General features: G+C 46.4%; 1 protein-coding gene and 2 long non-coding RNA genes across 4 annotated transcripts; all 3 read right to left on the bottom strand.

The window, feature by feature from the left end:
- Positions 1-14,045: 14,045 nt before the first annotated feature.
- LOC144095594 (uncharacterized) lies at positions 14,046-17,913 on the bottom strand. The gene is made up of 4 exons (XM_077629271.1): positions 17,560-17,913; positions 16,589-16,786; positions 14,864-15,190; positions 14,046-14,086 (listed from the first exon to the last, which is right to left on the bottom strand). Exons 1-4 carry the CDS (start codon positions 17,627-17,629, stop codon positions 14,046-14,048), a joined length of 636 nt encoding a protein of 211 aa, XP_077485397.1. The 5' UTR covers positions 17,630-17,913.
- Positions 17,914-23,522: 5,609 nt separating this feature from the next.
- LOC144094148 (uncharacterized) lies at positions 23,523-43,406 on the bottom strand. Of its 2 annotated transcripts, XR_013306436.1 has the most exons (4): positions 43,290-43,406; positions 42,873-42,891; positions 25,061-25,197; positions 23,523-24,556 (listed from the first exon to the last, which is right to left on the bottom strand). It is a non-coding gene; the product is annotated as an uncharacterized LOC144094148 (long non-coding RNA). The 2 variants fall into 2 exon arrangements; XR_013306435.1 differs by lacking the exon at positions 23,523-24,556 and having other exon boundaries at positions 24,593-25,197.
- Positions 43,407-47,817: 4,411 nt separating this feature from the next.
- On the bottom strand, positions 47,818-48,979 carry LOC144095036 (uncharacterized). The gene is made up of 3 exons (XR_013306676.1): positions 48,749-48,979; positions 48,511-48,666; positions 47,818-48,207 (listed from the first exon to the last, which is right to left on the bottom strand). It is a non-coding gene; the product is annotated as an uncharacterized LOC144095036 (long non-coding RNA).
- Between the last annotated feature and the right edge of the window lie 23,110 nt (positions 48,980-72,089).

The following is a 72,089-nucleotide window of genomic DNA, read 5'->3' as shown; positions in this document are numbered from 1 at the left end:
AAAGTTAATCGCCGTAAAAAAGCCCTCAAGGTGAACCCTTGCACGAAAACAAGGACCAATCTTAACCTTGCAATACAAAGCATGAAACATCGAATAAAGGCTTCTAAATTATATTACTTTAATAACACCCTCAATAACTTTATAAGAACGTCCCCATCAAAATTTTGGAGCTACCTTAATCCTAAAAGACAAACTGAAAACCCAGCCTCAAAAAAAGGTAGCCTTGAGATAGCACACGAACTGAATGATTACTTCGCGTCAGTTTTTTGTAACGATAATGGTATAGTCCCTCATCAGACCTCACGAACAACGAAACACATTGAATCATTAACTGTAACTGAGACTGGAGTACTTAACCTGTTGTTAAATCTAGACACAAAAAAGGGACCAGGACCAGACAACATCCCAAATTCCTTTCTAAAAAGATATGCCGAATAGACGGCTAAGTATTTGTGCTTACTTTTCTATAAATCCCTCTCAACATGTACCCTTCTAAAGGAATGGAAATTAGCCAAAATTATTCCGATACATAAATCAGGAAACAGGACAGATGTTTCTAATTACAGACCCATCTCTATCACCTGTTCAGTGTCTAAAGTACTCGAACACATCATACTAAAACACATAACCGTTTTCCTTGAAAATGAAACCATACTCTCCCCATTTCAGCATGGCTTCCGCCAAGGCCTTTCGACAGTAACACAGTTATTAGAATTAGTCCACAACTTATCCCACAGCATAGACAGACAAAAGCAAACCGATCTAATACTACTAGATTTTTCAAAGGCATTTGATCGGGTTACACACATTAAATTAATTATTAAACTAGAATCAACTCTAGGTCATGGCTCTATAGTTAATTGGATTAGCAACTACTTATAAGGCAGAACACAATTTGTAGAAATTAATCATCAAGCCTCCCACATAGTAAATGTTGTGTCTGGTGTACCTCAGGGTTGTGTCTTGGCACCTGTTCTTTCTTGATTTATATAAATGATCTGACGACTAATCTCAACGTTAATATACGACTGTTCGCCGATGACTGTGTAATTTATCGTGAAATTAATACTGTAGAGGATCATGAAGCTCTTAACAACGCATTACATTCTATAGCAAAATGGTGCACTGACTGGCAGATGACACTCAACGCTACTAAATCTGCAGTTATGACAGTTTCTAGAAAGAAACATAAATCCGACTTTCGGTATACTATAAATGGCACACCACTTACTGTAGTGACTAATCATAAGTATCTTGGCGTACTAATAACCCATGACCTCAGGTGGAACGCTCACGTGGACAAAATCACCTCAACAGCTTTGAAACGACTCTTTTTTTCTTAGACGACGCCTCACATTAGCCCCTTTTCAAACTAAGCTTTTAGCCTACAATGTTTTGGTTAGATCAGTTCTCGAATATGCTAACGTCGTTTGGTTTCCTTATACTAATCAAGATATAACCAAACTTGAAGCCGTTCAAAGAAAAGCAGTCAGATTTATATTTAACAAATACAAAATAACCGATTCGCCTACTGAATTAATGAAAACTGAAGGAATAAAATCATTGCAGACCCGTGCAAAAGTCGCACGACTAAAACTCATGTTTCAACTAATAAATCGACATCTAAAACTCGACACTACTAAATATATTTCCTTTTCCGAAGCAAGATCAACGCGTCATAAACATTCACATACATTAAGTGAGTATCATTTCCATACTAACTGCTTTAAATATTCCTTTTTCCCACTAGCAATTCGAGAATGGAACAGCCTTGATCCCTCCATTACTAACTGTTCATCATTGACAAAATTTAATATTGCAGTTGAGAGTATGTCATGTTATTAGTTATTCATTCCTGGTTGCTTGCGTTCTGTTATTATTATACCCATGGTTATTTTTTTATGTGTAAGCTTTTTTTTGTCAAACTATGCAGCGTTACATAAACTAAACACCTATACTATGTTAATGCCTTTGCAGTGTACGCTTATAATATTTACTGTTTACTTATTGTCTGCGTATTATAACAACTAGCAATGTTTCAACATTTTGTTATTCTTTGTATAATACTACCGACATTAGCCTTATTTTATGTGTTATTTGATTGTTTTCGTCACAGCTCGGTTGTATTTTTGTTTTACCGTTTGTTGTTTTTCTTAACATGCTGACCAGTTGAATGTTCCGATTACTTGACCGCGTTCTGTTAACCTTACTAAGCCCTCCTGCCACAATCACAATTGGGATTAGCAGTATTTGTAATAAATGAAATAAATAAATAAATAAACTTTAATTTTAATTTTAACCCAACGTTTCGAAGCCGACTCGGCTCCTTCATCAGGGGTGACTGAGGGCAGTAGCTAGCATCTTTAAGTTTTTAAAGGGACCCCCTGCTCCCCTCCATGCCTAAAGAAGCTAGCTACTGCCCTCAGTCACCCCTGATGAAGGAGCCGAGTCGGCTTCGAAATGTAGGGTTAAAATTAAAATTAAAGTTTTTGGTTGGAGGTGTGCAGTTTATTGTAAGTCTATAAACCCAACTTGACAGGCAAATCTTTTAAAATGTTTAGTTTTCAATACCTTGTCAGCAACGGACAGTAAGCTGATCGGCCTGTAATTTTTCAAGTCCTTGGCATCTCCTTTCTTATGAATTAAGATAATGTTTGCGTTCTTCCAAGCTTCTGGTACGGTCGAGGTCATGAGGCATTGAATATACAGGGTGGCTAGTTTTCCTAGTCCAATTTTCCCTCTGTCCTTCAATACATCTGCTGTTACCTGATCCTCACCAGCTGCTGTTCCCCTTTGCATTGCTCCTAAGGCTTTCTTTACTTCCTCTTTCGTTACTGGCGGGATGACTCATCGCTGTGCACTACTCTGTCTCTCATTAACGCTCATATTACATTGGCTATTGTATAGATTTGTGTAGAACTCTTCGGCTACATGAACTATCTTGTCCATATTGCTTGTGACATTGCCCCCCTTGTCTCTTTACGCATACATCTGGTTTTTACCTATGCCTAGTTTACTCTTCACTGCGTTTAGGCTACCTCCGTTCTTTAGAGCATGCTCGATTCTCTCCGTATTAAACTTCCTTATGTCGGTTGCCTTGCGCTTATCTATTAACTTTGATAGCTCTGTTAGTTCTAGTCTGTCGGTAGGGTTAGACGCCCTCATGCTTTGGCGCTTCTTAAACAGATCTTTCGTCACCTGAGACAGCTTTCCGGTATCCCGTCGAACTGTCCTACCGCCTACTTGTACGGCGCACTCCGTAACTATTGATGTCAGATTATCGTGCATTGTATGAACATCAAGGTCGTCTTCCCCAGTTAAAACCGAATGTCTGTTTTGCAGTGCTATCATAAACTCCTGTGCTTTTCCTCTTACGGCTAACTCGTTATTGGTCTTCCTCTTCGCTAGTTTATTCCGTTCCCTCTTCAAGTCTAAGCTAATTCGAGACTTTACCATTGATTTCTGTGGTCGCTGCAACGCGCCTTTCTGAGGACGGCCACATCCTGAATGATGCCAGGTTTAGCGCATAGCATGAGTTCGATTTCATTTTTAGTTTCACCATTGGGACTCTTCCAGGTCCACTTCCTGTTTTTTGTTTTTTGTTTGCCCCCCTTGTCTCTTTACGCATACATCTGGTTTTTACCTATGCCAAGTTTACTCTTCACAGCTTTCAAGTTTCCTCCGTTTTTTAGAGCGTGCTTGATTCTCTCCATAGTGAACTTCCTTATGTAGGCTAACTTGAGCTTATTTATTAACTTCGATAGCTCTGCTAGTTCTATCCTGTCTGTAGAGTTAGACGCCCTCATGCTTTGGCGTTTCTTTATCAGATCTTTTGTTTCCTGGGATAGCTTGCCGGTATCCTGTCGAACAGTCCTACGCCTACTTCTACTGCGCACTCTGTAATGATAGCTGTCAGATTATGTTCACTGTATGAACATTAACATCGTCTTCCTCAGTTAAGGCCAGTGTTGGCGGTAACGCGTTAGTTTTTTTGGTAACTTACTAACGTACTCGTTACCATTTCGGAACTGTAACGGGTAACATACTTGCGTTAACATTTTTCGGTAACGTGAGGTGCGACGTTACTTGTTACATTTTATTCAACTTGTCCCCCCCTCTACCCCCTTTTTTGGGGAAAAAATGCAGAGTGCCTAGAGTGTTGTTGCAAATAAACAAAATGCACAGGTGCTCTCGACAACCCTTATTGCGTGCCAGAAAACACCTGCCCTTGACGACATGCCCAGCTAAAAAAAAGACAGAGTACAAATAAAGCACGAAACACGTGCACGAACACGCATTCACACACTTGCCATCACCTACCTCCCCTTCCCAAACCACTCATACACACAACTTTCTAAAAAGTGGAAGCATGCCGAGCGTTTTGGAACATTACATTTTCCAGAATTGCTGTAAAACATTACATTTTCCAGAATTGCTGTAAATTCATTGAGAGCTCAGCGATGTTTCCTATGTGAAGTTAGAACTGATGACGCAGTGTAATTTTATGTTTAATATCACATTAATGGCTTCACCATGGGTCAGAGTAAAAGGCAACTTTAGGCCGCTATAAAATTGCCAGGGTCCTGCCCATTTGTGTAAGTATTCTTGTTAATTCAAGATTTCTGGTAAAAGCGTTGTTTGGGCTGGAACTTCTATGTGAAATATGAGCGTTTTAAAATTGCTATCGTGAATTCTTGCAGCGAAGACGACCTAATTAAAATTTCTGTCCATGGAGTAATGGCAAAGTAACGTGCGGCACTTTTTTTCGGTAACGGTAACTCGGTACATTTTTTTGTAGTTAATGTAGGGCGGTAACGCGTTTCCTTTTTTTAGCCTAACGAGTAACGTATTTAGTTGCTTTTTTCGGTAACGCCTACAACACTGATTAAGGCTGAATATCTGTTCTGCAGCGATATCCTGAATTCCTCTATCTTCCCTCTTATTGCTAACTTGTTAATTGACTTCCTTTTCACTAGCTTCTTCTGTCCCTTCTTCAAGTTTAAGATAAATCGGGACCTTATCATTCTGTGGTCGCTACAGCGCACCTTTCCGAGGACGTCCACATCCTGAACGATGCTAGGTTGAGCGCATAGTACGTGGTGAATTTCATTTTTAGTCCCAACATTAGGGCTCTTCCAGGTCCACTTCCTGTTCTCTCGTTTTCAGAGAAAGGTATTCATGATTCGCAAATTATTTCTACCTGCAAACTCTACTAATTACTCTCCCCTGCTATTTCTAGCATCTATCCCATAGTCTCATACCGCCTGTTCGCCGGCCTGCTTGTTGCCCACCTTCGAATTGAAGTCGCCCATCAGCAGAGTGTACTGTGATTTTACTTTGTTCATTGCCGATGCCACGTCTTCATAGAAACTTTCAACGATGTGGTCATCATGGCTGGATGTAGGCACATAGGCCTGCACCACCTTCAGCTTGTACCTCCTATTGACATTAATTACGATAGCTGCTACCCTCTCGTTAATACTACAGAGCTCCTCTACGTTGCCAGCTATATCCTGATTAATGAGGAATCCCACACCTAGTTCTCGTCTATCCGCTAATCCGCGATAGCACAGTATGTGTCCGTCCTTCAGTACAGGATACACCTCGCCTGTCCTCCTAAGTTCACTGAGCATTACGACATCCCATCTAATGCCCGCTAGTTCCTCGAACAGGACTGCTGGGCTAGCCTCACTAGATAAGGTTCTAGCGTTGAGCGTTGCCAGGTTCAGACTCCAATGGCGGCCTGTCCAGAACCAGAGATTCTTAACACGTTCCGCTGCGTCACAGGTCTGACCGCCGCCTTGGTCAGTTGCTCCGCAGCCGCTGGGGAGTGAGGGCCGAGGGTTAGTTGGTTTGATCATAGAAGGTTGTGGCCAAGTACTACACCAGGGTGGCCAAGTCCTATTCAGGTGAGGGAGTGTGTTTTGTTCACCAAGCTTGGGCCGCACACCAGGCCTGGGTATGCAATTTTATCGACATGCAGTTTTTTTTTCAAACCCGGTGGAGAATTGCACGGCACCTCGATTCGAACTCTGGTCCTCTTGCATGCGAGGCAGATGCTCTACATTTACACCATCGCTGCCACCTTCGCTGATTGGTTCTTTTGGGCCTCTATTAGTTCGGTCACAATATTGTGGGTACTGTTGGCTGGCCAGAATACGAGCCATGCTTACTGATCGTGGAAGGCATGGTGTGGAGGCGACGGCCATGCATATTAGAATGTCCGCTTGTGTTTGGCTCGAGTTAGTATATAATATGGAAGGCGATACGTGATGCGCCACACACCTGATGAGTCCAGCGACCTGTTTGGTATGCTTTTGCAAGTGCTGGAGGAAGGGGGTAGCATCCAGTTTATTGTGCTTGAGAAGGCCGGGATCTTCGCCTGAGATGCAATGAGTACCGGGTGCCCACACATCTGTGGTTGTATTGAGGGTACTGGGGTACAGGTGTCAGCTGCAAAAGTTTCGATTTCATATGAGAGCAGTGGAGCACCGTACACACTAAAAGGATGATGGTAATCTATGGATGGCTGATTAGGATATCTTGGGCTGCTCTGAGGGATTCGCCCGTTGTCCAGAAGGTGATATAACCTGCGTACAGGGCTGAGTGGAGCCCTGGGATAAAAGCGAGGGTCTTTTCCAGGGGTTCCAGGGCCACGTTAAATAGTAATGGGGACAGGACCGGCCCTTTTGGGTTCCCATCTTTGGCAAGTGGATAGGCTGGAAGGCGATGTCCGCTAGGTGAAGGTGCGCTGTGCATCCCAGAAGGAAAGCCCAAACGTACTGCCATATGCAGGTGCTGCAACGCGTGGTGCTGCCGCCAGGATGTGCTGGTGGCTTATTTGCTGATGGCTTATGTGCTTGTTGGCCTGCATAGATCCATGGCTAGTATAGCCTGCATAGCAGCTGTGCGGCACCTTGTATAAAAGACAACCTCTTCAAAGGCGTGGAACATGTCCTGTGCTGAAAGGTTTGGGCGGAAGTTGAACTGTATGTGCCAGAAAGCCCTATGTCAACGAGACAGTGTTAAAGGCCCCGTTACCCAGAAAATTTGGTGTCGGTGCTGTGAGCATTAAATCACGAGCATGACTATGGCAGGTCGTGCTCAGAGAGCAACCTAGGAGGCAGGTAGGCCACCTAGGTCACATGACCTTGCGGCATCATCACAACCTAGCATGCAGATTGTGAGCAAACTGCCCACCGTGGCAGGTGGCAATTAAATTAATAACTGGTCGCTTGAGAAGAGTAACGTGGGCCGCACAAGGCCCACCTCTGGACGCACCTGCCACTGAGGGAAGTGGCGCATCTCTTAACCGCTTTATCACTGTACCAGGACGGGTATGAGGATTCCCAAGGATCTATGAATGTAAAATACAGAACGACCTTCTACATATGTGGCAATTAACTCATTACGCTATCGCCTCATACTGTTCAGGTGGGAAGCTGCCGCGGTGTATCAGTGGTTATGGCGCTCGGCTGCTGACCCGAAAGACGCGGCTTCGATCCCGGCCGCGGTGGTCGTATTTCGACGGAGGTGAAATTCTACAGGCATGGACCGTGTACTGCGCGATGTCAGTGCATGTTAAAGACCCCCAGGTGGTCGAAATTTCCGGAGACCTTCACTACGGCATCCCCCATAACCCGAGTCGCTTTGGGATTTTAAACCCCCAAAACTAAACCAAACATTAAGGTGGAGCTTAAATGTACCCTCCATTTTTCTTGAGAATGGTTCTTAAGACAATGACGAGCTCAAAGAGTGGCTAACATAGCTTGCTAGGGAGATGGGGCATAAATTTTGAAGGATGAAGGCTTTGTCCGCTTTCAGTATAAATTGGTTGCTGGTGTGGTTTCACTGCTGAGAAAGTGTCCCGGCGCCCCAGAGTTTGCCCAAAGTTTGCCCACCCTACCCCCGAAATTTGATCATCGATGTGGACCAAGATTAATGTCCGGCTAATTTGAACATGCTGAGTACCACCGTGGTCTCCAGATTTGACCCGGGCCCTTCCTGAAAATGGCCCACTCGAAACATGGCTTTCTTCGATTTGGACCAAAGTCGATGTCCAGACTAATTTGACTACGGTCATCACGATGGTAACCTTTAAATTTGACCCGCGTCACTCCCAAAACTTGGCCCACCCCCGAAATTTGACCTTGGCCGATTTTTCCAAAATCGATGTGTCTGCCCGACGCGTTGGTGACCCGCAAATATGGCCCGCGACATTGCCAAAATGCTCTTGCTTGACCTTTTGGAGTAACGGTGATTAAACTTGCCTAAATGTTTTTTAATGCACTGGCGGTTGATTTGTTTCCTGATGTAGACAATATATATAGGCGCGATCGCGTTGTTAGTAGAGGTGGTCTCATTCTTGCCATTAAGAATATGTTTGTCCCATTGGAATAAGCACTGCTGAAATTGTTTTGCGCGCCGGCGTCAGAGCTTCTGCTCTAGTATTGTTTGGTGTGTGCTGTTGTCCACATAAATTCCGACTGCCGTTTAGCTCAGTATCGGATTTCAGGGGTCTGAGCTGCCTGACCAGCCTGCGAAGTGTTTATTAGTCTTAGAGTTACAGGATGTTTTCTCACACAGTGTAGAGCGCAGGATCTGTTATTTCATTTCTTGTGAAACTTATCTTTCGCTGGAATCCCATTCCAACTACACCAAGAAATGACATTTAATGCTTAAGGCCTAAGTTTGTTAATGTCTTTATTTTCCGAATTGGTGTTACGCATCCACATTGTCATTATACAAAAAATGCAATGACAATAACGCCTGCGAAGCAGTCTGAAATTTTACCTGCATATAAAGAGTGCTAATGAACACAATATCTCAGCAATGTTGTTCAAATTTAGCGTAAAAATTATTTTGCTGAAAATGCCGGTGTTCTTACTTGACATGTCGCAAATGTAGCTGTAACTACGGTACGGGCATGCGTGCTGCGAGTGCCTGTCAGAAGTGGTGGTAGGAATGATGCCTTTCTCATCGAAATCGCAGTAGAGGTGCTTCGTCTAACTGAAAATTGTGAGAATTACAGAGGAGCTATCCTCGTTGTTTCCGTGTTTTTTCTGTTTATATTTATTAAGCACACACTTATTTTAAACATCACAGGCAAACCAGCTTATGAAAAAAAAATCTTACACTAACTAGTATTTTGTGAAAGGTTGAATTTCTGTGCCGTGCACCAAATATGACAAAGAAATGATAATCATCATTTAATTTGTCTTCTACCGTCGTAGTGAATGGCACCATCTTCTAGGTGTGTATGTAGTCTCATGAATACCGTTAGCAATCACTCGCACACTATGGTTTTAGAATGAATATTAAGGGCAGTAAAAGGTAGCTCGGCATTCAGCGATGGCGTGTTTTTCTGAATACTATTTTTGCAGGTTTGTTGCATACCTTTTTATTGCCATCTTGTGCGTAATAACTAATAAAAATTAACTTTTGGGGTTGCCCTAGGGTTGAATATAGAAAGACCATTGCCATACAGAAAGAATGCTTTTCGAGAAAATTTACTTTTATCAATGCGCGTGTATTTTGCTGTCGCCCAGGGCAGGAAGTAATGGCATGTGATAGATGAAGTATGGCAGGTAAATCATGTTGGATTTCTGCTACTGGTCACCTTCCATAATTAAAGATCTCACCTGTCGCTTTCAAAGGCGATCGTGTTCGCGGCGATTGGCAGTGACACTTGTGGAAGGTTTCGCCAATGTCGACGCCATTATGCAAGGTCATAGCAGCATAGTCAGCGAGGCTCGATCTCGAGCATCAGGTGGTAGAGACTTGTGTGCTGCCAGTGCATTTGTACTAATTGGTCCTGACACAGCAGGCATGTGCCCACCTTACTAGAACCATGAAATTGTGACTACACCTCACTGCACATGGTGGCATCTGGTGTCCTGACAGTGATTCTTGTGTGCATGCCCACTTCCTTGCGCTAGAAGCTCCCCTGTGTTGCCTCTGGCTGGTGTTAAAGCCTTCTCCTTTGAGATGCCGTGAGTATGTAACGTTTTTGTTTAACTGATATTTAACTAGTTTAACTAGTGCCCTAAGACTGAAGGCATATAAATCCATTGTAAGGCCAACTCTCGAATATGCCTGCATTGTGTGGGATCCCTACACCACAGATGACACCCAAAAACTTGAAAAAATACAACGTCTTGCGGCTCGCTTTATTTTCAACCGTTACCGGCGCCTAGACTCTCCTTCTGCCATGCTCAAACTTGCAGACTTACCCCCGAATGCAGAAATGTAACTTGGCTCGAACTTAACTTCCATCGGTCTCAAGTGAGCTCCATCGTGTTTCATAAACCAAACTCGGCTTGAAGTGCGACTTGCAACCGGCTTGGCTCGATCCTAGTTCGGTCCAACTTCAAGTCGGCTGAGGAGCTTGCTTGAAGCTGACTTCGTTGTATTTTCCAACATGGCCACCTACCGATCGGACGTCGCGCGGAGGGTAGCTGCGTTCGATTTCGCTTGCCACGCCATGGACGTAGTATTTTCTGAGGCCCATTCGTTGCCGAAGATTCCACGGCCAGCGTTACGAGATCGGGGGAACCCCATGGAGCCCTACGACGACGAGCAGTTCCTCGCCCGCTATCGGTTCTCCAAGAACGCCGTGCGGGAGCTGCTCACCGTGTTGCCCCTGCGTGAAAGTCCCGACAACAGGGGACAGCCTGTTCCTCCGATGCTGCAGCTACTCCTGGCTTTGAGGTTTTATGGGGCCGGTACTTTCCAAACCGTCACCGGGGATCTGGTGCGGATTTCGCAGCCCACGGTGTGCCGCGCAGTTGGCAAGGTCACCTTGCTGATTGCCAAGCACCTGCGCCCGATGCTGGTGCAGTTTTCAGCCGTCTCGCAGTTTGAAAAGCTGATGCGGGACTTTTATGAGATCGGTGAATTCCCTGGTGTGACCGGCTGCATAGATTGCACGCATGTCCGCATCAACAGCCTGGGTGGTGCAGATGCGGAAGTCTACCGAAACCGCAAAGGCCATTTCTCCATCAATGTGCAGGTGAGCAATGAAAATTGAAATTCTCTGAACAGTTACCACTGTTCAGCTCATTCGTATTCGTTCGCGTCGTGTACGTGATGTCATTTTATTTATTTCCCCGCGGTGCTACGAACGTACAGTCACAAGATTACTTGCCCGAAAGACGCGGGTTCGATCCCGGCCGCGGCGTTCACATTTCGATGGAGGCGAAATGCTGGAGGCCTGTGTACTGTGCGACGTCTTTGCACGCTGAAGAACGCCAGGTGGTAGAAATTTCCGGAGCCTTTCACTACGGCGTCCCACATAGCGAAATGTTTCTCTTCGGAATATGCGATCGAGGCCCAGCATTTTGTTTTAGTACTGCTTTATAATGTAGCTTTGTACTCCATGAAGAGTGTAGCTTCGTTCTCCATGCTCCATGAAGAGTAGCACTACATTCTAGGCGCTATATTACCACACAATCACTGTGCAAATTCACCGCAAGGAAGGTTAGTTAATGTTTCCAATGACAGTGCATGACAAAGTTGACAAAGCTTGACCACACTTTCGAGCTGTGGCATTAAATCAACGCAGTATTCCTTTATACGTGCAGGTACCAAAAAGCCCACATAAAGACACGGAATGTGGTCGAAAGGACATTCGGTGTCTGGAAGCGCCGCTTCCCTTGTCTGGATATGGGGCTCCAGCACAAGCCGAAACAAGCTGCAATGATCATCACAGCGTGTGCAGCCCTGCAGAACTTTGCATGTTTGATGAAGGAGCCACAGCCTCCTATTGAAAGCGCTCCCATCCAGGACGCTCCACCGGCTCGCACCAGCACGACAGCAGCGAGGCAGCCAGAGCACTTGCCACCTGTTGATGCTGTCAGCGACAGCTTGTCGGGAATGCAGGCACGACGGGTGCTCATCCAGAAGAGCTTCACATAGGTAAGAAATGCACAGTTCTCAACACTGTCCCATGCATTTTGAATAAAGCATGTTTATAATGCGCACTTGCTCATGCTACCCGTATCCCAACTTTTGTGCAGGAACTAAAGAAATGTTAGAGCAATGGGAACGACTAGCAGCAGTTCAAGCGGCGGGACGAAGAGGTCGACGAAGTGCAGCTGGGGATCCTGAGTGACTCCTGAGAGTGTGCTCATCATGACGCTCTCTGATCTACGACCGCAGACCTTCACTGCGAATACACCCCTTTACACTAGAATTTTTTCTCAGCTTCGGAAGCTTTTAAGTTGCGAGCTTGTTGCATTAACAAACTGCTACTCTTCCACTTCTAGGTTCTGCATTTCTTGCTATAGTGTTCTATTTCAAATGCTATTTTTCAAGAACGCTGTATTGATCTTGCAGGAGGCGAATACCAGAAAAGCTCTTGTTGACCCTGCTGCTGAGGGTCTTAATGGCGCTCAGTTCATTTGTTTAAGAGCTGCTGCCTTGGCGGCTTTGCTTACACGCATGTGAAAAATTACCAGATTTGGCAAAGTACAACAGTTAGGCCTTAGGTGGAGCAGTCGCAGGGCTTGTGCACCTTTCCACAGAGCAAACATTTGTGTGGCTGCTTTGGTAGCGGCATGGAATTCAGGTTCCTCACAGCAAGTAGTTCTGCTACTTCGTCTTTTCTACTTTCACCCTGCTTGCACTTCAAGCTTGGGCTCTTGCATGTCTTCCATGTGTTGAGTATAAATTTGTTTTTATGTCACAATTGTAATGACAAAGAAGTGCCCATGTGGCAGCGGGACTGCTCTCGGCGAGCGCGTGCTTCGGGTTGGTGCTGCTGGAACCGTTGACTGTCTGTGAACGCTGTTCTGCGCTTTGTACTTTCTGCCCGGAAAACCCATTGCACAATCATTAATTTCAAATATCCCTTTTACAACAAAACGAGACGTTCCCAATTGCCTACAATGATGAAATTCCAGATCACTGCGAAGTTTTGTTTTCTGGCTTGCCAACAGAGGTGTGTTGTGAATCAGTTATTAAATTTCTCACTTTTTTTTGGGCTGTATTGAGGTAAAAAAAAACTTGAGTGTATTCTTTTCATTTGGTTTGCTTTCAAGATGGTGTAGAACGGTCGAACCTTCAGCTGTCACACTGGAGCCTTCTTTTCAAGGAACGATGCTCGAGTGGTTTGTTCTGCATTGTCGCTCTCTCTCGTCTCTGTTCAAAGTGGGAGTTGGTTGTTGTCATTGTATGGTGCAAAAGGTCGATTCTTTAGGTCTGAAATGGGCTTCCTGACATGATCCACATGCCTCGTCCAGCTCAATCTCTTACAACAAAGTTGCATAACGGGCAGTAACTGGCACAGAGGAAGAAGCGAAAGAAGCAGCATATGTGCGGAGAGGATTCCAGGCATTGTTGTGTCATGGTGAAACATACCAACCTACAGTGTGTGACCTGTGAGCATTTTTAATTTCCAAGTGTAAAGGTCATGGTCGTGCATAGAACTCCTGTAACTGTTGCTAAGGCTACACAATCTGTCTGCGAGCAGTTGCACTCAATATTCATTGTTCTCGAGCCAAATGCACCTGGTGTTTGTTAGGTGCCTTGCTTTGCATGGCTGAATACAAACCATAGATCATAAAGTGAGTCGTCATGAGCCAACACCAACAGTTAGTCGAGATCATTGTGTGCGGGCACTACTGATGTTTGGGAACGCCTTGCTGCCGCAGTCATGGTGGACCACTGAAAGATAATTTATGACCCCAGTAGTGTTTGCAACATTTTGTTTTGAGGGTTCAATGAATGGTTTGTGATATGACTAGGTAGCTACTTCCAGCTCGCAAGTGTTGTAGTGAAATCTTTTACATGCAAACACTTGGACTAGCGGTTCTTTTGATTTGTACATGCAGTTACTGGTTGGCTGTCACAGCTTAAATCTGGCTTTGCATTTGAGCCGGCCTTCTTGGAACTGTGCTGATTCCACTCATCGAGAACTGGCATGTTTTGAAATTGTTACATGGTTTGGCGGGGTTCGAAATAGCAGAACGTGGGTGCCATCAGCAAGTGTTTCTTTGATGCATGCTTCTTTATAGTCTTTTTTTTGTAATGCCTAGTGCGGCTTGTCACAGGAATGTGGTGGCAATATATTTGAAGCAATAGATTACTTCAGCAAAGCGGGAGGCTGTGGCATTGTATTGACTCAAGCTATGGGCCCACCTTGTAGACGGCATAGGAGGAATCGCATTCTTTAAGTGTTTCGGTTCTTGAGTAGGAGGCACTAGCTGCGAGGGTTTAGGTTAGATGAGACAGCAAAGATAATGGAAGGAGTAGAGAGCGGTGTTGGCCTTTGAGCATTTATGTGGTGTTGACTTGCGTGAGCCAATATTGTTGACTTTTTATACATGGAAACTTTAACAATGTGGCCTGCAATTTTCCCTACTGGTTGGTTTTGCAAGCAATGCCAGGGGAGGTTTTTCCTTCCTAGAGCAGCCATATTTGTAGCATACAGCAATGCGCATTTCTATGAATAAATTGCTGTTTGCATCCAAAGATCCATATAGCCATAGCAGTAGAAGTACCACGCAACCATCCTACCTGCCTCCTGCTATGCGATAGCTTGTCAGACTTGCATGCAAGGTGGTGACGGGGCTGTATGTCTGTTCCCACCGAGTCATGTGCTTAAAACGGTACATGTGCAAATGAAGTGTAGTTATGTGGATTTGCCACATAATATTTGTGCAAGCATTCACACAGCATTCCAGTTTCATTCAGTCATAGGCACCGTTTATTCTGGTGCCTCTCGCAGCCTACGAAGCTGTTCAAGTTTGATTTGTTTTTCAATTTCTAAGATTTCCAATTTTTTTTTTCTGAATATCAAGGAGTTTTTTCTCCTGACGCTCTTGCAGAATACTGTTGTGGTCCTCTCGCATCAGCTGCATACGCAGTCCATGCTCTTCGCGCAGTAAGGCCGCTCTATAGTCGTCCTCATCTGCCAGAGACCTTTCTAAAAGGGCCATCCGCCCTCTTGGAGCCCTGCTAGCGTCACCGGTGGCCACTGCTTCAGCAGTAGTGGGACCAGCGGCAGCTCCAGAAGCAACTGTAGCACTGCTGCAGCCTGCTGCAGCTGTGCTGGAAGCATCAGCAGGTTGCACAGCAGGAAAAAAGAGATTGCTCTCCTGCTCAATTGCTTCTGGAGTTGCCCCACTCTTACCAACAGCAGCCGCTGGTGACTGCGGCTCATCCACGAGCGGAGGTTCCCAGTCGTCTTCTGTAATAAAGAAAAGGTAAAAATTAGTTGGACAAATCTGAGCTTACAACACATTAGCTGTCTGCCTCAACAGCACAGATTGTTGGGTCAATTGGTGAAGAGACATTATAACGAAAGCTTTATAATGTTCTTATATAAGGCACCACTTGCCCTTCTCAGCGCCAAATAGCTGCCATTGTTTCTGGGGGCCCCAGTTTAGTCATTCTGTTTTGTTCTGCCATATTCCTCACCTTTCACTCTGAATTATGCCTGATGACCTCACTTTATTTTTTTCTGCTGATACAGTAGTGATAGTCACGCAGGCCCCCAGTTTTACAAATGTGGTTATCCTCTAACTCTGCACCTGCAGCTTTTTTGCTCATTCAATGGGTTTCTTTTCAATTTTAGTATATTTGCTAGTTTGTACTCATGCGTGTCCTCTGGCCCAGGGAGCCAGTTATACGCCCTTCCTTTCTTCAAAATCATCAGCGTCTAGAACTTTGTCAATGCCAATGAACGCCGACAGCTTTCACTTTGTATATCCTGGAGTAGCTGAGCTAATTCACTTTCATTTTTTTTGCAAAGGCTTCCTTGTAATGCCTGCCTGCTTGCTTCGCCGCATATATGCGACACCAATGCCAAGGTGAGGCATACAAGAAAGGTGACAAATACTGCAGCCTGAGCCTGAGGGCTACAGAAAACATGCGCTTCGAGTGAAACCTCTGCATTGCAAAACTAACAATTTCCTTGAAACTAGCAGCCAAATTCGAAAAGGCTTTGAGCATTACACAAAGGCAAGCTGCACCATTAGTCACAACAAGAATGTTGTTACCTTATCCCTGGAGCACCATCATGTACAAGTACACAGAAATATGAAAATTTATGTGAAGGAGTGCATGCATAATGAAACTGCATTAAAGTTGGCATTCGTTTAAAGTGAGGCAGGAATGGCAAACAAGACTCAAAAACATCATCAGGAGAGAATGTCATAATGAATGCAGTTCAGGTTGCAGCACTGAATGCTTGCTCCCTCGGTGTCCGACGGTTAACCAACTCCTCGCCTTCCGCTACAGGAACACAGCATACCACTCACATGAATATAAGCCGTCAAGTCAAAATGCCTTCAGAGTGCTGTCCAACAACATGCAGCTTGGAGCAGGTCATCATTTCGCACTGTCAACCAATGCAGCCTTTATCTGCACAAACATTCAGCCAACCACATGTAGAGCAGCTTTCCACAGTGTTGTATTAAATGAGATTTTTATAATTTGTTGTACATGAACTGTACAGTCCTCATAGCAGGTTCAAGGCAATAAACATTGAAACAGCGTCAATTGACAGTACACGCTGCCGTTGTCATCAAAGGAATATAAAGAGAGGAGTGCTGTTTTTCTACAACATGCAAAGTGCTTTCTTTACCTGCATAATGGAATTCTTCATTGCCTGCTCCATCCACCATTGGCTGCAACAATCTTATAACAGGCAAACTTGCCACTGGTGGTAGGTCGATGCCTCCATCAGAGTCAGTCTGGTCGCCCACCCTGGTCATTATGTGGCTGGCAACAGCAATGACTTGCTCACTTTGAGCGCTCACAGTGCATTGAGCTGACCCTCCTCCTGAAAAGAAAAAAGACACCGCACACAGTGAAGCTACTCTTAATTTATAGACAATGCGCCATTAAAATATTTTGTTCATGAAGTGCCACACAAAAGCAACCAAAGGCACACCAATGCATGCAACTGTGTGTTGTTTTCGCTACATTTTTGTGCCACCCGTCCCAGCAGTGCCAGGAATGAGTAAAGGTAGGTAGCTGTATGTACAGCCTTCCGGATTTTCAATACTACCAAGCAACTGTCAATAGCGCGGCAAGTTTCCTCATGAACATGAAGGTCGCCAGTGTAGACACCGTCTGGTCTACGGTGCACCCAACTTGGCTTCGCGGCGCGATAGTATGCGAATGGTACCAACTCCGAGCAAAATCGTCCGTTGTCAGTTTGCTGCTGGCCAGGCGCGAGCCCTCCGTCCCACTGCACTGCCCGCTCATCATAGCCTTCTATGCAGCAGAAATCGCATGCCTTCGTACTGACTTGAATGTAGCAAACATTCTCTGTAGTTTTTAAAAATTACGGAGGCTGTACAGGATACTGCTTGGGCATTATTTACACAATTAACGCAGGCTGCATTCATCTGCATTTGTAAATAAAGCAGAGTACACTGCACCGAAACGTTATTACGTGCCCATTTACGTGTTATCACACTGTTCCTAAAAAACTATGCATTCCAGTACACGTTGCTTACGCCGACCGAAGAAGAATAATCATGCCCTTATCCATGGCATACAAAGCATGCAGGAACAAACATTTGTAAACGGCCTGCAAGCCGCGCTCACCTGTCTTGTGGCGATCTCTCTTTTTCCTCGCGTCCTCTTCCTTCGACTTTTGTTTAGGTTGGCCCAGCATTTCTTGAGCTGATTGGGGTCACGTCGGGTCGCCCCGTGATTGCTGTTAAACAGCCTGGCAATTTCCTTCCAAGTGGCGTTTTTTTTTTTTTTGCCAGCGACGACACATCGTTTTTTTTGCACTCTAATATATTCCGACGTGCGTTAACCAAACACAATAACAATTCCTTTTCCTCGAACGTGAACTGAGGCGCTGGTCTCCGCTGGGAGCAGGAAAAGCATGGGAAAAACTGGCTATGGCTCAACTAGGATTGGCTCAATGTGGAGCACGTTGCCAGCCAAAAACGTCAATCAAGTGGAAGCAGCAGGTAGCACTGAAATGTAGTTTTTATTGTTAGCAATTTTCAGCGGGTCACTCACACCTAGTGCCTGTTTATGACTGCTGAACGAGATGCGTTGTTTTATAGGAGCAAAATGGGCATTGTTATAATAGATTGTTCAATACTCTCATCCCCAGACGAGCAATGCGCCCTCGCTTTCAAGCACGCGCTTAACTTGACGAAGCAAGTCAGGTTGAGCATCTATGAAACACGAAACCCAACTTGGCCGTTCTGAAGCCGCCTTGGTGCTTCGACTCGACTTGCCGAAGTTGAGTCCAAGCGCGAGCCAAGTTACATTTCTGCATTCGGGGGTAAGGTAAAGTTATGGTAGTAGCCCGTCAGGGAATATTAAATTCATGAACAGCAGGAGTCAAACTGCCCACAAGAAGAGCTCATAGTGCTGCAGAATTCGTGGCAGCAATCATATTGTGTGTTCTGGTAACATATTTGATCTTCTTTACTTTTGAGAAGCCTGACTCTTCATGCCATGCCTAAACAATGCAGTGCTTCTTCGCTATTATGTGATCCATTGGTCATATGAAGTGACCCACCAAGTCAAGTAACCAATCAGTCGTGTCATAAATCCTAGGGGTCCTATAGCAAGTACAAAGCATTGCACTGCAGTGTCACACTGCAGAGGGTGAGGAATGTGGTGGCTGCAAGGCTGAACAGCAGGAAGGAGCACGATCTGTGGTGCCAGGCAGTGATGGTGAGGAGAAATAGGGGAGCACCATGGAGGGTTTTCAATTATAATGGAGCAAAGTGGGAGTGGATAAAGCACGGCAGCACAAAAAAGCAACAGGGTAGTGCATAGGCAGTGCAATGTGGAAAGGGGGAGTACTATAGACAATGCAGAGTGGAAAGGTACTAACAGCAAAGAAAAGGCCAGCAATATGGCATGGCTTGGTGGTTGGGCAGCTTGAATAAGAAATGCAGCAAGCAAAACAAATTGGATGCAGATGTAAATAAACTACAGTTGACACATAGACAACACATGATGTAAACAATATCAGTTCAATGAGGCAATGTATCCACAGCACAATGTAAAATCTTGGGTAGGTTTCTGTAATGTGCAGCATAATGCACCAGCTAGCGAATATTACGTAAATTTCAAGATGCAGAAACTTGCGTTACACATCAAGGAATGCAGACAAACCTGACTGCAATGAAGAGGTAAAACATCGCAATATAGTTCAGTGCAGACAAAAATTGTAACTTAAAATGTGATCAAATCCTCATGCAGGAGAAGCACAATTTAGTCAGTGAAAGGATGGTAACAGGGAGGGACCTTTTCGAGATATTTCAGCGTTGTTTCAAAGCCACTCGTGGAGACTTTGGAGCATGCAGAAACCAGAGCACCACATGTCATTAGGTTTGCTTCCCTGCACAGCACTACCAGCACACGATGGCACCAAATGAAGCAGCAGTTAGGCTGGCAGTGTTGCGTGAAAAACGAGTTGCCAGAATCTATTGCCATTTGCACCATCGTCGTGACAGTCGATGAGAGAATAGAACGGCTACTGGAAGGCTGCAACCGACCGTGCCACTGGTTGCAAAGAGCACCATCGACAGGTGCGAGAGGCATAAACGCACGCAGACAGCCTGGTTATCAGTTGTCCACACCACTACATCTTCAGTGGCATTATCAGCAAACGTGAGATAAGGCACGAACCATGGCACAAATGCTTGCCGCACCACGAGCAGTCACTTGTGCAATAAGGCAAAGACTGCCATCTGCCATCTGAGTGGGCAGTTCGGATCTAGGCAGTTCGACATATCTGTTTTTGTGACCAAATACGGTGAATGTATAAAGTTTGAATTACATGTGTTTGTCCAAATATTTCAGAAGAGTTTGATACAGCCAATAATGCGTAATATCCATGTTCATTACATCAGGGTTTGACTGTATCGGGCTATCTGCCTACTCTTGTGAATTCTCAAATGCCAGTACAATTGGGTCCATTTGTAGAAAACTTCTCTTAGTACAAACAAAGGAGGAGGAGAGGAGGAGGAGAACTACAATGTAACAGGAGAGGTCTGCCTGGTCGTCGGCCTGGCATGCTACTCCAGGTGAGGGTGAGAGAAGAGTAGAGAAGAGGATGGTGAAAAGGGAGAGAGAAAAAGAAAGGGTGAATGTACGAACAAAGGTGACATGACCATCACAATGAACGTTCGTACCATGGCGCCAAATCTCAGAGCACATATCGGCGAATGAAAAACCTAGTTACAGCAAACACAGAACCGGCAACAACCCACATGCCAGGGCACGCTTCCATGAAAGACGTCAATACCGTTTTCACTTTTAAAGTGAACGCCATGAAAAGGGAAAAAAAGACCAGAGAAAAAATTCTGCCCCTGGCATGCAACATCACCATGGTTTCTGCATGCTGAGAGGCCACGGTGAAGCTTGCCCACACCAGGAACAAATCTTGTGGCAGAGAAGACGAATGGGACACTCATACCTTGCTAAGCTTTCTCCCCTTCAAACAGGGTATAAAGAATCTTTCTGTGGAGGGTGACAAAGCGCAATCTTATCACACCTGAACAAAACTAAGAAAAAGATGCAATCTCACCCTAGGCATGTTCATCAGTAAAGCCAGTTGTCACCTGGGACACATATCTTTATCACAGATTCCATAGAAGCCGGATTAAACGCAACAAGATGGAAAAGCGCAATCATATAGCCTGTGAAATTTTCACGTTTCATGCTTGTATAGCTCTTGGCCAAAAGCAGATAGGCAGCTGCGCCTGAGCTGTTAGTGCTAGGAGGGTCCCAAAAAGACCCTTTCACGTCCACTGCTATCATGCTAAGCTCACCAAGTGCCGCTTGACTTCATTTCACCCAAAAATGAACTCTTACTAAGACTAAACCTCGGCCGACATTGAACGTTTTCTGTGTGCAAAAACCTGCTGCCACTGCACCTGCACACAGTGCAGCTGTGATCTCTTGTGAAAGGCTCGTCACGGGTTAGTGTGACAGCATCCCAACACAATCCAAGCGCAGTAGACGCAGTGATGACAGGATGATGTTTTCTAACCGAAGTCAAGATGGGGCAATGTAGTGAAAATGTGTCAGTGTCAGGCCAGGACAGCCCATCGTGCCATCATTTAGGGTACATTTTGCAGACAGGGCAGGGGTAATAAGATGACAAAGGGTGCTTCCCCATGTTTTCTTTTAATCCGTTTTAGCTTTCATAGGATTGGAAAGTTCCCACTGGTGCCCCCAAGCTATCTCCTGTTCTGGTTTTCTTTTCATAATTCTGGCCATGGTGGGCCGACCATTTTTGTTTTCACTGTCTTCTGGGTATCTGCAATTTGAAAAGCACTGCTTGCCTGCACTATAGTTTGAAGGGGAACAAAAACGGTTGCCCCTAAAGTTATTCTTATTAGTTTCCAATGGCTTTTACTGCTCCTTTTGCCAAAACGTTAAAGCACTCAGACATTTCATATTTTGAATAGACTTCCTGAGCATAAAGATGAACTATGTTCACACTGGATACCTAACCAATCAGAAAGGCAGCACGCAATCTAGCTGTTGCATCATTTACCCTGCTAGAAGTCGCCGCTATGATTTGGCACCATTGGTCAGAAACAATACTTTCTTGAACAGATCAAAACATTAAATACAGTAATACTTCGTTGACACATTTTCTTAAAAAGTTGTGCAGGAAAACGTGTGATCCAAACTGAATAATTTTGAGAAATGTAGCCGTTGAATGAGGCACAAAGACATTCATTGATAAATCTACTTCATAAAAATATAGATTAACATTTTGTGGCACAACATCTGAACAGAACCATCTCCAGTGCTCGCAGAATTCAGTCCGCATTTGTGCTGTCTAAAGCGTAGAAGGAACTTCGTAACGGTTACAGTCTGACGACGGCAATGACGAAAGTAAGCAAAATCTCGTCCTCGAAATTCTCGGATGCTTTGCCCCTTTGCACTTAATTACTGCGGGGAAGCCATCATGGTGGCTGACTTTCGAAGGGTTTTCTGCTTTTTAAGCTGCATTCTCCACACCTGGCCCGCTCATATGTCACTTTAGTTCAGAGATGCTTCGCCCCCTTACCCTTATGCACCGTGAAGAAACCTCGGCGTTTCTCCTATACACGTCACATCCCTGCAAAAAGGGCTCTCTCGAATGCTAGCGCGGTTTTCATTTTTGGCGTTAGTGGCAGTGCTTCACCTTCTCACACTTGTGCACTGTAGAGAAGCCACTATGGCAGATGACTGGCATTGCATTTCAGCAGCTGATGTCGTGTGCCCTCACATTCGGCCAACTTGTATGTTTGTAAATGTGCAGTGTTCAATACGCATATTATACAACCATAATTTGTCAAAATTTTAAATTTAGTAGCCGGGAAATTGTGTTATCCGGGAACATATTAACGAGGAGAAATATAGTGCAACTCTACTCGACATTTCGTACAAACCAGGAAATTTTATGGACCGGGAACGCATCAACGAGGTTTTACTGCATTGCGACTTCCACAATTTCCTTGGGCCTTCAGGTATTATAGTGTCCTTACAATGCGTACAAACAATTAAACTCGCATGCTTGATATATGTTGAAGGGCCCTTTAAAGAGGTGAGAAACCCAATGCAACTTGCACTGCAGTGTCTTGCCACTCTAGTCAAACACATGCAAAGCAGCAGGAGCTTCTGTGCTGCTTTTTGCAAAAAAACATGAAGCACGTCATTACTTTGCTTTTCCTTTCTCTTGCACCCACATTTTCCAGGCATTACGGACAGTGATGCAAGCAGCAACGGAGGACGAATTCAGAACGCTCCTGGATGCTTTCATGGCATGGTGTGAAGGAGACACGAACAATGGCCTTGGAAGATTCAAAGAGTACTTCAAGGGGCACTATGGACAGCGTCCAGAAGTCTGGGCTTCATGCTTTCGGAAAGCGGCCGGGATCAACACCAACATGAGGCTTGAGGCACTCCATAGGGTCCTAAAATATGTGTACCTCGACGGGAAACAGAATAGGAGGACCGATAATTTGGTTTCCATACTCATCAAGTTGACTCGGGACAAAATTTTTGACCGTCTCATAAAGCTTGCACGCAACAAGGACGGCAAATTTCAAAAAGAAACAAGAGACCGGCACAAAATTGGACAATTAATCCCTTCAGCACATGTGGCAAGTTCCGGCATCCAACAGTGGCTGGTACGGTCACAGGCCACCCCAACCACAAGCTATATGGTTACTGCATTGCACAGCGGCACCTGCAATGAGCAGTGTGCATTCACATGCCCGACATGCCACATCTGTGTACACAATGTCACGTGCTCTTGCCCAGACAACACGATGCGAAGAAATTTGTGCAAACACATGCACGCAGTGTTCAAAGGAGGTGCAGAAGACGGCGCCAGGAACACACCATCGCCAAATGAGGTATGTCCAGACAGTGCACAAAAACTCTGCAGTAGACAAAAAGAAAGGCAAACCTTCCAAAAAATCATCCCTAACGTAATGCTACATGCAGAATGCATGCCGACCTTTATTCCTTGTAAGATGAACAACGTTGTTGCTGTAGCATACGCAATATGAATGTTTGTCATTTAGGCTGGCCCCTAAAGGAAGTGACTTCCCAGGATAAGTTGTTGCCTAATTTCATGTTGGTATGAGACAAATCCATGTTCAGAGAAGACAAAGTGTACAAGAAAATAATTACCATAATACAAATGCTAGTGGAAAGCAGTTATATTTTCTTCAGTTCGAAAAACATGATATTCTGCCGTAACAACAAACTTTTCTTGCTCTACGTGTTCCGCAATTAAACGCGCGCCACAAAATGCACCTCAGAGCTAAACTGGTGAATTGTTAGAGTTCAAATTTTGCGCAGAAGTGGTATTTGGTCGGCAGAATTGCTTTATACTGCATTTTTTTGGGGTACTTGGCTGAATCAATAAGAAAACGTCAGGTATTCGCATCATCTGCGGCGACGATGAAACAAATCGGGCCATTTTCGCACAGACTGCACCGGTGGCACCGTTTCCTTTGTCAGACGTGGAGATTCACCAAAGGAGGCAGGGGAGTGTTTTACGGGAGGTCTGAGGATGCTGTACCACGAAAGTCTTCAAGCTCAGTGCAGTTTTGGGCAAACTAAGTTTTTTTGTGGTCATCGATAAAGCAGTTGCTGAAGAGTCTTCAAACTTCCCGCAAAGGACACCGTCCTTCACGTAATCTTCACGGCTGACCAACGAGATGGCGCCACGGGTGCAATTGCTGACAGAGCAGCCAGTTTCGTTTCGTCTTCACCACAGGCAATGAAAATATCAGACTTCATATTGCTTCAGGCGAGTACCCCAATAAGTGTGGCATAAAACAATTGTGCGGACCAAATGCCATTTCTGTGCAAAATTTGAGCTCAAACAATTCACTGGTTTAGCTGCGAGGAGCATTCTGCGAATTGCACCAAGTCCGTATAAGTACTATCTGGCACATGGCAGGCGGCAATAGCAGTGAGATGCATTACATACCTTTCCCAACATGCTGGACTACAGGTGACAAAATTGCCCATGCCAAGGGGCAAGTGACAAGAAAGACTGAGCAGACAAAAGGCGGGATCAGACATTCCAAGGATACTGGTCGGTCAGCTGGTGGGATATTTAGGGCCATATGAGTTACCTAATTTGAGTGAACTGCTACAGTTTTACTATAGTAAGATACAACTCATGAAAGTGCCAAATGCCCTCAAAGGAGGCACTGCAACCAGTACCATCGAACCATTATCCCCTGATGTTGTTAACCTGACGAGGTGACAGACGAAAGGGGATTAATCATGCCTGAATTGGACTAACCTCAGCTTCATGAAAATAGGTCAATGCCATTGACTGGGGAGCCTCCTTTAAGGGGCATCTGCCACTTCGTTCTCGAGTTTTACCAGACCAACAAAAAGTATGGACACATAGACAGCACCTGGCAGACAGGAAAATCGAAGCAACCATTAAAGGCATACCTACTATAAAAATGGCCAATAAGGAAAAGAAGTGTTTAACAGTGTGGGAAAAGTAAATTTGTTACTGTACCTATAGCTATCTTCCATGCTCCAGCTTGTGTTGACACAATGATCACATTGCAATGTCATCTTTTTGCCTTACCTTATCAGGACCCAACTGCACAAGAAGCAGAGGACAGCCTGACGGCGTCACTAACATCGTTAGGCTCACTGAAGGAGAAATCTACAATGAAGAGCCCAACACGCTGCCTGCAGCTGCTGGACACCATACGTGGACACCTGCAAGATACAGAACCAGATGAAGAAGTCATCACATGGCTTGAGCCACTATTGGAGAAAACTGCAGAGAGGCTGAACATCGCCTCAGCGCACCTGCCGCAGTCAAGCGTACAAGCGAACAAAAAAATTGACCCACAGCGATGGTTTATATCGACGAAACGCAAATGTGCAAGTGGGCAAGCAAAAATGGCCAAGCCATCACGAGCAGAACAAGAAGACATAGAACAAACACTTATGGCACCAAACAGCGTGTCGCATAAAGGCCCCGACCACACGTACTGCACAAAGCCACGCCCGTAATGATGTACAAAGCTACAGAGCTCTCTGGCAGTGTGTCAAAGTTGAAATTTCGCCTCTGTTTCTCTTTGACTGTCGGTCCCAGTGTCTCTCTGTAGGCCAACAACTCAAGATAAGGGTCTTCAGTCTTCTTCAGCAGGTGTTTTGTTCCCACTGCTTGCTCTGCTTCCCCATTGGCTTATGGACGTAACGGGCTGCTTGTGATGTGGATAAAGCCAGATTTCTTTGCAAATTTTGCACACTCCGAGTGCAAAAACTAAGGGCCTTTGTCCAAGACCAGTCACATGAATGCCATGATGAGTGAAAAGCTCTTGAAGTGGTTTAGGACATCTGTTGTTGTGGAAACTAAAAGCACTATCATCGGTACCGAGAGTGGCAGTCCACACAGGTGAAGTACTGCTTGCCACGAAGTTGCAAGAGATCTATCCCCACCATGTTGCAAGCCAGCTTGGGAGCGGATGTTGGCAGGAGCGGCTCAGCATTTTGGTGCAGTGTTTTGGCACAGATTTCACACTTAGAGGCGACTCGACGGAGTTCAGTGGATAATACCAGCCAGCATGCAGACTGCCCAGCTCTGGTCCTGCAGTGCTGATTTTTTGGTGCCCTTCATGAAGGCGAGCGAGAATTTCCCCTTTCAAGTGCATTCTGAATAGCAGGTAGCCGTTCTTTTCGTACAGACTTGCTCAGTGCTGCCAGAATGATGACAAAAGAGCAGGAACTTTGTGCTTTTCCGGCCATTCATGCACACAGAGCCACAGAGGACCCTGGCAAATTTCTTCATTACGTGCTTCATCAAATCGAAGGCAGAATTATGAAGCCCGATGGCAGCTCCCTGTACGTAGGCACCGACTTCGTCCTAGGTAAGCATTCCTGCTGCCAGGTCACTAGATATGGGCACCCCGGACAAAAGGTCAGTTGTTCCAAGGCTTCTCCCTGGCATACACTGCATCGTGTAGGTGAAGCACATTAGACGCATGCAGAAGCATTGAATTCATGGTGCAGCAAATCCAAAGAGGCCTTTCCGAGAAGGGCGAGCAAAGGTCAGTTCGACATACTGCCATGGAGCCACAGATATATCCTTCCAAACCGTTCGGCTGCCAATGGTAGTGGCAGCGGTTCCTTTTCGACCTGTGCATAGTGCGTTTTGTGGCTTTGTTAGGGATCTCGAGGCATGGGCACCTGGGTACTCGTATCCATTTTACTATTTCTGTTGCAGGACTGAACCCAAGCCACGGGCTGTGCATCTGCTGACAGTGTTGTAGGGTAGTCTGGGTGATACCTGCCTAAGCACTTCTCGGAACAAAGGAGGTCTTTGACGTTCACGAACGCTACTTCTTGGCAGGCTCCCCAGGTCCACTGTGATGTCTTGCTGAGATCTCGAAGCACTGCTATTTTTTCCAAGAAATTATCGCAGAAACCTTGCCAGATGATTCACCATTTTCAAAAGTCTGTAGGCTCCAGCTACGCCTTTTGGCGGAGAAAGCGACTTGCAACATTTCTAGGGTGAGGATGGATGCACTGGCGGTAGATGACACATCCCAGGAAAGTCACCTCATTAACGTTGAAAACACTGTGTGGTTCAGCGTGAATCCCAAGGAAGCAAGATGCTTCAGCGTCGCGTCAAGATGTCAGTTCTGCTCATCTTGGTCATGGCCGAAAACTATAATATTGCTACAGACGCTGGGAGGACGACGAAGTGGTTGGTAACGAAGACGACGCTGAGGTGCGCGCTTGTGTGCTGAGAGTCTACTCCAAGCCATCGGTTCCTTGCGTAGCAGGTTATCTCTGCTCCTTCTACTGCTGCTTCTAGCCGCCACGTATCATTTGGTGGAGGTGCTCTTCTTTGCGCCGCCGTCTGAAGAAAGTTTTAACGCCTGCCGCCATGTCCACGGTTCGCGTCGCCGATGGCAGCCCCGCTGCCGTGATTGGAATGTGCACTGCGAGAGTCAGCATTGCCGGACATCATATACCCGTTCTGTTCACCGTCCTGACCAGGTGCCCTCAGGACATAATCCTTGGCCTTGACTTTTTAGCCGCCCATTCAGCTCTTATTGACTGTTCCTCAGGCTTTCTTCGATTGGATCTGCCCCTGTGCAATGACGACTCCACCAGCTCACCTCGCCTTCAATCCACCGAGTTTGCTCGTCTACCGCCACAAACTGCTGTCTACATCCCTCTGTCGCCTTCTCCTCCCGTCCCTGATGGAGACTACGTCGCCTGCCCTATCACCGCTGTGATTCTGAATCGTAATGTCCTCTTTCCCCACACCATTGTCCACATCACCAACAACTGCACCTGCCTCCATGTCCTCAACTTCAGCCTGTCCCCTCAGGTACTTCCGACCGGCATTTCCCTTGCTGATCTGTCCCCACTGACCGATTGCACAGTTTCTGTCCTGGCTCCTGACCCAACGACTGCCGTCTCCAATGTCCCTACATCGCAACCCTCCCGTGAGGACTCTATTTCCCGGATGATCGCGGCCGATCTGCCCTCTGCTGATTCTACAGCTCTTCACAGCCTTTTGTCCTCCTACAGTGATATTTTTTGACTTTGGGGACCGTCCCTTGGGTCAAACCTCTGTTGTCGCCCACCACATTGACACCGGCGAAGCCCGCCCTATTCACGGACGGCCCTATAGGGTCTCCCTCGCAGAGCGCCGTGTTATTCAAGCAGAGGTGGACAGGATGCTGGCCCGCAACATCATCAAGCCTTCGAGTAGTCCTTGGGCGTCCCCTGTCGTGCTTGTTAAAAAGAAAGATCAAACCTGGCGATTCTGCGTCGATTACCGCCGTCTGAATGCCGTCACAAAGAAAGACGTCTACCCTTTGCCCCGAATTGACGACACTCTCGACTGCTTGCACGGCGCCAGTTACTTTTCCTCCAACGATCTTCGCTCAGGGTACTGGCAGATCGCTGTCGATGAACGGGATCGGGAGAAAACCGCCTTTGCCACCCCGGACGGCCTGTACCAATTTAAAGTTATGCCTTTCGACCTGTGCAATGCCCCTGCGACCTTCGAGCGCATGATGGACTCCCTCCTGCGTGGTTTTAAGTGGACGACATGCCTCTGCTACTTAGATGACGTGATTGTTTTTTCGTCCACATTCCAAAGCCACCTGCATCGCCTTTCAGCCATCCTTGCCGTCTTCCGCCGCGCTGGTCTTCAGCTGAACTCGAAGAAATGTACCTTCGGCCGCCGTCAGCTCAAGGTCCTTGGCCACTTGGTCGATTCTGCTGGGATCCAACCCGACCCCGACAAAGTCCGCGCCGTGCGTTCATTTCCTACTCCGCGCTCCTCCGGTGATGTGCGCAGCTTTCTCGGCCTATGTTCCTATTTCCGCCGGTTCATCCAGAACTTTGCGGAAATAGCCCGACCTCTTACCACGCTCCTCAAGAAGGACATCCCGTTCTCTTGGGGACCCCCCCAAGCTGACGCCTTCAGAGCCCTTATCAGTGCCCTCACTGCTCCACCTGTGTTGGCGCACTTTGATCCTTCAGCCCCTACGGAACTTCGGACCGATGCGAGCGGCCATGGCATTGGTGCCCTACTTGCTCAGCAGCAACGCACCAAGCTTCGCGTTATTGCGTACGCCAGCCGTCTCCTTTCTGTGTCAGAGCGCAACTATTCTATCACTGAGCGGGAATGCCTCGCTCTGGTTTGGGCTATTGCAAAATTCCGCCCTTACTTGTTTGGGCACCCTTTCTCTGTTATCACGGATCACCACGCCTTATGCTGGCTTTCTTCGCTCAAAGACCCTACTGGCCGGCTGGGGCGCTGGGCTCTTCGCCTTCAAGAGTACACAATTTTGTGTCGTCCACAAGTCCGGCCGCTTGCTCCAGGACGCGGATTGCTTGTCCCGTTACCCTGTCGATCCGCCTTCCTCCAACGAATGCGAAGCTGACGCCTGCGTCTTATCCATCTCGGCCTTCCGCAACATTGCGCAAGAACAGCGCTTGGATTCGTCGCTACGTCCCCTCATCAACCGCCTCACTGCCAACCGCTGTGATGCGTCCCTCGCCCCGTTTGTGCTCCATGAGAACATCCTCTACCGGCGCAATATGCGGCCTGACGGCGCTGACCTCTTGCTCGTGGTCCCTCAACACCTGCGCAGCAGCGTCCTTGAACAGCTTCATAACGTTCCCACGGCCGGTCATCTCGGAGTCTCCCGCACCTACGACAGCGTGCGCCGCCGCTTCTTTTGGCCCGGTCTATACCGTTCTGTCCGCCGTTATGTGGCCGCTTGCGAACTGTGCCAACGGCGGAAGACGCCCTCGGTTCTCCCTCCTGGGCACCTTCAGCCGATTCCCATCCCTGTAGACCCGTTTTCCCGTGTCGGCCTCGACCTGCTCGGCCCTTTTCCGCTGTCTGCTATGGGAAACAAATGGATCGCGGTCGCGACGGACTACTCCACGTGCTACGCTATTACTCGAGCGATCCCAACCAGCTGCGCAACTGATGTCGCTGACTTTCTCCTGCACGACGTCATACTCCACCACGGTGCTCCCCGTCACCTGCTCACCGATCGCGGTCGCTGCTTTCTTTCCAAAGTGGTCGCGGAACTCCTCCGCTCCTGCTCCGTCCGTCATCAATTCACCACGGCCTACCATCCGCAGACGAACGGCCTCACTGAACGTCTGAACCATACCCTCACCTACATGATTTCCATGTACGTCTCCGACCATCACTGCGACTGGGATATTAGCCTCCCATTTGTTACATTCGCCTACAATTCTACGCGTCACGATACAGCCGGTTTCTCCCCCTTTTACCTTCTCTTTGGCAGCGATCCTTTGCTGCCCTTCGACAGTGTACTGCCCGCCACCGCCTCCACGAGTCCTTACGCTCGGGACGCCATCGCTCGCGCCGACGCTGCCCGTCTTGTCGCCCGCCAGAGGCTGTCGGCCTCCCAAGTCAATCAGAAACGACGTCATGACTGTCGCCGTCCTGAAGTCACCTACTCTCCTGGCTCCCTTGTGTTACTCTGGATCCCTTCCCGCCGTGTGGGCCTTTGTGAAAAACTGCTCCCCCGATATACAGGCCCTTATCGGGTCGTACGTCCGGTGACTGCGGTGACGTACGAGATCACCCCGCTACATCCGCCATCTCCGGCCGCTGCACCCCGCACCGACATCGTCCGTGTGTCCCGCCTCAAACCTTACAACTCACCGTCTAGCTGGCCTGTGTAGTGTGCACCGGGACGGTGCTTTTGCCGCGAGGGGGGGTCATGCTACGGACACTGGGAGGACGATGAAGTGGCTGGTAACGAAGACGACGCTGAGGTGCGCGCTTGTGTGCTGAGAGTCTACTCCAAGCCATCGGTTCCTTGCGTAGCAGGTTACCTCTGCTCCTTCTACTGCTGCTTCTAGCCGCCACGTATCAATATCATCCTTGTGACTGACCACTCCAATTAATCCGCTGAGAGTTTCGGACAAGATTTTGAAAGTATTTCAGCGCTGACATGGTGCCAAAGAGAAGTATTGTGAAACAGAACTGCCTTATCGGTGTGCTAAAAGCGGTCAGCGCTTGGTATGCCGGAGAAGGAGGAATTTGGCAGAATGGACACTTGAGCCCTTTGTAGACCTTCGCAACCAATCGAAATCCGCTGATGCCAACTTCCACGAGCCCGATGTTCTGAGCAGCGGCTAGTTGATTGGGAGCACCAAGATGCGAGTGAGTGCACCAAGAGAGCACCAAGGTTTCTTACTCAAGTGCTGAGATGTCCTTAGACAAACTTTCTGCAGATGCAAGCGTAGTGTCTCTTATTCTTGCACGTTGACCATTTCTCGAATTTAGCCACACATGAAGGCCAAGGATGAGGCGTTCCCCCGCAGTAGCTGCAAGATTAGCTGCTCGTTTTCACGAAGATGGCTGGTCATGTGCAACTTTTCTGTTTCTGGTGTTTTGTGCGAGTGACAGCATCCAGAGCAGCGCCGTCTGTCTTGATGAATGGGCTCCCCGCCCCGCAACTTGAAGCAACTATTGTTGATGATGCACTTAGTCCTTCTGTCGAGTCTTGGAGAGTGCTTTGACGAGGGTAAGGCCAGTATCTAGCTGGAATGCTCCCAAAAGTCTTTTGTCACGGAGACCGAAAATGAAACGGCCAGGATTAATCGATCCCGCAGTTCACCGTAATCGCAACAGACTGGCATGTTGTAGAGCAGAATGATGTATTCGTCGACTGTCTCTGTGGGCTCCTGTTCACACAAGTTGAAGCATGCTGATTCGTCAACTTCATTCTTTCAACGAAGTGTCAGTCAAACTTTCCCTTGACAAGGTGATAGTTCTTCGCGTCTTCAGTGGAGAGTGAACATGTTGAACATCTATCTGGCTTGGCGGCCCATCACGCAGAGTAATGTTTGCGCCTGCGTCCCTGGTCTTGCCTGTTGAGACCGGATGCGTAGCGGTAATCGTCAAAGTCCAGCATCCAGGCTGATCATTCCGATGACCGGTCGAATGTGATCGCTGTGGGCGGCTTCAGTGCAAAGCTCGATGAACTGGCAGTTGTTGCCTTAGCCATCACGGTGGCTTCAGACCACTGAGGATGACAAGAATCTCTTCAGAGACAACAGCTTCCCGCTACTCACATGTCGTGAGTTGGGAGCAAGTGCGGAGAAAGATGACTCTCCAGATGACTGGCAGGGAACAGAAAAACATTCTTTAGAGGGACAGGAAAGTGTACGCTTGCCCTTTGACCTGCGCCGGGAGAGGAGGGCACGCTCTCCGTTCAAATTAGAAGGCACTTGGCTGTGGGTTTAGACGGCACCATACCACACTACTAGCGCTCCAGATATTGCACCCCACATCAGACCTCAAGCACTATCAGCATCATTGGACTCGCTTAGAAAGTGGGTGAAACCTCCAGCAGTGCAGCGCCACAAAATGGAATGATTCCATTGAAAGGTGATGCTACACCTTGTGCCGTGTCTCTGAACATAGACCGTGCGAACTTTCATTTCATTCCTTTGATCCCTGTTTTTCTGCGCATATTGGTGGTTAGAGTTCATTCCATGTTTACTGTTCTCATGTCAACTTATGTGCTACTTTAGAAGTGTGTTGTGCTCATTCATCATGTAGGCACATTGCAAATTGCGCATTAAATTAAAGTCTGTAAACTGACTGCAATGGGACTCGGGTTATTTCTTCTACACTATGCAATTACATGCGAGCACGACGACTGTATGAAATGAACAGACCGATTCTGGTGGTGATCAACAATGTTCGAGGGGCAGCAAGCAAGGATGTCAGAACAAAGTTCACTGCTCAAAGGAAGTTCGGAAGCCTGCCACGAGATTAGCTGCGAGCCTCAGCTTACAGTCGGCCCTTGGTCTCAGCAGAAAAACAGCAATCCTAGTGACTTACGAGGGTTGACACGTCAAGTGAATTGGAGCAGTAGTTTGAGCATTTCACACCAAGAGTCAACTCTGTCATTCATTTTGAGAATGGCAGCCCTATTCTGATGAAGTGGTAGACTGAGAAGGACAGCTCAAGGGTACAGTACGCTATGCAGTAAGAAATTTCAAAGAGAACTACAGGCCTGAGGGAAAACTACATCGAGAAGAAGCAATAATGACAGTTTTTCACCATGTCGCGTCTTGAGATGTTAACAAGCAGGTGATCCGAAGTTACTGCTCAGTAAGATTGCATGGTGCCAAAATGGTTGTGCTTTCTGATCCATCATAGAGCAAGGTGTGGTATCCACGACAGAACAACTGGTGGGGAGTGTTGCCACTGGGTGCAATTAAAAAAAGACCCAGAACTGAAGCTAAAAGCGGCCAAACATAGCCACGCTTAAAGCGTGACGCTGTTTCGAGTGGAAGCCGTAGACTGAACTTGATTCATGGAATCTCTATTAGCGAGTGCAGCTTTATTTTTGTTGCACGTCTGATTTTTGTCAAGTTCATATAGGAGGGCATGCACTATCAGCATTAGAAAATGTAACACAATTTTCAGTGCGCCTTGCACAAGGTGTGAAGAGGGGCTTTTGCCACAAGCGTCTCTGTGCGATGCCACAGCATGCCATAAACTCAAACACAATATGTGATCAAGTGCACGCTAATTCTTTACAGTTTCTTCATTTACGACTCCAGCCCGATGAAGGATCCCCCACAAGAAAGGCAAAAGCAGTTTCAGTATGCCTTCATGGCTCTTCGTGCTTTCTATGTGACCGGGATATATGGCAAGCAGCCACTGAGGTGCAGACGAGGCATTTGGAAGCCGCTGTACGAGTTTTATCACCATTTGCTTTAGGAACTGGAAGCAGCACTCTCTCAAGGCACTTTGGTGTAGTGAAATGTTGTCTCTGAAGATGTAACCTCCTTTGGAGTCTCGTTTCAGGCACGTGTAGGATCCCGAGCTACACTAGACACGCGTAGGGATGCCTTGATGCACACCATTCCCACTGGCAAGGAGTGTACGGTTAAAAAAAAAGGGGGGCCAGTAAATGCGCCGAAATGAGGTTCAAAGTAGCCAGGGAGCCAGCCTGAAATTTTCATTGCCATACAGGGTCATAAAAAGTAGCCAATTTGGAGTAAAGTAGCTACCACCACCAACCCTGCTAATAGGTCAAATACAGTGGGAAGAAAGGAGGAGGTGATACCTGTATGTTCTCTGCACAAAGGTGTTGCAGGTGCATGCAGCAAAAGGAGGCTGCAGTCTGAACAATCAAATGCTAGAAGTACAAACAGCATATCACCTGGAGAATGCTTGAAAAGCTCAGTCAACATGTCTGTGGGAGGTACACAGCAGTGGTATGGCTTGCAATGTTGCATTCAATGAGAGCAGACTTTGAATGATCTCCAGTACAAATGCTGGTTTCTGGGGGTTTAGCATCTATCCCAAAGCGACTGAGGCTATGAGGGACGCCATAGTGAAAGGCTCCAGAAGTTTCTTTAACGGGTTCCTTAAAGTGCACTGACATAGCACAGTACACGGACCTCTAGAATTTCGCCGCCATTGAAATTTAACCACCATAGCCAGGATCGAACCCGTGTCTTTCAGGTCAGCAGCCAAGCGCCATAACCAATGAGTCACTGCGGCGGCTCCCAGTACAAATGCATATCCCCTGTTAAACACAAGTCTGATGTGCACAGTGATGAAGAATGAAAGGCTAAATGTCTTGAGTGAACAGAATAGGAGCACAGCCTCTTTAGTAATCCATGGTTAATCAGCGCACATTAGACTACGACAGAGGAGAAGACAACAACATGGCAAAAGCACTGAAATTTGAGAACATCTCTGCTCTTTTCCAACACCACAACTAATTCACGCGCGAGTTAAAAGGTGCACTGAAGAGGAATCAAGGAAACAACTCGTCTTTTTACCGCTCGATCTACACACACTCGAGCATTCTTAGAAACCTCGAATTATTGCCCTGTGCAGCCGATTTCCCTACTTTAAACCAGATTAAACGTCCCGCCTCCTGCCTTTTTTTTTGAACTTGATGCTGAAGGTAGGAGGAGTCAACCAACGCATGGAGGGCCTTTCAGCCTGTCCCATGGCAGCTTGCCGCTCTGCCATCGGCGGAGTGATACGTAAATCAAAGAGTTCTATTGAACATATACAGCTCGCCTAAACAAAGAAGGTGAGGATCAGAGCCCTGCTAAGCAAGGCTCTCACAACTAGCGAAAACCGGCCACTCGTGGTAGTGGGGAATTTCAATGTGCATCATCAGGCCTGGGGGTACTCTAATCAGTGCTCAAAAGGTAGACAATTATGAGAGGACATGCACGACCAGAAGTTTTCGTTACACACTGACCCCGAGAGCCCCACGTGAGTGGGCAACAGTGTTAGTGTGGATGCGTCCCCGGATCTCACCCTCTGAAAAAGCGTCCATGGCCTCAAATGGCACAATTCGTAGTTAAATTTTGGGAGCGACCACTACATACTGGTATCCATCCTCAACGAAGGCCTTAAAACACGCAGGGCATGCACGCCGGCCACCGTCGAATGGGACCAGTTTAGAGCAATCAGATCCAACCAGGAAGGGAAGCACTTTTGCGACATCTGGAGATGGGAAATGGGAAAACAGCTAAAATCAAGCGTCATGGAAGCTACCAAAACCTTAGAAGGGGAGGACGCCTGAGATTGCCGAAAGCCACCTCCTGCATATGTGGGAGGCTAAGCAAAGCATGGAAACACATCTGAAGCAGCAGAAATGGAACCGCACCCTCCGGAGAAGGTTGGCACGACACAATAAGAAATTGAGGATTACTCTTAAATTATGTGAACAAAATTGGGGTAGCAAATGTGACTAGATGAAGGGAGCGATGACCCTCTCTAATACGTGGGGTATCCTCTGCCATTTGCTTGGCCCGGAAAAGTCGAAAACCCAATCGGAAGTCACACTCTCCAAAGCTCGACACTCATTTGATGGCAGCGATGACGATTTCATGCAGGAACTAATAGAACCCTATGTGGGTGAGACCCAACAAACTCCCCTTCAGACTATGATGGTGCGCCCAATGAGGCGCTTGATGCCCCCTTCACGGAAGCGGAAGTTAGAGCGTAATTAGTTAGACTCCGCACAAAGTTTGCCCTGGGTCCCGATGGGATTACAAATACTCTGATGATACCTCGACAGGTTACCTCGATAGGTTACCTAATGGAATTCATGCAAGAATGCTGGGAAAAGGGCGAGCTGCCACAGCAATGGAAATCGGCAAATGTCATCTAAATACCTAAGCTGGGCAAGCCTCCGCAGCTAGGGAATCTCAGGCCCATATCACTTAGCTCGTGCGTAGGAAAGCTAATAGAACAAGTCATCCAGACGAGATTAATCGGATACCTGGAAAAGCAAGACCTCCTGCCGCACATAATGATCGGGTTCCGCCCTCATCTGTGCACGCAGGATATCATGCTGCAAATTAAGCATGACATCGTCGACTCGCGGTCGAAGGATGCGAAGGTGATCCCAGGGCTAGACTTGATGAAAGCCTCTGACAACATAAGGCACGAGTCTGTGCTCAAACGTCTCGGTAATCTAAATGTTGGCACTAAAACTTTCAACTATGTGTGAAATTTCCTTTCCAGTAAGATGGCCTGCGTAAAATTCCAGTCTACTGAATCTTCCACTATTGGGCTGGGCAACAAGGGCACCCCCCAGGGATTGGTGTTGTCCCCTACTCTTTAACGCAACCCGGTTGTGTGCGCGCTACCCGGGCAGTTGGAGCGAATAAAGGAACGAGCAAAAGGCAGGTATTAAAAGAAAAGAATTTAATGAGCTGGTACAAGCTTTCATATTCAGCAGAGTCAGCTACTGTACACCTTATCTCGATTTCAAGTCTGCGGAAAAGATGATTATTGATGGGTTAATACGTAGATGCGTCAAGCACGCGCAGGGCCTGCCCATGTGCACGTGCATCCACGGAGCGACTTCTATAGCTCGGGATGCACAACACGTGGGCGAAACTGGTGGAAGCGGTGCGCGCAGCACGGATTGATAAGATAGCCACAAAAATGGACAGGACTATCCTGGCTAAAGTAGGAATCAGTCCGAACAGGGGGCCCTACACCGAAGGCAGAAATTAAGGAGCAAAATCAGGAGGTGGCTAACCATCCCCCCTTTACCTAAGAATATGCAACCCGAGCATAGTAAGACCAGAAGGGAGAAAAGAGCGGAAACCACTGGTCTCCGGTATAGTAAGATGCTCTCAGAGCAGGTAGCGTATGTGGACGCCACAAGTGGCCGCGATGGACGAGCGGTAGCCGCGGTAGTAGATGGCCACGAAAATGCCGTTACGGCTGCCTCCCTAAGGGTGTGCTCCGCTGTAGTGGTGGAGGAAGTTGTGGCAGCGCTCACCTGCGTTGGCACAGAAGGAAATTCCATCATAGGCGACAGTGGAACTGCCATCCAAAATTTTCGTGCAGGAAAAAATCTCGTCCGGGGCGGCAAAGATTCTCAACCAGCAACAAAGTGCGAGGAAAATTACGTTGATCTGGACACCTGTGCATGCCACCGCCCCCGGCAATGAGGCGGCTCATGAACTAGCTCGAAGTTTATACCACTGGGCTAGTAGGACCCCCTCGGGCAGAGTGGTGAAAGCTTGGCAAAATATGGGGAAATTACTTAACATTACGGATTGGAACATAGGCTGGTACCCCTACCGGACCCGTCTTAATAAGCAGGCAGTAGCGTGGAAATGACTCCATACATACACATAGCCATACCCGATCCTGGCGAACCATATGTTCCAGCAGGTAAGATCACACGGGTGTACATACTGCGGGTTGAGAAGGTTCCTCAACCATATAATCCGGGAATGCCTGAATTCTCCTGGTAGGGCACTGAATACCAATTCCAAAGAATTCTGGGAGACCCTGCTGCGTAGTTCTGACCCTGAGCTCCGGCTCCGCCTCATCCGACCAGCTGAAGAGGCTGCCGAGATATGACCTCCCGGCTAGCATGTAAAGCGGTGCCTCCTGCCTCCCCGGCCTAGTACCGAAGGAGGTGGGGAATGCCATTTCTGTTGGAAAATAAAGTTATTTCCTTCTCCTCCTCCTCCGTGGACCTAGTCTGCGGCTATGTTGTCTGCGACTCAAACTTTATATTCACAGAAGCCCAAAAAACAAAATAAAAGCGAAACCAAAGTTGCCATGGGACTGGCTGAAAGGCACGACATGCATTGGTTGACTTCTCCTGCCTTCAGCGTTGAGTTCAAAAAAAGGTGGGAGCCGGGACGTTTAATCCGATTTAAATTAGGAAAATCGGCCGCACAGGAGAATAATTGTAAGTTTCTAAAAATGCTCGGAACGGTAGATCGAGTTCCCACCGTAAATAAGACGAGTTGAGATTCCTCTTAAGTGTACCTTTAAGGGAGCGAAATTGGCACGTGCATCAGCATCTCTTCAGTCATTCTAACAAGCCATGAAATAGCTTTCCTTGATGACACTTGATTTTGCCTGGCGTATTTTTTTTGCTTTAGGATCTTTTGTTAATGCATGGGTAAACCATTTGTAATTAGGATTCCTGGTGCGGCTTCACTGAATTTTTGTTCCTTGTTTTCTTTGTATCTCCACCTTCTTTGTGCATATAAAACTGTTTTCTTTTTCCAAATAAACATTCAGTTGCGAGTGAGTGCTTGTGTTGTGTCATCTTTTTATCTGCCGCCTTCATCTTTTTTTATGCTCGTTAACCATGAATAGGTACCAACTAACCCAACTTCTCACATTAACGCTCCCCAGTAATGGCTGCAGGTGGTGCTATCAATCATGTGCGCAGCATCACTCCTCAAATCTCTCCTGACTAGCCCGCAGCACCTCAGGAGTACTACTCTCGTTACACCACCACCACACTCCTAGTACCTCCACAATGATGTCCTGTATAGCTGTGCAATGATCTAATCAAATAGCAGAAGGTTACACTGTCAATGTTCATATCCCCAAAGCGTTGGCACAACGAGCACTGTTGGAGTTTGAGCACAGTGTTTGTTCAATGAGGGTGCCAGTTTGCCTGCAATGCTGCAGTGTTGGTGACAGTGTGACAATCACATACAGCAATGTTGAACACAGCAAACTCACTTGAGCCTGCTGCTCTTACTGCCCTAATCAAGTGAAGCAGAGAACATCTTGGAAGTCTTCTTCAGTGCATGTCGCCATAATGTAGGATTGATGGATGCCTACTTGGCTCTGAACCTTCCTACAGCTTGAAGACACCATTTTACTAAGGCAGCTACAGCCTGGCCCAGTACTATTCTGAACTCTGTGTCAGTCTACAGAAAGTTAGTGCCCTAGAAAATTAGGCAGAGTTCTGACTCCGCTGCTGTGTGCTGGGCTGCGTAAGCAAATATCTGCTTGGTGTGCACGAATCGAAGTAAAGAGAAAGAAGGTAGATCAGAAATCAGAGAAGGTTCACCAGATGGCAAAGACAATACGGTAAACTGTCACCAGGAGACTGAGACTAAGACGAGGGACTGTGATATTCTGTAGGCATATCAAATAGAAGGGGTGTAGAAGTTGGTGTGTGAATTAGATCATTGATATACCATGATTAGGCACACACTGGCTACAGAAATAGTCTTGCATGATCTAAGTGACCTCTTACTTGTTAAAAGATGCATCATTGCTTAATCAAGACAAAATGGCTGTGCTTTATGCTCGATTTGAGCTGTTGCCACAGTGGAGTGCAAACCCACCTATTAGTGTCGGATCAGCATCATTACGGCTGATGGCAGTGGTCAGATGTTCATTATCTAGTAAATTGATTTAACACTACTGAACAGAGCACAGTAATCTAAACGTCAGGTATTTAGAATGGCAGTGCAGAATTGTTGCTTGGAACAGAAGCAATAAAGCACATTCTCATTTGACTATGGGCTCACATGGAGCATATAATTACTGCAGTGGTAAAAAGAAATGGAGGTGTCAGAACAGTTCATCCGGGGTTGACTGCTCTTTGAAGGTGGCCTTATCTGCGGCTGATTCAGGCCATGAAATACAATCCTTCTGGAATAACGCTGTAACTGAGTGCATTGCCATGCATTTCATCCACAAAAGCGTGGGGATCTGCTTCTTTGTTATGCACCCCATAGTTGCTAGGCACTGGTGCTGGATCTCGAGGTAATGAAGGTGGCCACATACAGGGACAGCAGCCAAACATATGGTAAGCTTGATATACACTTCCAGGCTTCCAATGAATCAACATTTTTAATTGTTGCACGAGGAATCTTGTGTGGAGAATTATACTGTGTTTACTTTGTGAAATTTATGACTTCCTGAGCAGTTACCAATACCATTGTCATACGGCAGTCCTCAAAGGCATTTTCAGCAAAGGAGTATCGTTTCTCCAAAGGAGGAAGACCTGAAAGGAGTAGCGATGCTGCTACACGTGCAACTCAATAATGGGACAGTCGGACTTCAGAGCCCCTAGCATTGCATGAAGGGGAGAAGCGAGAGCTTCAAAACTGAAGTGGAGTAATTTATTCATTTGTTGAGCTTGCAAACTTATTTAAGCATACTTCATTCATGAAAGAATTACTGAGAGCTTTGCTTGTCAGCAATAGCAGGTCTTTATTGCCCTGGCCATTATGAGTGGCTGGTGTTGCTGCTCCATACGAGATTATAGCCCAGTTTAAAGACAAGCAAAAAAACTAGATCCAGACAGACATTTTTATGTATCAGTATGATGGTTTCAGGTACCTCTAGCTGCTTCTACAATGGATGGTGTTATGATTGCAGCTTCTCGAAGGCCGCTCCTTTGGGCTTCAAATGTCTCTGACGGCCACCTTTGCCTCCAAGGCTCTCTGTGGCAAAGGTGCAACACTTATGGCACTTAAATGTGTACTGTGCACCTTTGAACGGAAGGATATAATTCTCTAAGGCCTTTGCAGTGCCCGTGTGACAGAGGTATGCAACATTTTTCATTGCTCAATTGGATAAGTTTGTGTGCCAGGATGGTGCAAGATGTCCCCGAAGACTAGACTGAGGGAACTGTATAATGGAAATGAATTGAAGTGAAAAGAAAACAAGCATGGTGTGCATGGGCAGGACAACAGTGAGGATGAGATGGAACAGGGACCAAGGAAGGTGCAACAGTTGGTACAGACAACATAGCAAACAACCAGGGGACTAAGAAACAGGCCATTCTTAAATTACCATGAACAAAACAAAGTGGTGGATCACCACTGTTGGTGAGGTGGGACTGCACTTCACCCCTGAACATTTCCAATTCTCCAACTTAGTTATGCAACAGTGTTAGAATGGTACGATGTACTACCGGCAGCAAAAGTTTACGGGACGAGATTTCTTGGAAAAACGTGTATTGTAGCTCCACCTCTCTACCCAGTCGCCTTATATTGTTACAAGAGGAAGGAACATGTAGGCCCCAACTATTTTCATGCATTTTAAGCAAATGGCTTGAGTGACTGAGCAGGAAGAAATTTTTTTCCGCACACACATCCCGTAAACTTCTGCTGGTGATAGTACATCCACTCATACAGATAGCAGTGGTCCAAAGGCTTCCACCAAGACAAAAAGAACAATGTACAAGGATGGAAACTTGGGCGAGCTGGTATGGGTACCGATTGGGTGAAACAACTCATTTGTGTGTTTTCTTTTTCTTTCAATCTTTGATCCAGTTGAGCTGTTTCACCCAATACGCAATGTACAAACGACGAAGACATTTCGATGTTCACTGAACACCTTGCCAAGACATTTAGGCCATGTCAATGGGAACCGAGTTCAAAATCTGTTTGTGCACGCATGGACTGTAAGTGCTCTTCTATCTTGTATTTTGCTCTATGCAGTTATTAGTTGACCATAAAGTTTGTTGCTGTACATCTGTTCCTGTCCTTTGTCCATCTGTCCCTGCCCTTTGATCATGCAAGACCACAGGATTCAAAATAGCCTCGCTCTGCTCATGACATGTAAAATTTTTTTCGCACAGCGTGCAGCTACACATCACTAGAGCTGCAACAACACGCGAGCCTGGCTATGTATACTCATTTTTCACATGATTACGCTGCTACACACACTAAAAAAAAACTGGTGCACGTAGGCAGCCTCGCATGCATTTAGGGTTTATGGGTTTTTTAACGTCCAAAAGCAACTCAGGCTATGAGGGACGCGGTAGTGAAGGGCTCCGGAAATTTCGACCACCTGGTGTTCTTCAACGTGCACTGACATAGCATAGTACATCAGCCTCTAGAATTTCGCCTCCATCGAAACTCGACCGGCGCGGCCGGGATCGAACCCACGTCTTTTGGGCCAGCAGCTGAGTGCAATAACCACTCGGCCACTGCGGCGGCTCGCATGCTCCCATGCTATTTATGCAAAGTTCCATGCAGCTAGGATAAAATGTACGCACAGGACTTGTGTAACGAACTGTGGTCAACAAGGGCATAAATTAATCATTAATGACAAAGTTAGCAATCCATTTCTTCTTCCTCACTTCTGATCTGTAGTCAGTACAAGTTTAAAGCAACGGCTTTTCGTTTATGGACCTCATGTAAGCATCCTGGTAATGATGCCAAGACAGGCATGTTTGCCTGCCATGGTGCACATGAAATGGTTGTAATACAAGCAAAGGGACCACACAGTCACTGCTCTCGTGTCACTAAGAGTGTGCATCATTAATGACATGATGTTGTTAATGCAGTCTGGCAGTGCAGGCCCTCGAAAGGCGTCACCGACCTTACACATGTACTGCATACCACAGCACCATGCATGTAGTACGTACTACGTACGACAGTACAGTAGCACAGCAACGTGTGGACAGCTGAGACGTGCACTAAAATGTGCCTCGAACATGCAATGCTAAACATAGACAAGCGTAACCACAAACAAGCATCTCAAACACACACCAAATCTGGATTAAAGCCATACCGCTACAGAACACACCACCTTACACTCAAAAAAAGCTGTTCAAATCTTAGTTTGTGCTCACCACCGGTCCAAGATATCACCTGGAAAGGAGAAGGGTCCAACATAAAGAAACACAAAATGAACAAAGAAACTGTACCAGCAGGTATCAAACATTATCTCTCAAGCACACCTTTCATAACAGCGATAGAGTTTCCTCCGCACTTTCCGCAAGAAAAAAAAAAGGGGGGCACGTGAGCGCAGGGCAGAATTATTTCTTTTTCTAGCCCATCCTAACGTATGTCTTGTCTTAGTACGCATAGTACAGCAAAAAAGGTAGAAAACAATGCAATAGCCTTGTTGCAACAGCCATCGGAAGACGCAAACGCCAAATGAAGGGTGGTGCATATCACTCTTTTCGAGGGTCATGCCGCAGTAGGACGGAACACATCGCTCGCCCGAGACCAGACACGCATAGAGCAAACAGCAACACGCCGCTTACCAGAGACCCGGAGACAGGAGACAAACGCATAGAACAAACGCTACTGCAGCCGGCCGGCAGTGGGCTGGATTATCGCCTCTTCTAGGATGTTTAGATCGGCTGGGCAAGCGGGCGTCTGGGTTCAAGACTTATTTATGGAAAAAAAAAAACGATAACGTTTCACGTCATATCCGCCGAGCAAAGAAACCTGTCCTCCTTTCCACTTATGTTCCAGGCGCGCATGCGCAGTTGAGCAGAGTTTGTTCTCCCACGTTTCCGTCCAGCGGCGGCGACGGAGCCCCGCCCCACAAAAAACGTGCCAGTCACAGCGCGAGCTCGCCTCACGTGACCCACGGTTTGCTTGCTGCGAGCGAGAGATGGCGCTGGCGAGTGTCGCGGCTTCGGCGGCGGCGATGCGTGGGTGCGCGGGCTCCCAGCATCCGGCCAAGCAAGCCATCGCCACAGGCCGGGCTGCCAGCGTCATGAGCCTCCGGGACATGAACGTTTGAGTGCAGTGGAGCCGTGCGCGTCCTAAACTCCCCTGTGTCTAATGAAGTTTCCACCACCACCACCGGGCACAAAAAAAGAAGCCCCCCCCTTTTTTTTTCTTTTCTCCGTCGTTAGATGCACATGTCATGCGCCCCCAAAAGCGCCCGCTGCCAAGGAACAGAGAGCGGATGACGGTTTTATTTTACTTGGCAATATACGAGGTGTTCCAGGTAAACCAGTCTCCGATGAGTTTAGTGTTTGCATTGGACGCGGGATATACGATAAGCGAATTTGCATCTGTTGCGCTCAAGTAGCACCGCTGTTGCGTATTTGGATTTCTCGACCTAGGTCTGAGGGGTCCTCACCGACGGGCGAGACGAGTCTGGACGCTCGCGCGATGCTGAGAACAAATAAGCGTAACGTACGGTCAGGTGCGGGCGCGGCGAGCAGACACAGCCGCGGCGGCGCCGAAGCCCGAGGACGGGGCATACCAGCGGCTCTCGAGAAGTGGGCCGGGTTAACGAAACGTAGGTGTACTTACAAAAGGGATGCTGGCGCACGTTCAGTGGCAGCAACGATAGGCTGGCGCCGCTTTCCAGATTTTGGGGGGACGCCTGTCAACAGTGGGCACGTAGACGAGTAGTTTGTTACTTGCGGCTGTAGCGGCTCGGTTGAGATCGATAATTGCCGTAATGCAGGGAGCCGCCAGGTCACGGGTTCTCAGGAAGCCGGCGACACGTGAGGGTGTCTTTGATGTACTTTCGTATTCTCTTTTTACTTGGTAAGGAAGAGAGTTTGAGTAATACTGTGTAAGTATGGTTCGTGGCACGTAAACCTAGTGGACCAATCATTTCGAGGGCCCGTTCCCGGAATGCCATTTTTTAAAAGCAATTTTGATGTTCTGATCGTGCTGAGTATTTTAGGGAGAGGGGTTTGAACCTTGCGGAACCTGGAAGACATGCCATGCAGTTTGTATACAAATCATGTGTTAGTTCGTTGTGATTGTGTGGTGCCATATGTGGGACAGGCTCCTAGGTTTCAAAACCGGGCTCTCATTGAGACAATCATAGAGTTCTGCTATCGAGAAAAATCTGAAAATTGGCATGTGTATTAGGCGATACTGCTAAAAAAATTCTCCAAACTGTTTTGCTAGCCTAATTCTCAAACGTTAGTATAAAGACCAATCTAGCAAGCTCCGGCACACCAATCCTGTATTGATAACAGCGTTCATTACCCCCTACATATGTTCGATTTCGTTCATACTGGCCAGAATAATGTGACTGCAGTGCGCGCAGCGCTTTAATAGTAGCTTGCTATATGCGTATAAATATGTTTTGGTGCTGTACGCGTGGTGTTTCGCTGTAAAAACTGTGGAGTTGCGCAGTTATTCAGTTAACTTCAAACTTTTGCCACCGCTCACGATATCGCGTTGTTTTTTCTGCGATAATAGTCAAGCAAAGCAACGCAAACAGAGGACAGACGACTCTCACTACAACTTCGGCATGTCCTTCGGACCCCGCAGCCGCTGTTTTTTTTTTTCCACGCGCGGGGAAAAAAAGGCACTGGCGTAGAGTCACGAGGGAGAAGCGAGCGCAAGCCATAACTGGTTTGCCGGTGTCCGGCGGCTCTTTCGATTAGAACACCGCTCTGCTCCGTTGCTGCCGCGGTTTTCGGCTCCGTCGCCGCAGCGCCGTAGAGGAGGCTGATGGCGCGTTCACACACTTGGACATTTGGCGGCGAGAGGAAGCGGAATCCGCGGCCGCCGAAATGCTGTCTCGTTCACACTTCCCGGCCACCGCATCGCCGCTCATCGTCTGTGTGTTGTCTGCTCACGGCGTACACAGATGTGGCAAGAGGTTAATCGATCCTGTCTACATACCAAAACTTTATGCACGCTTGCGTACTGCTATTTTCTGAACTTAACGCTGATTTGCATGTAGGACAGTTTGTGAATTTTTTTCAGTTTCCTGGTCATGAATAAAAGACAATTAATGCAGACTTCAACTTCAATTTCTGCTCCTCCTTTCGTTTGGCTGATGATGTCATCACATTCCCAGTCGTCTACGCAGATAAGGCTCTCTAGTTTCTGCTTCTCAACATCTACAAAGTCAGATGATGACGCATTGACATGGTTTGAGCTTATCAGAACCCTGAAATCTGATACATCTTGGAGTGGCTTTTCTCCTTCAACTACATGCAGTTGTAAAATTTAGGAGGCTTTAGAAGGGTGTAAACAGACAATGTCTAATACAACTGCAAGAAAGTCGGCATTGAGGGTTGGTCATTTTGTTTTCCGGTCAATCTTATCTTTCCGAAGAAGCGTTCAAGTGGATCTTGGTTCATCTTGCTTGTTAAACATATTTGAAATTCAAATCCTCCAAGAGTACATTACAAACGTCTCTTGTTGATTTTAGTGTGACCCGAAGGCCCTCACAGGTACTCTTAGTGAGAAACATGTCTTTTGTTATCAAGCCGCACTCAAGTTCCTTCTCCCAGCTGTCAAGCCATTGAATTCCGCGGCTAATAACCCCAAGGTCTGAATTCTGCCTTGTAATGCCTTCAGCCGGAAAACGTCGGTTTAGTGCATCGAAAAGATCATTCAAAAATAAAGTAAATTCCTCAGTTACTTTACTGTCACTAAGGCGGCGTACACCTTGTTCTCTGTAGAATTTAATGCCCGATGCCATAGAGCGGCTGAACACTTGCGGAGCCAATTTCACACGCATTTTTTCACAAGTAGTTGAATAAACGTGACTGTATGTTATGTTTGAACACACGGGCAAGCCTCCAGCTTTGTCCTGGTCCTCCTTATAAACTGCACTATAATCTTCCCATCTAATCCATTTGCCTTCCTTCTTCAGGTACCTCTGCGGCTTGAAGCGATTTCTAATACATTTCAATAAGTGAGGCACATCCGAAAAGGCGAACACCTTTCTTGAAGGGTCACTTGGGTGGGTGAAAGAGTTGCAACAGTCTTGAAGCTCCCGCTTATACCCAGTGTGCTCCACATACTTCTATTCGTCGATGCCCCATCGCGAACAAACCCATGAATTTTGGCACCAGCTTCTTCCATGAGCGCAAGTGCTTGAAGGACAACTGCGCAAGGACGGTGCCTGTTGTTGAACATTTGGCAGCGAAGACTCCAATTGGTTGGGCATAGCTGTCACCAAAAGGGCAAAAGATAAAAACCAGAGCATGGTCAGCAAGCTCGCCTGGGTCTACTGTCTCTGAAGTCAATCATATATATGTCATTGTACTTGAATTGACACGTTTACTCTTGCGGACTTACATTTCGTCAAAAATTATCATACCGTGTTGTTGAAAACAGTCCTTCTTTGCCAACTTCTTTAGAGCAGCAAAAAAATTGCTGTCAAAGCCAGACTTGAAGCCGACCGTCGCCATGTGACGACGTATTGTTCTGATTGATGGCAATGCTACAATTTCATTTTCCATTAGAAATTTGTATCCTGCAGGTGACCGAATATGTAGGAGCTGACAGAGCAGTACCCAGCGGTCAGAACACCTTCGGCCCTTCTTTGAATCAACCTTTCAGGCTGCCACACACTCTTTAAAAACGTGCTGCTGAGCCTCGGGAAGGTTTGCCTCCTTAAAGAGACGTTCAATAGTTTCGTCATTTAGACGTTCTAGCTTTTCTTTGCACTTAGCAAATTCTGCTTCAACTTTCTTTTTCCCGTTTAGAAGCCGTACCTTGGATTTAAAACAGGCATTTCTCGCTTTGCGTATCCTCTCAACCCTGGCCTTTTTTGATGGGCTTGCTATGAAACGAACATGCCTCACTTTGCCTTTTTATTTTGCCTGGCATGATGGATACGGAGCACATCTTTCAGTCGTTTACAAGCCTTGCAGATTGTTCCACCAGTAAGCATCATACGCTTGTGCCGCCACATTCCACAAATGTCAACATATGCACAGTCTGGATGGATGTTAAACTTTTCTTTAGAGGGGCCACCGGTGCACACATGTTGTCATGGAAACATTGAAGAGCAATTTCTACTGTACTCACAGAATTCATACTTCAGTCACTGCTCACACTCTCGACATTTATAGAGCGGCCATGAACAAATGTCCTCACCGACAGAGAGCCGTCAGTGGAAGGTGTTACATGTACTGTTCTGCGGAGATAAGCTTGGTGGTTACAGTCTAGAGTGTTTGGCAAAGCCGCTTCAGAAAAAATCACAGCATGCAGTCCAAAGTTTTCGACTACTTGCACTGCCCATGCTTTGCTGGGGAGCTGAATACTTGATGCACGTTCGCAAAGCAGTGAGAAAGACACCGGCTCTTCTCTGCCCAGGGTGTACGAAGGTGTGGCGTTGTGCTGTTTCTTGTCTTTGCTATGTTCTGAGTTTCCTTTGGGTTCAACAGGAATCCTGTTCATGCTGCTGCGTTGAGAGGAACTGGCTGCTATGCCGTCGCCTTCTGGGCTGCCAATCTAGACGACAAAAGTGTGCAGGAAGGTTAAAGGTAATGATGATATAACGAGCAAAGCTAGAATATCGAGATAAGAAAGCGACTTGCAGCAACAATTTGTGCTAAATAGCCCTGACAACTGCGCTGGAAAAAAATTTCAGTTGCAACACTGTGAATGCAGGTTGCTGAAAGAGCTCATTTCACAATGATGCAGGTAATGGTTAAACTGAGATATGACAGGATGACAAGAAAAATGACGCTGAGTATATAGTCTTCTCTCGGCCAAAAAAGCACGAAGTCATGGCAGTAGCCAAAGCTAGTTTACCCGGCATTCTTCTCTGTCCTGAGCGAAGCAAACTGTATTGTGATGCAGTTCAATCGCCTTCCCTTCTTTTAGGTATTCTTCTGGATAACTGTAAGAGTGAGACGAACTAGCAGCGACGGTGCCGTCTGCAGCGCAGTCCTGAATCGTGCTGTCAATCTGCATGAAACAAAATTGTGTATAGAATATTTGCAGCTATTTAAAAAAAAGCAACCGAGCGCGCATAAAGCGAGTAGCTTACCTCCATGTTACTTGGTTGAGCACCACGAGGCAGTGTATTTGTTGCACCATCTAGTGCCAGACATATCAGAGTGGCAGAGTCAGAGTCAAGAAGCTGTCGCTTAACCTCTGGCTCCAAGGCTGTTTCCGGATCTGCAGGCATCATCACAGCAGGCAAGGAAGCTTGGAGAGGCTGCATCACACCGCTGTCGTCGACCTTCGGCCGACATCGCTTAGATGCTTGTGCAGGAGGTTTCCCCTTCCGAGGTGGCTTTCTATGTCGCTCTGGCCGCGTCAGATACTTGGGACAGTTCGGAAATAAAGTACGAACTGCATCTCTGGAAAGCACGGGCCTCTTTTCCGCGTGAAGTAGCACTCTTCTATTGAGCTCCGCGTAATTCGCCCGGGATATCGCGTCCTCTGCAAAATGCTTGGCGCAGACATGATCAGTGGGCATTAACGTCCGGTCTGCCCTCGGAATCGCACGGCGCCACATCTCCAAACGAACATTGTCGGACGGAGCTTTGAATAGTGGCACACGCTCCGCACAAGTCCGGTAGCCCGAGTTGCAGTTCGGCACGAAGCACTTTCGTCCCATTGCGCAGCACTCAGCGCAGCACTAACCAGCTGTGGGCTTGCTGGCTTGGTTGGCTGGAAGATTCGGCTACTCTGCCGACGATAGCCAAACACAAGGTGTTGGTGAAAAATAAAGGAACTTGTTTAAAACAGCACAGCAGTGCAGCCGCATATACCAAACTGTCGCAAAAACACGTGCGCAGTGCCGCGCCACGCCGGACCGAGCCGCCTAGCGTGGGCCCCCTAGGGAGCCTACATGTCGCGCCCCCTCCCGGCTTAGGGTGGTGACTTCCTTTGACACAGCACATGCCGCCTCCCGCTAAGACCCATGTTGCCAGCGCGTGTGTTGTCATGGTTACGGCAGTGCTGTGGCATGTTGCAAGTTGCGCGTCCGCGCCATAAGTGTCGCCACGGTCGGAACGATTGCAGCGATCCTGGTATCTGGCAGCAAACGCGGCTGGAGTCAATGACACAACGCGTCTGCGCCGCCAGTGCCGCCGCGGGCAACGCTGCAGCGCAGTGGCAGCAGACGACAGCGACCGGCGCAAGCATAGCGAGCAAAGTTTTGAGCAATTTATGTTTTTACCGCCAACTCCCAGGCACCGCCACCGTCGCATTTCAAAATCGTCCCCATTGGCTCTACGGGAATGTCACACCCTTGGTTACGGGAAGACGCCGCGCCATCTTGTTCCCCGCCGTGCATAGGCGCGCATTAGCTGCTGCAGCAGTTGCGTCTTCATCGCCGTTCATCGTTGAGTGGGACAGTCATATGTTGTCGGTTGTTGCACTAAGTGCGCCAGGAAGCTTACGCAGCAGCAATGCCCGGGTGTTGCGTTCCGCAGTGCTCGAACCACTGCAGGAAGGGCACACGGATGTTTCGTTTCCCGGCTGACTCCAACCGAAGAAAACGTTGGCTGGCACAAGTAAAGCGAGACTGCTGGGAACCCACTGCTGCTTCTCGCATATGTTCTGTGAGTACCGTACCTTTTTCTCTTTTGTTACCTGCTCGCTTGTTATGTTTGGTGTACTGTGCTTCACGTTTACGATAATTAAACCACGGCCGCCTCGAACGGCGTGCGCGGCGTGGGTTTGATAACAGGCTACGCATTGCGGGCGTGGGTGCAATCTTCTCGTTAGTTTTTAGATGCGCTGGCGGCGTGTCTCGAGCACCAAGGGCGAGAAGCAGCGGTTCGCATTCGCCCTCGCTGACTGTAATTCTCACGCGAGTGCACTCACGATATATTGGCGCCCGCTTCCTTGTTTGCGCTGTAATACATGCGCCAAGAGTCATGTCAGAGAACATGACTGAGGTAGTGAAAATAAATTTCTACATCTCTCTGACATTGTACGCGTTCGCTGTTTCGTGAGCGCTGTGGTCGGAGGAACTTATTTTCAGTCAGGTCTGGTTATCTAGGCACCGTTCTGCTGTACGACGCTATTCGGTAGAAAAAGATTGGAAACCCAAGATTAGACTAAAAGAACACATTTTGTATATGCCCGGTTACTGGCATGCATATGAAGCCTTTAGGAAGCCCTTATCCAGTTTTTTTAGCTTGGCACTATAGCCTGGTAAAAGACAGCATGTGAAAACATTACAGCAGGTAGAAACAGCTCTGTAGTTGTAACGCTAGTCATGTTCCGGTTTGCAGCATTTGTCACAGTTATGTGCAGGTATGAATATACTTCTTGATGCTTATGAAGTACTTGCTGCCATTCATTTCAGGCACATTTTGAAGAAACAAGTTTCGAGCAAAACAGACAGGATGGCTTAAAGAAGCTAAGGCCAGATGCGGTTCCCACACTTTTTACTTATCGAGGTAAGCTTCTAATTTTGATCCATCTCTTAAATACAACTCTGCCTCATTCATATGAAATGTTTGCAAAGAAATTTGTCTACACGTATACGGTAGTGCTGTGGTTGCTTTGTGCAAGCTCAAAAATGTGCGCTCATCTGCTTTTAGAAGGCTGCAAAGAAAGGTTCATCACCATCAGCATTTCAAGGTCCATAGCAGGACGAAGCCTCTCCTACTGACTTCCCTTTAACCGGTTCCTGTGCCATCTGTGGCCACATTATCCACACAAACTTCTTGGTCTATTGATATGGCTTATATATCCAAGCATTCCTACAGCGCATGTTTGCATCAGCATCTAGATCCCTAGCTAGAAATTTGTTGGGATCCATGCAATTCATTACTTGTAAAACTAAATCGCGGGCATAAAAAAATATGTATATTGCACGTTATTGTAGGATCATGCATTCGAACAGCACCTTCAAACATAAAATCACCTTAAGCCGTGTTTTAACGGCTTCTGCATTACCTCTGGCTCATTTTTCACTGTAGATTGAAAAAAAAATGAATGAATGACAATCGAAATCTTCCGTGCAAGCCATAAAGGTATAAAGTATGGCACTAAACAAAACTTTTGCCACCTAACTCTCTGCCTACCCCTACTATATTTGCTTTTCTTGAACACCCACTGCTTCCCTAAGGGACTACTGTTTATCTTCTCTACACATTGAATGCACTCATATATATGATACTAAGATCCAAAACGTAACACACAGATATAGCCTTGTATTCAAAGAGCACAAGGCCACCTATAGTGTGTTTATACTTTGTATAGCATCGTTTTTTCTTTATAATTCACCCGACGCCTGCGAGAAAGGGGGCGTCTAGAATCAAACAAATATCCTAAAGCAGACTGCATACTGTGCTGTCTCATTTGTTCTATGTCACCTGGCACAGAAGCTAAAATGGCAAAATTCAGGACGATTAGTAATTCTAGTTGCATCAATGGTACCTCAGCTGCTAACACAACCTGCTGTTGAGCACAATTTTGCACGACTGAATCATTGCCAGTTGTAGCATGCTTTCCGACGCTGTTAAATATGCACTGGCGGTAAGAAATCTAAAGCCCCCCAGTACAGCTTTGGGATCTTAAAACCCAACTGATATTACTACTCCTGAAGTTTATTTGGAAGTTTTATGCAGGTACTAGGTTGCTCTTCTGTAAATGCAGAATTTCTGCAGTTCTTGAGTGTAGTGCTACCCTATTGACTGAATTTTTTATTTCAGCCATCCCGAAACACCGGAAGCCTCCGAAGAAGCGGTCTTGCTTTCGTCCGGCCACGCCAACGCAAAGCCCAGTACTTGACCCCACCGGAAATGAACCATGTGGTAGTGCTGCTCTAGAGCCTGTCTTCGCATCAACAGCCGAACAAACACAAGACTCGGCTGTGAGTGACAGCATGAGTTCCCAGGACACTGTCAGTCCACTACAATGTGCTCAGGTACCAGGGTATGATCTACCTTTAACAACCACCTTGCTGCCGCCCAAAGCTGTCGACACTGTTATCTATGCAGACAGCGTTGCCCATTCCTTTCTGAGAACAGATAAAGCCAGTGGGGAAGATTCCACTGATGAAGTCGACTTCCTCTGCCCGCAGCTTCACCCATGGAGGCCGAATCCTTAAGCGCTGAAAGGTCACAGCATAGTAATGAGCGATCAAGTAAAGAAATACCTCAAGCTGCATTCACACTTGGTTCAAGTACGGCTTCAACTGACTTGTCTCTTCAAAGACAGAATGCTGAGCTGAGAAAGAGAAATAAGGACTTGGCCCAAAAGTACAGAAACCTACAGAGGCTTCACGAGCAAACAAAGAGAAAACTGCGCAGTCTTGTAAAGAAGTCACAGTCGCCACAACAAAAAATGATAACCTTGGAACAATTACCGTTCCTCAAACACGACCAGAGAAGGGCTTTGACGGTGAAAACTACGAAGGGCCTTAAGTGGTCTGAGAAGACTATTCGAGAGGCCCTTCAAATAAAGCACGCATGTGGAACAGCAGGCTATGAATTATTAAGATCATTATCATATCCACTGCCATGCAATAGGACATTAATACGAAGGCTTCAAAATATTAAATTTTTGCCTGGAGTTCTTCATGAAGTTTTTAATGTCCTGAAATCCAAAGTAGCCACAATGCAAGACATAGAAAAAGACTGTGTGCTCTTCATGGATGAGATGGAAATCTCCCAAGGATTTGACCACGATCGCTCGCTTGATTGCTTTTTTGGGAGCACTACATTGCCGGAGTCCGCTACAGATGTTGCCAACCATGCTCTTGTGTTCATGGTTGGTGGCGTGAACACGAGATGGAAACAGGTTATCGCCTATCACTTCACTGGAAGGTCGATAGATGGCTCTATTTTGAAGGACATTGTGTTCCACTTGATTGAGCTTTGTTTTCAAATCTCGCTTAGAGTGCTTGTTGTCACAAGTGACATGGGAGCTGCCAACCGTGCAGTTTGGCGCCTGCTTGGCTTGTCCAACCACAGAAACTCACAGACTGTCTGCTGTATTCCGCACCCGCACCTCCGTGGCAGGCAACTATTCTTTATGGCTGACCCCGCCCACGTCTTGAAGAACATCCGTGCCCAACTACTCCGAGTGGGAGAATTCACTCTGGGTGAAGAAACTGTTAAGGAACAAAGTCTTCCTTCTGGCACTGTCAAGGTGGAGCATGTTGAAGCAGTGTTGAAGTACGACTGTCAAAGTGAGCTGAAGATTGCAAATAGGCTGTCGGAAATCCACATCAGCAGTGGACATTTCACTACCATGAAAGTGAACATTGCTGTGCAATTGTTCCGTGAGGCTCCTGCTGCTATCCGATATTTAATCCAACAAAAAATTTTGCCCCCCGAAGCAGAGGCTACAGCGTGGTTTTTTAACCTCGTGAGCAGGTGGTACACCCTTATGTCGGCCAGACATCCGGTTGTTGCTCTGAGCGATATAGATCCTTCAAAGCATAAAGAGGCCACTGCGCTTTTGGAACTGACGTGCAGCACTTTCCGTCAAATGAAAATGGGAGCAACGGCACATTGGAAGCCTTCACAAGCTGGCCTTCTGGCATCGACCACTGTTGCTCTCAGCCTGTCGCAAGACCTCTTGGACAACCAAAGCTACAAGTATGTGCTTCTTGGCCGGCTCGTACAAGATTGTCTCGAAAACATATTCTCTGTGTTGAGACTCAAGAAGCCGGTCCCTAGTGCATACGACGTTAAGTGTGCACTGAAGCTGATTTGTGTTGGACAGTTCATGCACACACCTACAAATTCTAGCTACGAGGTTGATGACAGCTTGCATCTAGCTGACCTCCTTGACCCAACTATCCAGAGACATGAAGGACAAAACCAAGAGCCTGAAGAGCTAGAAAACCTGTTTGTGTGTGCTCTCACAGAAGCAGAATGTGACATTCTTGCTTATCTAGGAGGATTCCTGGTCAAGTCTGTCATGAAGTCCATTGGTAACTGTAGTGACTGCAAAAATGCCCTTCTTGGAGATGCTACAAATCAGTATAGCAATCTTATTAAGCTTAAAGAGTACGTGAAAAATTCTGAGAACCTCATTTATCCAACGCAAGCAGTGATTAATGTCCTTATAGAATGTGAGGAGCAGTTTAAGACTTTTGCAGATATGAAGGAAATCATGGTGCTCAAAACCCCATTTGCTAGCATTCTGAATGCCCTGTGCAAGGCTGTCAAGTTGAACTTAGGTTGCTGTGAAACACATCATGCTCAGGCAGGGAAGGTCCTCCTGACAAAATATGTGAGGACAAGACTGAGGATCCATCTACGACAGCAGCATGCACAGAGGGTGGATGGAATGTCTAGCAAAACATGTGCCGCAACAAACCTGGTCTGAACTCTGAGAAGGATGGTAACATCATATGCTTAGATGCTTGCAGTCAGCTAGTTAATGATTTGGCCTTGCTTTCGTTGTTTTTCTATAGTTTGACACAACTCAAGAAAATAGGGGAGATGTCCTTAAAGAATTCTATCCAGCCAATGGCGCCAACCGATTTTCATGACACCATGTTTAATGCTGGGAAGTTGCATCGCTGGGAGTGGCAGATGAACGGCAGTTAACCGTGGCTTAATCGGATTGACCGCGTTGTCATGAAAATCGGTCACTGCTATTGGCTGGAGGGAAACGGTCGGGGGGCATCTGCCACTACTTCCTTGGGTTGTACCCGAATATAGCACTCTGACACTTTCACTGTGTATGTCGTGTGTACTTTGCTCGCCTGTAAATTGTTCACGTCTTTCAGCATATTTTTATGTCACCTCTCTGTAGCAAGCTGTTGCTTGCAGATTGTGTGCACTAACCAATGAAGCTGCTTTGCTTCAGTCAGCATTTGGAAATAGCAAACTGATTTACAGTGCGTGCCACTAGTGTGTTCATCAAAGGTGAAGTTTTTAGGAGCAAGTGTTGGAACTAGATGCAAATGTGTAAACCACTGTTTCAAGTCTTTTGTGAAGTGCGTAACAGTCTTATTTTTGTGGCTGGAGCATCACTACCATGCCTTGCATTATTTAGGGGCAGTAAAACATACGCTCCCACAGAGTTGCCGTGGTGTTTCTCATTATCATTTGAGTTGTTTGCATTACTAGTCCTGCTAATTTAGCCCATTTATTGTGTCCTCTGTACTGCACTCATGCAATTTGTTCATGGCTATCAGTATATTTTGTTTTATGTAGAAGTGTTCATTGAGCAACGAAGCTGCTTTACTTCGGTCAATGTTTAAAAATAATAAGCCTGTTTGCAATTACACCATCAGTGTGCGCACCAGATATGTTTTACAGGAGTGACTGATATGTGTACAAAAATTTCACTGGTTTCACAGATGCTGATAATGGAAGAATGTAATTTCATATGCACTTTAGCTGGCTGCGGATGCTTATATATTCTGTCAGTTTGCTTGAGAAAGAATATCAGCACCTCCCCTTTAATTGACAGTTGCCAGAAGTGTGTCGGCAATAAAAGAAGCTTCTTGAATGTTTACACGAAGGCATCTGAAAATGTCATTTGGTTTCTTGATTTTAGGTTTTCTCACTTGTCCCATTGTTTGTATTGCTCCTCTTTCTCTGATTCCATTCCAGCAAGTCTCATGTTACACTCTGAACATTTGAGCCTCCTACTGAACACCCTGTGTAAGTTAGTTTCTCAGCACACGTGGAAAAATGGTAGGCAATGTGAAATGAAGCACTGCTTTAATGTTAACTCAATGGCAATCTGTACAAAACTAAGACGCTTACAACACTCGATCTTAATTTGTTAACATCAGCCTCAAGATTCCCTAAATTTTTTTAAGTATGTTTATACCTTTTGCTGAAGCTACAGTGTGCTAGTATGGGGTTGCATAGCTCATTGCGTAGAGCATGTGTAATTGCTCACAGAAGAGCAAAATGCACAAACTAATGGTACATTGCACACGCAAATGCCATTGTGATGTCGGTAATAGAACTACTGGGGCACTTAAGTCTCTTCCCGTGCTGTGAATGCATAAGCATTAGGTGCTACTGTTTTGCTTCTGTTGCGTGGTTTTATTTTGAACCTACATAGACCAGCGTTAGCTCGGTTTACCGTTACATTTTCGATTCTACTCATCGAGACCTTTCAACGATATATGACGATGCTATAGCATTAGGTTCAATTTTAAATCAAATAAATAATTAATGGTAATTAAGACCTGCGATTACTCCGGTGGAATTATACTCGACATAAGCTATCCAACGATATATAGCTTGATGATGGAGCATAACGATTGATTTTTAATCACGGTTATCTAATTAATGGTCGGTAAGACAAGATTAGTTCAGTGCAATTGTACTCAACATAAGCTATCCAGCGACTTAGTGATGTAGCGTAAATTTCAATTACATTACAATTAACTAATTACCGGTAATTAATTGAGACCTACAATTAGTCCGGTGCAATTATACTCGACATAAGCTATCCAACGATAGAACACTTGCGGCGATTATGCCCGACATAAGCTACACAGCCACTACGGCCACATTCTGTACAGGCCGCGCATGAACCAAGTAATTGATAAGCATTAAAAAGTGGGCCTGCGTAATCTTTTGATTACCGTCATAACATTAAATTCTGAACGCCCAACACCTAAGCTCGGTTAGTGCTCATCGTGAGGAGGAACCCTTTTTACGTAATTGATAAGCGCTGCCTTTTGGCGCGATGACGCGCGCAGAGGAGAGACCCGTTCGGAGTGTAATGCACCGTCGCTGAGAACTGCTCTATGTCGTCGGAACGGCGTCATCTGTTGGTACTAACTTCGAAAGAAACGCCGATAAACTAGAATATAAACTAATGTTGTAGATCGCCCCAGCGACCACGCCACTGAAAGCCGGGGATGCTCTCTTCAAGGGGAACAACATGGCTGCCCGTCATGTTTAGCGGCCGTTTTCGGCAACACTGGGAGAGATGTCACCACCCTAAGCCAGGCGGCAGGCGGCATGTATGTAGGCTCCCTAGGGCCCCCCCTTTCGCAGCGCCCTCTAAGCTAGCAACCGGTTTCCAAGGCACCTCCTCCCCCCCCCCCCCCCCCACCCCGAACATATTGGCTGCGTTCCAATACTCTAACGTCTAACAAGACGTCTGGTGTGACGTCTAGGAAGCCGTCTACATGTCCCTGTATTGGAACTTGTCTACTGCTCACGCCGCCTCGCGGCATAATAAAGTAACTAAAGCTTGTGAACAGTTGTACTACAATATTTCTCAAACTGAGCAATAAAGATCATTAAAAACGTGTTTTCAACAAGTTTGCACATTTTTTCTGCAATGACTTTGCGCGTAAACCGGACTGATGGATATGCCTATCGGTCAGTCCACTTGTAGCAGACGGGGCCGCTCTCCAAAGACGACGCTAAAGAGATATGCGATTATTCTTTTATTATTGATGCTAAACTGTACATGCTCCTCGAACGTGCTCGTCCAGACGGTCCCGTAAACATAAGAAAGAATACCAAAGACTGTAATCAATGTGCGCGAAATGCGATACGGCATATACACTGCAACAGGAAAACACATGCGTGCCATTAAACCTGCTGTCTGCCGTACGTGGTACTCGGAGACGGCGAGAAACCTAAAGACAGCAGCGAGCTTTAATCATGCAAAGACTAAAATCAATTCGCAACATGCTGGTGTGTTTGTTGCGAGAGTGAAGAGATAAAAAAGAATGTACGCGAGAGTTGATGCAACTAATACAGCAACAGAACACATTTGCTAACAGTCACGCCAGCCGTCTTACCGCCCGTCGAGGAACCCAACGACAACGACGAGTATTAATCTCTAAAATCAAGGTGCTAATTAAGATCCGGCACCGGATCACGTAAACAGACCACGTAAACAGACCTACAGCTTCCGCTGCTGTAGCAAAGCTCTGAACTGTACGATTTTCTCCTGCGTGATTCACTGCTAGGAATCGCACGTCCACGAAGATTAATTAGCCACTAGTTTGCGCACCAAATAACATAATGGAATCGCTAACATTTTTCCTTTCCTATACTCCGTGTACAGTCTGACGCCCGCAAGAGCACGACTCGCTCATCCGCGTACATCAGCTCCGCCATCTTTAGACAGCAAGTTAGCCTGCATCGATGTGGACTTCGGCGAAGCATTCTTAGACTGCTTCGTGAGAAATGGAACGCGTCCCAAGATGGCGGCTGTCCGGCTAGACGTCTAAGTTTTGGAACGCACCCATTGTGCCCGCGAGCGGGCGGCGCTTCGTGTTTCCAAAGACCCGAAGCTGCAGCAGCGGAAGTTCCGGTTGCGTCACTAAACACAAAAATACAAGCAAAACTAAACGATTACGCGCTTACGTTTGTTCGAGCATACCACATTTTGAACAAGCTGAAATGCATTGTTAATAAAATGGTCTGCTGTATTAAAACGTCTCAACCGCAATCCGCCACCTACATCGGCTGCGCATATCGCGCCATCTACGCACGATATGCGCAACGGGGGCGCGGCGCGCTTGCTTTCGCTGGCTTTTGCTTGTGCCGCGTGTGCACCTGTCTGCCTGGCTGCGATGTGCAAAGTATCATGCCTAAGGAAGATGTAGCGGGGTGAAATCGTGCAACAGCACCGCCACTGTGCAGGTTCGAAAGGAAGAACGCTGAAGGTGTCATATGCCGCAGCACACGCGGTCACTCCGGGCTCGCGGTGCGTTTACTTTGCACAGTTTTGTTCAGAACTGGAAACACCTCAAATGCGATCTATGCTAGTTATATATATATATATATATATATATATATATATATATATATATATATATATATATATATATATATATATATATATATAGCTTGTCGGGCCTTATACTTCAGTGAGGTTGTCTCTGAAGAACGACTATTCCATTTTCGGACTTATGACAGCGAGACTGAGTAGGGCCCCCAGTGAAACTATATGCGCGTCTTTGAATTTCAGCATACCGTTGTATTCTTCTCACAGATGCACGTGAAAACGTTGTGACAGCACAGACAAAATTCATTTGCTTTCAAGACATTGTACGCCACCGTGATATCAATCAGCATACGAATAGAAGTAATAAATGTTGCATTCGCGCATTCACATGCAACCTGAATGATACTTGTAATTGGACCCTGGTTGCATGGCCATTGTTATAAATAACGACGAGATCATTGTTTTAAAAAGGGTGGTTTCTGCAAGATATGTGTATATGTAAGGCAAGTTTGGTTGCAAATGCAAAACTCTGTGTGCACTATCTTAAATGTATTATTTTGTTTGTGTATGGCAGGTTTTACTTCCATAAGGTTCGGCGATGTTGCCTTGCGGACTCGAACAAGGTGGCGAGCTAACGCAAGGGGAGATGGTAGGCCATGGTGCATGTTAAGCCCAAAAACATGACATCCAAAAGCTTAAAAAGCTTAGGCGCCGCATAACCTGCCCTTAGGAGTGAAATTCAATACCACATGATCCCTCCCGCGCAAGAACTCCTCTTTCATAGGTTCATATATTGTGGGGAGTCCTCATACCACTCTTGGCGCAGTGGTTAAGCCATGCGCCATTGCTTCGGCAGGTGGGTGTTTCAAACAGAGCAACCGATGGGGATTGCGAGACATAGGCCGCTCTTCCGCAGCTCCCATGACTCATTTTTGTGGGTAGTTATTTGAGAGGCTGTCTTATCTCTCACCCAATGAGCTGATGCGCAGTTCCGTGGTGAGCAGGTGGGAATTGCATTGAAATTATTTGAATTTCATTGCCACTTGCTTTTTCGTGACATGGATGGATGGAGGCCCACTTTTTTGTGAATCGAACCTCTAATGCTGTGTCATTAAAAAGTAATTATACATTCCTTTTGCTAAGCTCCCATGTGCAGTCGCGTAGTGAGCCACACAGCACGAGCATGACCACCCAGTTGAAAGCGTCGATGCCTCACAGCTTTAGCATTTGGGCAGTAAAGTGAAATCACTGTTAAGTACTTTGCTGCGGGACTGCCACCATTAGGAACCTGTACACCTGTGTGAAAGCAGACTGGCTGTTGAGGACACTGCTGACTCAGGGCAACTTCCTAGAAGTCATTTAAACTTGACTAAGAGTATCGTGCATATTATCTGTGCTGCAACGAGAACACGGCACGATTTTTAGTCCGCTGAAAAAGCTGCAAGAGAAACTTCAATTCAAACTGCAATTGAAAAAAACCAGCTGGTTTCAGTCTGACAGATTCCCTCTCATGAATAGCCAGCTCCCACATTAATTAAGATAACCTTGTAAGACCTGAGCAAAAGTCCTCTTTGTTAGCATAAATCGAAATATATTTCCATAGGTCTCCGTGTATTCATAAACCTACAATATGGCCTAATGACACAATTTAGTTACTGAACACATACTTTTCTGGAAAGACAACCCATAATTACAAATACTAGCATGAAGCCTGAGAAATTTGAGTTATTTGGCCACCGGGAGTAGAAAGCTAATTTAGAATGTTGAAGGCTGCTTAGAGTGCCCCTGTTACACAATTTCTGAAAATATGACAACATGGGAGTACAGTGACTACTGACAAACTTTCAGTAGCGCTTAGGCTGCAGAACTGGTGCATTTTTATATTAAAATGCCATAACAGACACATCTGAATTAAAATTCGTGTAAAATCTGACACGAATGCAATGAAGTTATGGTGTGTTCCAAGACAACGCAGTCTTGGGTGATGAGGCACGGTATAGTGCAGCGCCTTGAATTTATTTCAACTGCGTGGAGATGTTTCACGTGATTTGAAATAATGTGTGCGGTGTTTAGTTTTCGTACTTAGTCTGCATCAGAAATAGTTTTCTCTCACAAGGAATCAGACATGTAACATAGTTCGTGCAGCAGAATGGCTTCGTCACTACATCAGCACAGAGGCCAGGTCACATTTTTGAAGGTTTCACTCCATGACATCGATGAAACCAGCATGGCAAAAGAATGTATAGCAGTAAATGTGAACATGGAAGAGCAAAAGTAGAAAGAAGGGCACCGAACTTGATACATATGTAACAATGACGGTCTATGAAGCTACACGCACCACTGCGAAGTAATATGTTACTTCGCACTAACACTCAGTAGGAATCTTTCCGCAGTGGAACATTTTTCACCCTGTTGATGTGGCACATAAAAATCAATATTGTGCTTCTGGTTATGGTTCATGTCCCAAAGCGACTCAGACTATGGGGCGCCGCAGTGGAGGGCTCCGGAAAATTTTGACCGCCTGAGGTTCTTTCACGTGCACTGACATCGCACAGCACACGGACCTCTAGCATCAAACCTCCATCGAAATGCGACCACCACAGCCAGGATCGAACCCGCGCCTTTCGGGTCAGCAGCCGAGCACCATAACCACTGAGCCACCGCAGCTACTGTTTCTGATTAATTATGATTAATTATCTTTTCATTCGTATATAAAAACTATATATATATTTAACTTTCAACTACTTTATGTAGAGTAAAAGGTTGTTAACTGCAATAATTTATCTTGCGTGCCGATTAGCACACTGTAAGATACATTGATATATAATTGAATTGGGTGCTTTCAGGATGTTTGTCAGCTTTCTCATCATTAGGAAGTAAAAAAGAAACAATGCAACTTCTGAGCTTTTAAGTGAACCGTGAGCATATTGCTTAGTACTGGGACAAATAAAGCATTCATCAATTAGTGTTAGTTAACGGGCAATGAAAAAAATTCTTACATCGACTTCAATCCATCTCTAGCACATCATTTCTTTTTACTCTTGGAACAGTGTTGTGATACCAAGCATGAACACTGCTTATGAATGCAGTTCGAATGAGCATAAAAAGGATGCTTGAAAGTTAATGCTGACTATACTGCTGCAGACCTGAAACACGGCTTAGGTAGTCTTCATCATGAGCCTGGTCACATCCGGTACCAGGACTGTTGTCTCGCATTTATCTATATTTAAAATGCCTTGCCCTCTTTCAGCTGTGGCTTCTTAAGGCCAGCAAATTTCCAGATGTCTTTTCGCCTGTGACTGTCTGCAGCCAATTCTTGCTGCTGTCTTTCTGGTTCTTACCCTACCTTGGAATGTGGGTGTCCAGCTAATAAAGTTTTGTTCTTCTGCTGTCTATTAACATTTGTGCTATCGTTTTTCTTTAATAGGTGACTGTGCTATCCTTAAATAGGAGTTTGGTGCACGAGGTAACAAGAACACAGCATGGCACAGGCTATAAATAAGTATTCTCTGAAACAAGCACACATGCGGGGAGCACTGTTACTTTTTCCGCATCAACTGAAAATAAGAATCAAATGCAAGCCACTGTTAAAAACATGAATGATATCCTTTTTTTAGAAAGTTAAAGCAAATGACAGCAATGTAATAAAAATAATTTATTCCTGCATGCGATAGTACATGAGTTTGCTGCATCACCCAAACTGCAACATCTCGGCAGGGTATAGTACCTGGCAGTCAGTACAAGTGGTGTAACACAAATCAGTTGCATGAAAGATGCACAAACCATATCAGAAACATGCAGATAGGTTTTCAGTGAACTTTTTCAGTATGCAGAGAAAATCCCAGTGAGGTGCTGCATCCGCATTTGTGGATGGAACTTGAGCAGCATCAAACCATTGTGTATGGAATGCGGTTCCTACATACAAAGACGAAATAACGTGTGCTGGAATCTGAAAGGTTATGTAAAAACATATTAAGCCAGGCCCGCGAAATGAGCGCAGATAATCACTTTCAAAATTGACGCCTCCATGTTGTACAGTAGCCTTGGTATGGCTTCGGTAAGTTGCAAATGTCTTGTCTTGCAAATGTTAACACATCAGAATGCATAAAATGTGCTCATTTTGTTACATAGCGATTTCATATGGTAGGAAAAACTATATCATTTAGACCTTTAAAACTCTTCGGACCCTAAATTTGCACACACGAGATTGTAGCGTGCTATAGTGGACCGGCCGCCAAAGACGGCAACATGCCCCAGCACACCTGCCAAGCGTGAGCAGATTCGATTTTTCGTGGCTGCACAGTGGAATGGCGGCAGTATGCTGTCCCACTCGCATCTGACTGGGCGGGTCCTGTCAAATATATTTTGTGAAGACCCGACAACGACTTGTGTCGGTACTTCTCCACACATTTGGTGACTCCGGACTTTGCTTCTTAGCACTCTGCTCGTGACCTGCGCTTGCCTCTAATGCTTAGCTTGACCTACCGCCGCCCACAGCTCGAGACCCCAGCTGCCTTTGCCTGCCTGCCTTCCGCCGTGCAAGCCATGGCCATGGATTCCTTCGCTCGTGTACCGACTCCGTTGCCTCTTACGCCACCTCCTCGTGAGCCCACAGTCTCCGCCCTCAAGCTCCCCAACTTCTCGTCATTAGACTGAAAAATTTGGTTCCTGAACATCAAGGCCTTGTTCCGTCAGCACCATGTCACTTCGCAGATGACTATGTTAGACCACGTCATTGGTGCGCTCACGCCTACAACTGCTGCGATTGTTCGAGACGACCTACGTTCTCCACCTGCCGATCGCCCTTAAGATCATCTTAAGGTGACGCTCATCCAGTACACTTCTAGAATGAAGCCACGGCATCTGCAGCAGCTCCTTACCTCGAAGATTGCAAGCCTACCGAGCTGCTGCGTCGTATGAACGCCCAGGCTGGAAATGTGGGTACTTCACACGACAGCGCACTCCTGCGGGACCTCTTTCCGCAGCGCCTGCCACCGCAAGCGCACATGATCCAGAGCGTGCCTTCGTCTCAGACCCTGGAATCCCTGGCTGAGCTGGCCGATAAGGTCGATACCAATAAGAAGGGAACTGGGTAGCGTATAGAGACTGTGGCCTTGTTAAGCGCATGGTGATAGCCACACAATAGCCAGTCACCGCTCTTTTTCGATACAACGTGGAAGGGCGATGCCCAAGGACTGCAGGAGGGAGAGACGCATGAAGCCAAGGTCCAGCATGTGTCCAAATTCATGTTCGGCAACAGCAAGGCAATACAGTGCGAGGCGACGAGCGCGAGCAAACATGGGAGGCCCAATCATTACAAGGTTGCGAGATAGCATAAGTGATCACTCCAGAAGATAGAAATTTTTTCTGTGGACTCTGGCATGCCCCCTTATAAAAGTCTGAAAATTTTCCTCCTTTTGGTTTATGGGGGTTTAACGTCCTAAAGCGACTCAGGCTATGACGGAAGCTGTAGTGGAGGGCTCCGGAAATTTCAACCACCTGGGGTTCTTTAACGTGAACTCACATGGGGCAGTACATGGGCCTCTAGAATTTTTCCTCCATCGAAATTCGACCACCGCGGCTTTCAGGTCAGTAGCCGAGCACTGAAACCACTTAGCCACCGCAGCGGCCCTTGGAGTATAATTAATGCCTGAAAGGATATATGACTTTGAAAGTCCAAAAGTCTTAGAAAGAATTTATAACAAAGCATCTTGCAGTAAAAGGTTTCAGATGATATTCTGAAGGACATGAATGTTTGGCTATCTCTGTGTGTTTTCAAAATTGCTAGTTATAATTTTTGTTTGAAGCAATTCTCTTCTAGTAAATGTGCACGAGGGAAGAAAGTAGAAAATTTTTTTCTGCACTGACATCACACAGCACACGTAATTTTTCTTCCTTCAAAATGTGGCCTGGAATTGATCGAGCGGCCTTGGGCTCGGCAGGCAAACGCCACAACCACTGAGGTAGGCGGCTTTGTTCACGTCCACTACAGTACTCTCAGGATGAAATCTCTATGTGTTTGCGTGGTGCTTAATTTTGCTCAGAGAGCTGCCTCTGTAGAGGACAACAGGATGATCCTCCGAAAGCAAGTGCGCAGCTGGTGCTATTATGCTCTTTACTCAACTGCAACCATGTGCAGGCCAGAACTGCAGGAGGGCCTCCAAAGAGTGACAGAATCTGGCCGTCATCCCTGTGTTTCAGTGCGAGCATAAGCTTCAATAATGTGGAGTCCCTAGCTGTAAAGTGATTCTCTCTGCCAGTGTGCAAGCAGATGGTGTCAACAGCACACTATACGGTACTAACAATAGCCAGGTCACAACAGCAGGAGGGCATCCAAAGAATTTGGTAAGCACACTGAACAGAATATGCGATGCCAATTTTATGCCCTGTCTTCAATTGCTCCCGCCCAGGTCTTTTTATAAACAGATTCATTATTTAGCCATGAGTGCATCTATTTCTGTCGCTGCTCCCAATGTGATCATGAAATAGCTGGAAGATAGAGCACTCACTTGGTTAATGCCATCCGAGGTTTTTGTGCGCTACACCAATCACCCTTCCACGTCAGATATGCCTAATTACCTGCGTTCACAACGCATCCGAATCGCATCGAAAAGCCGCCCAGTTCACAGTAGAGGGAAAAGTGAATAGACAGTTCTTTTTTGAACAGTTCGATGCCGCACTCTGATTTAGTGTGTACAGGATGTGTGCCCACACATGGCCTCTAAAAAGAAAGCAGTTGCCACTCCTCTTCCCTGGAGTAATACAAGCACATGGCCAGAAGACATGAAAGGTGACGAGAAAATTGTCTGCAAAGATTTTTACGCAAGGGGCTACTCAAGCCATCATAAACTTACCAAAGCGGCAGCTGCCAGGCTCTTTGCGATGAAAAGTGGCAGAGCAAGAAACTCGTGAACACCTCATGTGCCTAGCAGCGAGTCATTGGCCCACATCTCACGGTCTTGGGATACTGAGGTAACAAACCTGAATGTGCAACAGCTGAACGCTCCACGAGTTCTACATAGAACGATTAATAACTGGACGCCCCACTCCAGTTGTAACCAACACAGTGCTGTGCGCGTCTGTGATTTAATTCCTCTAAAATGCACTAATCAAGCGCACAACCTGGACACATTTCTGATTGTGTAAATAGTTTGTACATATTACTTCTCCCCCTATCCTCTCTTCCTGTCCCCTCACCTCTTTCATTTTATTTCTCCATTCTGCCTGCTATCCTTTATTTCCGCTGCCCCAGCTCAGGTGCTTCAGTATCGATGGCAGATGCCGGGGCTAGCAAAAATCTTTTCCTTCCGTTTTACTATTATTTTTTAATAAAACCACTACCACCACCTGACGGCATGCCACCAACAGACACCGTGATTTAGAGTATCCTGTGTACAGAATTTGATCAAGTGTACATTGGTGAAATGAAAAAAGTGTTGAGGCTGATACACCACTGCTAAGGTACTTTTGAGTGAGTTGGCCAGTTCCTGGACAGTTCCTGAAATCGGGACAGTTCCTGTATGAGTTCGTCTGAGCAGACTCTTCTACCAGACTTACCTTGCCATGTCTACAAAAACAGGTCCTCAAATGCGCTTGCTGAAAAACGCTGAAGCCAAAAGCCGTTATAGACTTGGTCAAGAAACGCATATTAAAGAAGGAAAAGAACCTGCAGTGCCGAACATATCTGGAATCGCGGATTAATCGAACCACCAGACATACCGTAGTCTCGGCAACGGCGCCTTTTTGCATGCTTGTGCCCGACGTCTATGACACATGCTGAGCCACAAATTGCTACTCGTTTTCATCATGCACTACTTCACGTGTACAAGGCCCCCTCGATACATTAGTGGTGCGGGCGAGGTATTATTCTATCGACCTCAACCCACAGTACGTGAACACGACTCCTGAGTGGAAGCCGAAACGTCTCCAGCTTCAAATTGATTCATATACGGCCACTGTTCCAATTCTTTCCTATACATGCCTATCCGAAAACTAACGGCTGCCATTAAACTCCCGACTTCCTGAGCTAGTGAACGCATTTCATTGCATTTCTGGCGTCCACGTATAAAATTACTGCAACGATTGATTTGCGCCCACTCTTATATTTGACGCAATCAACATCGCGAGACGCTGCCCGGTTTGCCGGAAGTGCATTACTTTAGATCTTCCGAAGCTGAGCTTTGGGTTTCTGCTTGGTTACCTTCACACCACAGCCTTGTCGCCAGACGAGTGCACCCGAGGTGGTCTATGAGCTGCGACTTCCGACTTATGCGGGCAGTTCTGCGTTCTGGCGATAACGCTCACATGTCGTCCGAATCAAAGGGCTGTGCTTCATTGCCGATTCCTCTTGCGCTGACGAAATTCAGACTCGAACGGTTCGCTGTGTGGTGCACATCGGGCCTACGTTGCACGACGTGCTTGGGCTTCGGTTCCTTGATGCTTGTTGCCAAGACTCAAAGCGTGAATCTTCCCCCTGATATCCTTGCTTTGGCTGCGAAGATCGTCGCTGGTCTTAACTTCACCGAGACTAGAGTGCGCCAGCACTGTTAGCTTCAATAACTATTTTAAATGCCTCAGGAAAAAAGGTTGAAGAAAATCAACTTCCAGTCCTTCGGTCCCGAGATCGAGCGTTCATCATGGTTTGTATTTGGATTCGTTCGACTTTGTGTTTTGATGCGAGGTGACGAGGCTTTGCGAGCATTTCAAAAATATTAACATCTAAGTTGTTAGGTTAAGCGCTACTTTTTATGCTTAATTTGGAAAAAAAAGCTTTTCCAAAACTGCTGGTGTAAAACTTCGCTAAATTTGGCAGATTTTTTTGTCGGCACAATTGTTTGGTTTTAAAGATGGCTGCGTCCATGTGTAGGACAATAACTCTTGAGGTTTTATTTCCTGCCAGGTTAGAGAATGGTTTTCTTTAAAATCTGTGTGGAAATATCTGTGCTGTATGTTCCAGTTTTTGCGCAGTGGTTTTTTTTAGTGGTCGTGTTTTTCTCACGTTTGCTTTTTGAAGACTGCTGTTCCTTGGACAGGTTTACTTTACCTTTCAGCCACCGCAAATACTTCCGTTCTGTAGGGAATGCACCGTACAGATTATTGTGTACTTCTAAAGGCATTCAAATTTCGCTGACGTGGACCGCTGCTGCCGCTAGCCGAACGTTTATTTCTTCAGGTGTGTTCTGTTTGGCTGCACTAGTTTTACTAAGTTGTGCACCACCGGGTCAAGCAGTTCAAGTGCAGTTTAGCACTAGCGCTTTCACATCCGAGCATTTCAAATGATTCGAAATTCTAATTTGACCATGTTTTTTTTTTCTATGCCTGTAGTTCCGGCCAGACGGTACAAAAACTGATGCTGGTGTTTCGTCCAGGCGCAATATAAATCGTTCTCAGTTACATCCACACGGAACAATGACTGTTACTAAATTAAGTCCCCCATGACAACGAAAAGCTTGCAAAGCAAAAACCACTCAGCAGCAGATATTGGTGCATTTTGTGATGCCGTTCATCGGGACTGAACTCTACAGGTGTTATATTGTTCCGTCTGGGTGGAATCTTAGGCATTCTGGAAAAAAAGTATAACTGCTCTCGGAAATGTGCCCAGAAAGAACGGCAACTCCCACTTGTGTGAAAACGAACCAAGCCAAACCTAACCGCTTGAGGTCCAATAAGTATGAGAACAAAACTATGCAGCAATGTACATAGTATATCTTGCGATGCTATGTTCTGGTGCTGGCCTGATCAAGACCTGAAAGGACATTCAGCACTGAGGATCAGTCCTAAGAGGAAAGGAGCGTCTGGTGTGGCCATAACTGCAGTGCCAGTAAATGCTGCCTTTGGACAGAACTTTAGGAGGCTATTCCGTCTATACGAAACGCTAGCCACCCTTTTTTTAAAGTGGTGGCGTAGATCAATGAAAAATAGTTATGTGAAGGTTGGCTATGCCATTTTTTTCCTTTTCTGCCACAGAAACAAACCAGTTCTCTGCTTCAGCAAAACTGTACGAGATGGCGGTTGTTGAAGATAAGTAGGCGCAAACTCGATGACACGGGAAGATAAGACAGGACATGCTTCATTCTTGCAACTGATTTATTAGGAAAGTGAATGAAAACTTAAGACAACAAGAAACACACAGCTCCTGTATCAGTAAAAGCTCACAAAATCATGAGTGTTCAAATCTCGAGATAGTCTCTTCCTGTGGGAGCGTGAGCCTTTGCATGTGCGAAGATTATTTTTGTGCTCTCTGATACGTTTGGTCTATGAACGAGTGTCTACACTTGACAGGAATCTTATAAACAACACCGAACCAAGCCCAAGCTTTAGTGAGTCCAAGCTCACTAAAAATTACATTCTGTTGTGGTGAAACGTGAAGCGCGCAACACGGGGCTGGTCAAATGCAGACCACTCGGGCTTGCATGTGCTGAAATCCTCTCGCATGTAGCTTCTAGGTTATCATTGTCCTAATGCGGGAGAATTCAGTGCTACACCAGTGTTTGCCACTGAGTTCTGGTTCTCAAAGTTATACTGCTCGGTACAAAACAATATTCAACAGATTACTATTCATCTTTTACAGAAACAAATAATTGGATTACTGTCACTTTACAAAAAGCAATCAATGCAGTAAAGAATTTGAATAAATTGTATTTTTTTCGAAAACACAAAACTGGGCGAGTTGGAATGTATTCATCTTTAAGCAGCGCGAAACACAGGATAAGAGGAAGAAACCGGAGACGACACGAGCGCTATTTAACGTAAGTAAAAGGACAAAAGTTCAAGAAAACTTTTTACGGAAGTGCCAGAGTTGGCAAGGAAGCCCGTTTCGTCGTTATCGTTGACAATGCAGTCCTTGACGTTCTTCAACAGCTGAGCGTTCCTCCACATCCTTGAGAGATCCTCCACATCCATGCTAAAGGCATAATGTTTCTTGTCCTCCATCCGCGACAGGAAATCAACTACCTCGGTAGAGTTCTTCACCATAAAAGGGTCGGACAGCTTGAGGGAGCCTAAAGTTCGCTGCAAATAGCCTTAACCAGCATGCTGCCAAGTTTCACGTTCCGATACTACAGCCCGAAAAGGGACATCGGGTTTGTGGGTCTTGGCTGTAAAAAAGAGGTCCAACACCGTACCTTCTGTGTTGTTGACGGTGGCATATAGTCCATCCAGGCTCATTCCTTGTAACATACTCAAGGCTTGCTTCTTGACGGCAGCAGGCCTCAACTCCACTTGTAAAAAATTCTTTTTCACAGCTTCTTCTGCCTTCTTTGTGAACACAACTTCTGGTGGGAGAACAAAAAATCCCTCTTTGTCCGAAAGGGAAGGCCTCAAGCCTTCAGCTGCCAAGTAGTTGATCAATCCCTTCATGCGTCTTGACGCCTTTTGCCCTTGTAGTTGCTGACGACTTCTGAGCACTCACTGACACACCTCTGTTTGTCTCCTTCGCGTACGCCCTGAGACACTGTCCGCGCGAGCGCTACCTTCTCGAGAAGTCGTAAGGCTGGCGCAAAACAGAACTTGGGACCAAGCTCTAGAGTGCGTCGGTGACGATCTTCAATCTCCCCATTGCCAAGAAGACGAACCCTTCCTCTCGTTGCTGAAGCTTTCTTCCTAGTGGGTAAAGTAGGCCGCACGGTATTCCACAAAAACTCGGTTACGCGGTCCGCAGTCTTGGACCAGCCCGCGTACAGCCGGAGTTGGTGTTGCTCATTCCTTGCATGCCCGCAGTGGACGCGAAGGAAAACCCTGTAGAAACGTGCCTGTCTCCACCACTCAGAGCAAAAGATGCGGCACAACCGTCTAGTGTGCCCAGGCGAGGGCTGCAGACAACCGCACACAACTTGGACGTCGGAAGGGCACTGCTGGTTTCTTGCATGCCAAGATGCCGTTCTTGCTCTGCACACACATATTGCTATGAGAGCGGTCACCACCGCTGGGTTATGAAGGTCATAGGTTACAGAAGGAAAAGAGCCCATTGTACAAGAAATGTGGTTAACGAGAACAGAAAACTGGGCGAGTTGGAATGTATTCATCTTTAAGCAGCGCGAAACACAGGACAAGAGGAAGAAACACCAGACGACACGAGCGGACGTGTCGTCTCATGTTTCTTCCTCTTGTCCTGCGTTTCGCGCTGCTTAAAGATATTTTTTCAAGTAATCAATTAATTGTAATGCATTATGTACAAGTCTGGAAGTCGCAGCAGTATTATAAAGTTCATAATTTTCCTTGCTACTTTTTCTGTTCTATGCTTGCCTTTACTGGCATATATTCATTTGCTATGTTTGCTTCATTGATGTCACCAAGTGAAATCATCCAATGTCCATTATAATTAACAAAGTTTTTCCTCCTCCTGCATGGTTACAAATAAACTGAAAATATTGTATTCTTTGCAGCTTGAAATTCTAGCGACGTGGTCTCGGGTGACAGGAGAAAGAATCAACAAATGTGAAAGAGTTCTTGTGGTGATGCAGCAGTAAAGCTGTCAACCAGGTTAAAGGCTTGATTTCTGATCAGAAGTGATGCATTTCTGATGCAGACTAAGTACAGAAACTCCAGTCAGCACATCACTTTAAAACATATCAGACAACCTCAGTAGATTGAAATGAATCCAAGGAACTGCAATACATGCCTTTTTGCCTGCACTGCAGCGGCATTGTATTTCGATATGTCGTTCACGTAAGACGCTGCACACATTTCAGTGAACGACTTTCATAGCAATTTTCATTTAAAAGACACCAGTTCTGTAGCTG

This window comes from Amblyomma americanum, chromosome 6 (genome assembly GCF_052857255.1).
Source record: "Amblyomma americanum isolate KBUSLIRL-KWMA chromosome 6, ASM5285725v1, whole genome shotgun sequence".
NCBI lineage: Eukaryota > Metazoa > Arthropoda > Arachnida > Ixodida > Ixodidae > Amblyomma > Amblyomma americanum.
The sequence above is the reverse complement of the archived record's forward strand: the minus strand, read 5'-3'. Positions and strand labels throughout refer to the sequence as shown.

Bases quoted from the DNA above. Each gene is read 5' to 3' on its own strand.
- LOC144095594 (XM_077629271.1), bottom strand. From the start codon at position 17,629: ATGCTGGGCCAACCTAAACAAAAGTCGAAGGAAGAGGACGCGAGGAAA. The intron at 15,191-16,588 runs GTAAAGAAAGCA...TCTTTATTACAG, and splicing joins TGAAGAATTCCATTATGCAG to AAGACGACTGGGAACCTCCG. The intron at 14,087-14,863 runs GTATGCAGCTGA...GCTTTGCTGAAG, and splicing joins GCGCGAAGAGCATGGACTGC to TAATCTATTGCTTCAAATAT.